Below are 64767 nucleotides of genomic sequence, written 5' to 3'. Positions count from 1 at the left end.
TTTCAATTAAGTATAATCTTAAACAATAGAGATTTTTTTTAAAGTAAAGTCCTGGGTGTCATTGAATATTATCTTAATAGAGAATTTTTTAAAAAAATCGTAAATCCTGGGGTTTTCATTAAACACAACCTTGAACAGTAGAGAAATTATCTTTTAAAAAAAGTAAAGCCCTGGGTTTTCATTAAATATAACCTTAAACAGTAAATAATTATTTTTAAAAATGCCAATTGCTAAGTGTTGTATATATTAGAGTCCACAGAGTGTGTTGAATTATTAGATACTTTGCAATTCTGCAACACATTGGCAACTTTGCTACATTGTCGATGACGTACACCGGGACCTCCGCTAACTGCGCAGGCGTGGCTGCCGCAGCCCAGCTGTTGCCAGGCAGATTTGTGTCCTGAGGTGACCTCGCAGGCGCGCGTACGCCGGCGCCTCCTGACCATAAATGGGGGTCGCGGCGACGTGTTGTGGGGGGGAGGGGCGGCCACATCTTGGCGGGCGGGATAAGGCGGGGTTGAGGGGAGGGGCGTCAACTCGCGCAGGCGCGGCGCGGCGCGGCGCTTCTGGTTGCAATTTGCCACATGTGGACCAGGCGGTTCTGGGTCGAGCGCCATTTGCTTCCGCTGCTGGCAGGGGTGCGAATTGAAGGGAGCAGAAATAGAACAGCATTTAAAGTCTGCTGTGGCCATCACCCAGCAAGAATTAGATCGCTCGATCCCAGCTTAAACATTCACCCTCCACCAAGGGGGCACAGTGGCAGCAATGCGTACCATATATAACGTGTACCATATCTAACATGCACTACAGCAGCTCACCAAAGCTCCTTTGGAACCTGTGGCTACCACCTAGGTGCATGAGGGCAGCAGACGTATGGCAATGCCTGCAAGTTACACGCCACCTGGATGTTTAAGAGTATCACAATGCCTTTCACTGTCACTGGGTCAGAATCCTGCAACTCCCTCCCTTGGGTGGGTGTATCTACGTTACACAGACTGCAGCAGTTCAGGAGGAGGGGCTCACCACCACTTTCTCAATTAGGGATGCACAATAAGTGTTGGCCTCGCCAGAGAGGCTCACATCCCACGAATGAATAAAAAAAAAAGGTGCAAAATGCAAGAAAATCTGCTGAAGGCAAAGAAATCTTACTGACTTTATCCAGGTCAAGGAGGGCATAAGAAATAGGGGCTCAAGTAGACCCTTGGGCTCCTCAACTTACTCCACCATTCAACAAAATCATGGCTAATCTTCGATCTCAACTTCACCTTCCTGCATTATCCCCTAATTTCCTTTGTAGCCAAAAGTCTATCAATCTCGATCCTTAGATGCGATTGCTAACATCAACCTAGGTCGTAGATAGTGCCCCAATTTAATGTTTTATTGGAAATACGGCACCTCTGACAATGCATCACTCCCTGACTGCTGCATTGAAATGTTAGGCTGGATTATATACTAAAGTCGCTAGTTGGACTCAAAATCACAACCCAAAGGCGAGCTTAGAAGGTTAATCGAGTGACTGGATATTTTTCTTTGAATGCATCCCTTTCTTTTGTTTAATATATATGGTTAAAAATCTACGATCACAGTAAAGATGATGAGAGGATGTAAGACAAGTTTTAAATGCTGTCTTGGATTTATTCTGCATTTTAAATAAATGTAACTGTGATTCAGGGCTCACCATCTGCTGCAGGCACCACCTCAAGAACCATGGGATAGCATGAAAGCAGATTTGAAGGGCCAAATGATGATCTCCTGCATGTATTTCTTATGCCACAATTCCATGGCCATCCCCATTGAGCTCTTGTGACGGAAGTCTAAAGGCCAGTTGCAGTTTCTCTCTTGGATGCTCCAACTGGGCTATGGAGAACTTAAGCTCTAATATGCATGAGCCTTCCATGGCCAGAATTAATATATGGGTGGGATTGGATTGAGAGGAGCTTGATAAGTGCTTCACATAACTCAATGCTGGTAAGTTTTCTGTTCCCATACAGATCCTTGCACATACTGAGAATGCGCCCATTAGCTGGGTCATGGCTAGGTATAGGAACAGATGAGGCTGCTGCCTCATGGGGAAATGCTACTTTCAGCAGCCTCAATTAACAAAAGCAACACAAGGTAACATACACCCATTGCAGCATCAAATGTGTGCCAGAAGTCATAGGGGCATATAATGAAACTGTAGAAGAGGTAGAGACATCTGCAGACAACTAATAGATAGGGACTATACCTTCTTCCGCCCAAGGAGCTACAACTCTGGAATGGCATTGATCTTACAAGAGAGGGAGGCACAGAGGTTATATAGTGCAAATACTTTCACGTTGAAATAATTGTACTTAATTTTCATTTTGTCCTAAGTTTTCATTTCTGATGGCACAGAATAGCAGCAGATGAACGAATAGACATGCACACATGTATGGTATTTGGTGGGGGTTGAGCTTTATACTTAAGCAATAAAAACAGTAAAAGGCCGGCTAAAAGCATGGTCATCAATTTCTTCAGCCTCTTCATCTTACTCTTGAAATGTTGTGGGTGTATCTCCTTGCCTTTTTACTGCAATAGTAACTGCCCTCTGTAAAGATGTATGATTTACAACACCCTGCTACTTTAGGTATCTTTTCTGGATTAGATTCAATTTCCTCATTAAACCTCATTCACCTAACTGTTCTGTTTTTAGACAGCCCTTAAAGCTTACCTCTTACAGTATGCTTTTCTCTCCTTTGACTCAGTGGGCAACTTTGCATGATTATGGCTTTGCGAAGCCCATTAATGTGGCCGTATGTAATAGCAACTTGTATACTGCAAGACACTCTTGATCTGTCCAAGCATTGGGACCTCGGTTATACCATGTCACAGGCTCCTTCACTCTTGCTGAGTTGGCAAATAATGACAGCACAGTGGTGCTTGGATGGTCAAACTTTTTGCAGGGGAGATTTCTTTACTGATTTGATGCTCAAGGCCTATCTTAAGCTTTAGTTGGTTGAATGATGGTTATAGCTCCTTCATAAAATGTAAATTGTTTTGAAGATAAATGCAATGTTCTGTAGTTGCTGTCCCACGTTGGTAGTAAGAGGACTTTTGAGGTATAACAAAGTTCCTGAGTGACAAAATTAGTTCCAACCTAAATATTACTAGTTTATTGGAGAAACTAAAAGGACTAATAGCTCAACAGCACCCACTGATCCAGAGAGTCTGCTAAAACAAAATGCAGCCCACTTCTTTTATCCATACATAGCTTGTATGGTGGTGCAGCATCAATGAATCACCCAGCTTAGAAAGAAATATCAACTATCGAAATCCCTTCAAGTTACAGATCTTGGTTCCAGTGTCATAGGGAGGCAACCTCCCCAACTCTTAAGAGGAAAGTTGTTGGGACATTGGCATGTGTGTTCCAGCAAGCAGCTGAAGAACAGCACTGTTGTGATCTGGAAAGTTGCTCTCCAAGTTGCAAGGTAAAAAAGTAGAAAGGTCTTTGATCCTCAAACAAAATAGTTTGCTGTACTACAGCTTGTCTTTTCAGGGCAATCCACCGTTAGCTTCACAGTTATAATAATCTGTCACCATTATTTTTATAGGCATGTATCATATAAAGGTAGGTTGTTTTTCAATATGATGTAAGATCAGTATTAGGATAGTGACATTTGATAAAGAATTAAGGGATAACTTTCACAACAGCATAACACTCCTGCATATATACATATATATTATAGTTCAGTTTACAATGCATCATGCTATGTTTCTCATAGGGTTATAGACTCCACAAGTTATCATCCGGAGATAAAACTTAAGTTTTCATTCTGATAAAAATGGATTTGCAATGTTCTTCACTATTGGTCTCCTTCAATCCCATAATTACTGAGTGCATGGGTCTCTTAGTATAAATATTTATTTTCTTGTGCTTAGCTGTTTGCTTCAGATTCACTATCTGGGTTTTACTGATGCTCACTTTCTTTTGTTCAATATATATGGTTAAAAAAATGTACTATCACAGACTCAATATGTAAAACCAAGATACCAGAAAATACAGAGCAGACCTTTTTGCAAACCTTAGTTTAGTGTTTTATTGAAACAACCAGTGCCTTCAATTTTTGGGAGGCATTTTATTCACTGAAACCTTAATGTAGTCTATCTTAAGCCACATTGCTGAAGAATAGGCACAGGTCCCTTAGTGCAATTCATGCTGAGCCTGATGTACTACGGATGTATGTATCCAGAGATGCGTGGGAGGTGTAGGCAGCTGAGAGACACCTTGACTGCAACCCATGTCTATAGAGGTGTGAAGTAATGATCACTCAATTTCTAAAGTGTCCACTACCTCAAAAAAGAAACATCATACCAGCATACATTTAGTTTGGAAAAACTGCATTTATTGTTCAGTGATTGCCTCTGCCTGTGTCTCACAAAGTTTGTACAATGGACAGTGGGAATCATGCAGTTGCCTGGGGATGCCACCACATATTCAATTCTCAAGGTATTTCACTTGAGCTTTGGTTAAATCTTCAGGTTTAACAATGTTTTTGAAAGCCAAATAAATTCCATCCTTTCAAAGTATACTCATTACTTTTGGCGACAGTAGAATTTTAAAATTTAACACGAGTGATGATGTTGCATGAACATTAAACCCATTTAAAATAAAAATTCAATATCTCCATTAAAATAGTGGAGAGTAATTTTATGAGTGCATTAAGCATTTTGGTAAAATCACTCAGTAGTTTCCAGGCTTATTTAGTTGTTAAGTGGGAAAGCTTAGTTAGATTCTATTTTTAGCAAGGATTTGACATTAAGTGCACACTTGTGTGTGTATAAATACATATTTGCACACAAAACACACAATATGCACACGTGCCCATAATAGCAATGAAACTGGAAGAACCATGGCAGATAGAAAGCGTTGTGAAATTGATGGCTCAATACTCCTTACCTGTAATGCAGGCAAACAGTTGAGCAGTTTTAAAAAAAGGTTATCGATGTTATCAAATTGGGGCACTGTAACACCAGCCTAGCAACAGGCCTCAGAAGACATCAATTAAAATTTTATTTTTCTTTCTCAGAGAGTTCATCCTGATTTGCATACCCAGTCAGCAACCAGACCTTTTTTTTTTACACAAATCTATTGCTAAGGTAAACGGTGAAGAGCACAAAGTTACACCTTGCTTGCTGAAGATGTGGTATTTATGACACACCAAATGCATTTAACAACGAACAAAAAATACATTTTTTCTTTAAGTATAGGTGACAAAATATGGATAAGGACTGAAGAATTAATCATGACATGGGCACACTCCAATGCCAAAAGAACAAAACATAAAACAAGCAGACTGAATAAAAATTTAACAAGAATTGAGAGGTTCATTACACATCATTGTTATAAATCCAAGTGTAAGAAATGGCAATTGTAGGGCTCTAATCCAATGTGTTCTCTTTAAGTCTGCTGCATTTGATAGCATTTCTCATGTGTGCTATACCTCCTGAAATGTTTCCATTGCTTTGAGTCAGCAGCAAGCAGGACGGAGCATTTCAAAACATTTGGCACTTCAATGACCTTCAACAAATTATTTGTTTAAACTCCTCACCCTGCTTAATACCCAGGTTAGATGAAACTGTCACTTTAGATTGGTTGGCAGCAAACATTTGAGTAATGAACAATTGTAGAGAGCCCCAAGTTGCTGGAAAAATACACATAATAAACAAAATGTATGAAGTATAAAACACCACAAGAATGGAGCATTCACAAAGAAATGTCACTGCAATTAGAGATAACAAGTGAAGATATAAAAAATACTTTCATGGCAACTAAGACAGAGACTTAAAACCTACATGAATCAAATTTCATGACATTCGCTTAAGAAGCATCCAAATCCAACTGCACAAGAAGTTTCTAACTGCTAATGACTAGTGGAACTAGGTCATTTTACTGAGCAATTCTGTGTTAAGACCAAATCTTATGTTTGAAATTATGCCATAGCAACACAGAACTTGGTCAACTAGTTTGCGACTTAGATTCAGCCACTTTTAATGGCATCCCAAATATTTATTTTCACTGTTTAACACTTACGTATAGTTTGAGCTGAGCTGAACTTTTTCTATTAAGCAACCTAAATATGGTACATATAGAGTCCCTCATTAGAATGGAGAATGGTCCTTAACTGAAGATCTTTCTGGCAGTTGTTTTAATACAATTCTACAGGCAATGGTCAACTTCTGTCAAATGTCCACACTTCACGTAAAAGCCCAGAAAGCTAGCGGGGTTGATTTTTGTTTTAAAGTTGCCGCCCTCCTGTTTCTTGCTTGGAAAATCAGCGAACCAGCAAAGGGAAATTAGAGGGAGAATGAGAGAGAAAATTAAGACTCTGGCTGCTGTGGATGGCCAAAGCAATTTTCAGGTGGACCTGTAAATGAGAGCACAGCATTTCTGCTGGTTTCAATGTAGAAAGCTATTTCTGAGTAAGTGAATGGAGGTCCTGGACCTATGCCATTGTGTGGCATGGACTGCAACTTTCATGTACAAAAACGTCTTTTTGAGGGGCCATGAGGCACAATAATACAATGCCTTGCACTTGGAATGACTCCTCGTACCCCAAGCCCATTACTTGACCTGTCGGCTAGACCAGTCAATTCATTGGCCTTCTCAGCTGACAAGGTACAGTTCACTGACTGCTTTCGTCAGACGCTCTGCCTACTTCACAGCTGTTTTGGCCCTATGGATAAAATTGCCCCAGTGTCAGGAGGCAATATACTGTGGGAACATTACAACATTAATTATAGTCTGAACCCACCTAATGTAGTGGACATCTTAATTCTGCTGAACCCCGGGGCCTTGATCATGCTGTAGGCTGGTGCTTTCCATGTATTATTAATGCTTCAGTCCTGCATAAAGTTACTGAGTATATTTTCTCATAGATAATCTTAAGTAATAATCAAACTATTTCAAAGAAGTAATTTCCGATATTCACGCTTTGTTTCTGCTCGAGTTTGCCCTAGTCCTGCTACATACAGAAACTCTCCTTCAGTCAGGAAGACAAATGCGATGAGTCGGGTTAAAATGCTTTATAATTGTTGCAGAAGCTACTCTATGATCAGCTAAAGGAGGCTTTCTTGTAGCAGGTTGATAGAGTTGTATCTGCATTCCACCATACGTCCACTTAGCAGCTTGGCTGAGGATTAATAAAACTCATCCAAGCTGCTCTAGTTAGATAGGACTGCTGTATCCTTCCTCCTCTCCTGCACAATCTGATTGGGTGGCCATTGCTAGACTAACTGAGCCACCTATTTAAACTCATTAAGCTTTTCGCTAACTTTCTTCGCCTAACACTAGATTGTAAGGAGGACTTAAGTTACAAAGGAGAGGAAGTTGCTGCAGTAATTTTAACATTTTATGTAATGTTTACATTAAAACAAACACATATACTTGAGTATAAGATAACACATATATAAGCGAAACAAAAACATAACCCTAAACAAATCCAACTGCCTCATATTATAAAACATCTCTGCACCAAACGTCTCTATTTTTGGCTGGTAAATAATCTTTCATCCTCTCATTTTACATTGTGCATTCATGCTAGCTGTTGCTCCACTCTTGTAGTGCTGCTATTTAAATGGAAAGACTGTTCTTTTCTTACCCAACTTCAATCCTGTCCTCTGCCACATCTATGCCCACCTCGGATCCCAGAGATTAAGTTGCTAATGCTAATTTCCCCACTGCTGGAAAAGCCAGGCAGTGCAACAGCTGACAGCAACCACTGACAGGAAAGCACTGGTCTGGTGCGATATCCAGGCTTTGGAGAAATTGCTCTGCTCGGAAGGAAACCAGCCATGAGCGAAATCTAAAAACCGATACAACCCACAGCTAAAGTGACTATCCCTATTTGCTGCTCCACGTAGGAGATATATTTCTAGTCTTATACTCGAGTATATACAGCAAGCACAGACTGAAATCCAAAAGTAATTACTTACAAGCACCCCATTGCCTTAAGACCCTGTTGTAATTATTATTTTCCTCCAGTTAACCACTATATGTTTCTTCTCTGTCACGACTTGTGAAATAAGATGAGCACATGGTTTCTTGGAACTGTTGTGCTTTTAAATTTCACAAGCAGTGAAAAAAAGTAATTTGTTCTTGCACAGTATTTTGACAAAGAATTAGACCATATTATTGACAAGACTCAAAACATGTTATACCCAAGATGGGCTCCTTAATGCTAGTCGGATAATGCACTGATATAATATGGCCCAAAAATCTGAACATGGAATAATGCTTAAAAAGTACCAGATACTTCTTAGACTAAAAAACACAAAAATTGCAGATGCAGTGTCCCCATTTGGTAAAATGCAATCAACCGGATGATCATTCAAAACTCATTACAGTTACTCATGGTTAATACTCAATAAAACCAAACAAAATTTTACAGTTGGCTCATTGTCACTGCTTCAAGTCACCCAAAAATGAGGGAACAAGCTTCACTACTTACTCTAACTCCACCCTCAATTTTCTGCCCTTCACTCTTGAAGGCACTGACTCATGATGGGAACAGGTTTCCACAAGTATCAACGCCCTCTTCGTGCCTTGTCCAACTAGCTATCCTTTTATGTAAGAGTCTTGGCAATAAGTGTTAGCTGTGAATTTAAGGCAGGGGAGGTTACCATAACCGAGTCCATTCTTTTTCTTGGTACATTTCACTTCCTAGCAGGGGTAAAAGCAGCAATTGGAACAGGAGCACGGGTTGAGTTTTTTTTCCCCCCGCTGAGGGTAATGGGATCAGTTTTAGCAGCCTGGCTGTTCTTTCCACCCCCTCCAAAACTGACATTACTAGTACATATGGTTCAGCTTCACAATGGGCAGTGTATTTACCAATGAGGAGCTTGTGAACTAAAACTTTTATCTAAATAATGCACAACCCCAGTCATCAGTACTCGACACATTAGGCATGTAGCTATCCATGAAAATAGTATACAGTGGACTTGTAAGTAAGCTCATTTTCAAAAGCCAAGTTCAAAGGACTAGCATTTATTTTCTCAAGGTTCAGATACACAAGTCAGAGTCACAGTAATTAATTCTGAACGATTGCTTTTGATTTATATAAAGAGTCAGTGAAACGGTTGGAGAATGTTACTGTTAAACACACAATTACTGTATTAAGAGCCATCCAACCATTTGCTAAACTTTGGTCAAAGAGATGTCATTTTTGGACCAGTTATCTCTCAAACTGTTTTCACTGACTAAGCTTTGTAACTTGCCCTAACTTTACATAATGACGCAATTATTAACAAATTGCTGCTGTACAAATTCATTCTATGATCTCAAAAGAAACCATTAGCAACGCATGCGTAATAAGTTCAGGGTAGTTTCCATAGTTTACAAAATGTTAACGCCAAAATGCATGGTGAGCAATGAAGCTAGCACCAAACAAGGAGGAAAGGAAGAAAACAAAATTATACCAAACAGATGCCCACAAGGAACAAAAACTAGTGCTTTACCTGACTAACAAAAACATTTACACCAATTCCCGTTCCTGAGGAGGGGCTTTAGACAATGGTATCTCCTTAGGACATTACACAATCGTGATCTTTAAAAAGCCGAGGTACTGTAGAAACTGTCTAGTAACCTGAGATACTGTAAGTAGAATATCTGCAGACAGAAGAGGCAACCAAAGTCAAATTTACATAGGTATTGTGAGTACATTACTATTCTTATAATTCCCCCAGCCCCCATTTTACTGTGTGACTTTAAACATAAGCAGCAAACAAAGTTATGGTCTTCTTTCATCAGACATAAAACAGTGATGCACAACCAACTGAACTAGTTCTCATTTGGTCTCTGACATCCAAACATACGCATGGGACAGCTCATCAGAAACTGTGTTCAAAACAGACCATATGCCCTTCTCACTAATAATTAATAAACGCAGGAGTAATATTAACATTTAACATACTGAAAACACCCAAGATGATTACAGGTCAATCTCAAGGTCTTACTATGCGAACACTAGTGATCTTCCCCTCCTTCCGAGAAACCACTGCAGCATTCAATATCAAAAATGAGGTTTTTGAACAGGTTGGATCATTTAAGTATGAAGATTGCAATAGTTTTAGACTACATCCTTGAGAAGCCAAGACACACATCTCACAGTCTCCTTAACCAACAGATACTTTGAGTTCAGTTGTCTGTACAATCCTGTATACAAAATAAACATAGCAGCAAGTTTCATTCAACAATATAACTAAAAAAAAAATGTAATACATTGGCCCTTTTAGCAGCGCAAAAAACAAAAACAAAACAAAAAAAATCACTCCGTTCTTCATCAAACCCAGCAACAGCAATGCACAATGCTTCAAACTTAGCCTGCTGTAGGAGTCACAGGTACCAACCTCAGTAACCAGAGATGGACATAGTTGCTTAATTTCAATACGATACTGTATGTTGCCACCTTTTAAACGAGCTTCAATTTTTCTTGCAGTGACAAGCAGAGAAAAATTATTAAAAGTGCCCTAATCCACAGAAAAAAAAAGAATCATGCATCGTGATTTTTTAAAAAAAAAACCCGGTAAATTGCATGTGCCCCAGAAATTGAGACCCCATCAGTTTTGTCCCTTTTTATTTGGTCCTTCACTTCTGGCAAATTTAATGTGGCATAAATATTTAGTGTACAAGCTGATCCTATATCAAAATGCAGTCAATTTTTGGTTTAACAAGTCTCCAAGATATAGATGAGCTTCCGCAAAGGAAATTGGACAGCATGTTACTAAAGAGACTCTTGGCCTGTCAGATCAGTGATCAACAAAAATCTGAGGGGATGCCTTTCAGTAAAAAAAAAAACTAATCAAAATGTGATGACTTGGCCCAGGAAGATATACAACCTTCACAACACAAAAGGACTAAAATATTCTGGGACAGTTCAGCAGCACTAAGTTAGCACTCAGCGTATACCAAGATTTTGAGGGTGGTTTGGAATGCAATGCTCCAATCTTCTAACATGGTAGGCAGCAGGCAAGGTTCCAGTCTCATAAGCATATACTCAGAAAATGACTCCCTATTATGGTGCTATTAATTATACAAACCAAGGCGCACAATAGGCTGCACTGGTTTAAAAAAAAGCTGTACGACTTAATGGTGGCAAGCTAACAAATCTGTAATGTTCCTAACGATAGGCTATTTGAATATCGATCAGCAAAATAAACGAGTTGCAAATGAAGCAGCTGATGTAGGGCAACTTTAAAATCTCTGCTAAGGAGAGCATTCTGCTGTATTTTCCATTCAACTGGAGCCCGAGACCATGAGAGGCAGCAGAGTGTCCAAAATAACAGGCTCATCACCATGGCCGCCACCTGCAGTAGGACCAACCCCATTAAAGAACCAATTACCTGACAAAAGGTAGCACCTACAGAGAAGGCATTAATTTTTTTTACTTAATTAGGCACATACGACTCTTAAAAGGGTGTTCCAAGGCACGGTGTTCCAAAACCAAAAATTCATGAGGCAAAATGGCAGATATTGGCAGGATAAAAAATAAAATTGAGTCCTTACATGCAGCGTGGGAGCAGGAGGAAGCGTTCTCAGGACATTATACAAGTATAATTCAGAAGAGATACAAAGTCCTACGATTCCTCCTCTTTAAATGACAGGCCAAATTTAATGGAATATGGAGGATGAATGAGTTGAAGGAATACAATTAAGAATCTGAGTGGATTAAATGATGATATCATACTTAGATAGGCAATTTCATGCAATCTAGTTGGTGTTGAAAGGCATTTTTGCATGGTTACACAGCCCCTTAAGCTCAAACTATATACTGGGTCACATACATTACTAACTCAGGAACTTATTTCAATTCGCCTTTTAAAATCTGTGTAGCCCATGGGATACTTCTGATCGCCCCTAGTTTGCTAAAGTATTGTGCTTAATCAGCAAATATCTGTAGCATTTAACACTATTAAAAGTTGGCAAACAAGTCTGTTTACTAATTGAAGGAATAAAGAATGCATAACTATAAAGCAGAGTTAGGAAAAATAAAAGGCAACAACACAATAAGTATTATGCCCATTTCACTGACTATTAAGCAAAACTTAAATGCTACACTTTCATTTATGGACCATTTCATCAAGTGAATCGAGTGCTTTTTAAAGCAGAATGCAGCTTTACTGAATTGTATCTCCAGGTATAAGATGCTGGAAGAGATAAAGGCCAAAAACGTCAGAGGTGTGGTTTAAATCCAGCCCAGAAAATATCAGGTAAAACTAAAGATTCCAGTCTCATTTTTTTATTCTATGATACCACTGAATAATACTATACTACACAAAATTTTAACTCTACCAAGGCAATGATTTATGTCCATTTCTGGGTGCCTGCCTCTAAAAAGGATGTTAAGGACACAAAGAGGGTGCCGAAGAGATTTACTAAGATGACACATGCGATAATAAGCTTTATCTATGGAGATGACGTAAACTGGAGGTTGTCCACTGAAACAGATGAGAGATGATGGGACAAATTACAAAAATATTTGATAAAGTTAAAAGGGAAAAAACATTTCCACTAGTTGCTAAGTTAGTAAGAGGGCAGAAAAATCATTATGAAAAAGAACAAAGGGAGAGGTTGGGGATTTTTTTTTCGAGAGATTTATTAAGAATTTTTATCAGAAACAAATAAATGACAAAAACAGAATCAATAATAACTTTTAAATAGGGAAGCAGGTAAGTATTTGAAGAAAAACACTGCAGGAAATGAGGGAAAGATGAGAGGAATAGCAGTAAGTGAGCAACTCTTTCAGAGGCTACACAAGCACAATTTTACTTTGTGTATCTGAAGTGCTTTGGGATATTTTTCTGTTAAAGGCAGTATATAGACGCATGTTGTCAGGCTGAATGGCTGCCTTCTTTAGCTGCCAAATTCTGCGATTTTACCATTAACCCTAGAAATGTAATCTTTTATTAAAAAAATACTTTTTTTTGAGGCGGCTGAACTCATGAGTAACTGATTCTCTGTCTTATAATGGTCTGTGTTTTCACATGCTACAGCTACACACACACACACACATCTAAGTGACTTTATCAAACATCTGATAATTGGCTTCATAAAATTAGCTTCAGCATACAAATTTAAATAATTATCTATAATAATGAACTGTGGAAATCCCTCCCCTGACGAGCCAAATTCTCAATGCAAAATTTCCTTCAAAAAGGGGAGTGGCCTTCACAGGGAAATGGCTTGGCCCAACTTGTGCTGACCAATACTTTTTCCTTCAATTGATGCATTTATACAAGGAAGCAATAATTATAAAAGTTGCTGAAATCACTTTAGTTATCTGCTGCAAGATTGAATATAGATAATTTGCTACTACACACCCTTTGGCCATCATGCTGCAACTGTGCCCCTAGTACTTAGCGCATCCACATAAATACTCGAGCACATGTGTACCTCCAATGAGCATACCGGCATCCACTCATCTGCAAGTGAATGTGGCTTTGGAGAATTTGTTCTTTTCATATTTCAGCAACATAGCTTTGCTTGCTGAATCAGGCTAGTGCTGCAGGCAACTAATGTGGGTGCAGTTAGCTTGCAAAACCCATTAATTAATCTGCAATATACTACCTTAAGGCTTCTCCGTCACCCTTAGCTCTCCTCTTTATAGAGGACTTGCCACAGATTAATATTCTGCACGTGAGAAGCTATAACCCTAGAGAAGAGGCAAAAATTAAAGAATCTTTGTCAAACTAATACATTTCCTATAATATCAATATACACAAATGAATGCTTTTTATGTGGAGTAATTTTTATGTACATTATATTTTGAGGCAAGGTTCACCCCTCTAACAGGCTAAGATATCATAGCTCAGAACAAATTATTTTACCAGGTCAATGCGGGTCGGGTCTGTTTAATCAAAAATAGAAGTGCCAAGTCTACTGTAATCTTTACAATAATTAAGTTTTAAAATAGATTTGGTTTGAATTGTAAAATTTTGATAAGCATTGTAAAGATTGTAGTGGACTTTTCATAGCCCTCTCTGATGCTCTGTGGTCCTTTTGTTTTACCACCAGAATTTCTGGTTTCTGCGATGTTGTTAAAGGTCATTAAATATATTTCATTAGATATAAAGCAGTTGGTATACATTCTATTATCAAGAAACCAGTACTCCATTTACATGCATGTGTGCGTATACATATATATTTTTAAATAAGCACTGCACCAGTCTCAAAACTACCAGCAGAGACATTTTGTTTCAGAACTTTAGTCTGCTTTATCCCCACTGCCTCATTTCCCAATGTCATGCCCCTCTAGGAAAAACAAATCTTACTTCCTGTTACAGCCCTATTTTAAATATATACAATTAGACACTTGTACACAATGTCAATCAAAATGTCCCAAAATAGCAGTACTAATCTATATATTATAGAATTATATTCTTGTACATCATTGTGCAAAATAGTCAAAGTCTGTTAATTGGGACATCACAATATAAAATTAAAATGTCCCACTTATCAGATTGTCTCCATTAAGCAAAATATCAATACTGATATAAACATACAGTGAATCAGATGGTGCTGGATAATTTTCTCATTAAATGAATGGACATATTAATTGTACTAAGTTTTTTAGGCAAAATAATACAATATATCCCTTTTAAATTGTGGGATAATGTTCAGTTTAGATCTTTTGCTTTTTGTTTGAGGGAGAGAGAGAGAGAGAGAAAGATGCTAGATGTTATCAAACTGCATGACTAGTACCAAATAAGTTAAAACCAAAATAATGGCTTTAAAAACAAGTACCTTGCACTTTTTTTAAATGGACATTTTTGTAAAGGCACTAAAAAATAAAATTTAGAAACCAGACCCCTGAATATTTATTACAATCTGCCAACTTCACAATTTGCAGCTATATTCAGTGCTGGCTGGTCAACAAATCACAATCAAACCTTCCATATATAATCAGTTGCAGGGTGCGGGAATTTCACACGATGATCACTGCTACATTTGTCGTTTCTCTTTTCAAGTCTGTGTCCTCTTCAGTGTTTTCACCCCACATGACAGATAGAAGTAGGATCTTTTTGTGTATAACTGCAGGCTTTTTCTCTCTATAAAATAGCACTAAATAGTACTAAAATAGCAAACACTATATTTGCACCCATAGCTCTGCATTGATTTTAAAAAAAATTGCACATGGATGATCACAGGTTGACATCCCTTACGTCTGTAGGAGTGCTGATTTGGTCTGGCTCATGTACAGTCTTTGATGACATGGTTTGCTCCTGCTGTTGTTGAGATTGTTTTAAGCCCTCGGCCAAGGCAGCTTCAATCTGTTCTTGGCAACCCTTCAGGCAGTCCTGGTATAGAGAACAATGACATTAATGAACAGGTAAATGAGATCACGCATTTATACTCAAAAAAAAACAACTCCAAGTGGAGCATTCTCAGAGCTACTGAGAACAAGATGAAGTAATACACCATTCCCTTGCACATGTCCTGGCCAATATTTATTCCTCAACCAACATCACTAAATGGATTATCTCATCATTATCACATTATTGTTTGCGTGAGTAAACCTTCATGTTCGCTAAATTACAACAATAATATTCAAAAGTACTTTGTTGGCTGTAAAACTCTTCAGGATATCCAGAGGTTGGGAAAACTGCGGCATAAATGCAAGGCTTTCTTGTCATTAAGATATCAATGTGATGGATACAACAGGGGTTATTCTCATGATGACCTGAATGCAAGGGCAGTGCAGGTAACCCACAAGCAGTGGGTAGCTCAGTCCCAATAAAAATAAATTACAGCTCCTGGGATCAAATTCAGGTTTCACCAGTATATCTTTATTTACAAATCAATTTGCATTTTATCTGCGAAGTGAGACATTGGCCGGGATTTCCCGGTCGGCGACACGTAAAACGACCCAAGATGACAATCGGGCGGAACTCCCGACGTCACCCCCGCGTCATTTCAATTTTCAGGTCGGCGGGGGCTCAGCCGAATCAGCTGTGCGCCCGCCGACCTGTCAATGGCCCAATTAATGTAATCAGTGGACCAGCCCGTCCAACCTTAAGGTTGGTGGACAGGCCGGGATCCCTGGTGGGCTTCGGAAAAAGCATCAAACCTCATCCACAGGTGGGATGTGGCTTCATGTATTTTTTATAAATTTTTAATAAAAAGGGAAACTGAAAGTGATGGAAATGTCCCAACTCACCTGACAGTGTCACATGAGGGGACATGTTAGAGAATTTTTTAAAAAAATGTTTTTCAGTATTTTTTAACGTGGAGCCGAACTCCGAGGCAGCACTTAACATGTGCGAAAGTGCACACTCAGCGGTCAGGGAATCTCCCCACCCCCAAACGCGCACAGGGAACGCTCAGCGCTTCCTTGCGGATGTCACGCTGGGTGGGCCTTAATTGGCCCGCCCACATAAAATGGCGGCGTGCCTCCACAAGCCTGCTCTTGAACTCCGCCCCCCACACCCACCCGCCGATGGGGGGAAAATTCTGCCCATTATGTGTAATTAGATTTGATTACCTACCTTACACAGACCAAGGTGTTTAAAAACAATCAATCAATCAGTGCAAACAGAAAAATCCAGGACACAATCAATATTAAACCTGAAACTTCCCAAGAACCCTGGCTCGGTCACAATGCTCAAGTTTAAAATTAAGACAATCAGGAATACTTAATGTGTGATTAAACAATTTATACTCTACACACTTAACAAACCAGGCAATTCATACTTCAGGTGTGATGCTAATAATGGTGCTGTATTCTCCAATGGGACAAGGGAAGATAAGATGGAGGGAAAAGAGGCACAGCATTTCCACGATGAACACATCTGAACACAAGCACAGGTCACCATCCTACAAATGCTCTCCATGCACTAACCCCGGCCATCTGCCATGAGAGAGAATGGGGTGTGTTTAAAATTTCCCCAATACATGCACCACATGTGTGAATCACCCCTTAACTGAGGATGGGCTCTTGATTCTTTCACTTGGATGCACTACAGCTTGGCTAGCGAGTGTGTGGTCAATCGAAATTTTGGGGGCTGTAGCTCTTTGCAGGGAATAAAAAATGAGTCAAAAAGCAAAGTGTAATGTCTCAAGCCTGTGGTGGCACTGAATTCTTTATTTCATCATCCTTGATTAAATTTCAAATCCTGTCTCCCACCTTTTAATTCTGTGATTTTCCTCATGACCACTGACCATCTATCATTTCCCCCAAGCCAGCTTCTCTTTCAAATCTGCTGACTTCAAGCCAGTCATCAAAAATCCCACAACGGACTCTTCTGTTGTTGCAAACCACTGCTCCATCTAAAACCTACCTGAAGGCATCGTGTGCTTCCCAAATCCATGCCCATTTTTCCACATCCCCATGTTTGATTCTCTCCCATGAGGTTTTGGCACCTGCCACAGCATTGAAATAACCCGAAGCAAAGTCACAAGTGACCTCCTGTGTGACTGTGACGCATTACTCTTCTTGACCTGCCTTCAGCATTTGACATGGTTAAGCAAGCCCCCTCCAACACATCTCCCCCAACTGACCTCACCAATAAGTTTATGGTCAGAAAAAGCAATTAGTAAAGAATACAGGATCATGGGATTCATAAATAGGGCCGTAGAGTACAAAAGCAACAAAAGTTATGGTGAACCTTTATAAGACACTAAAATGGCCTCGACTGGAGAAGTGTGTCGAATTCTGGGCGTCACATTTTATGAAGGACGTGAAGACATTAGAAAGTGTGCAAAGATTCATGAGAAGATTCCATGGATGGACTTCAGTTACACAGATAGATTAAAGAGAACAACCCCAGTTCCTCCAGAGGAGAGAAGATCAAGGGCAGATTTGATAGAGGTGTTCAAAATCATGAGGGGGGTCTGGGCAGAATGGATAAGGATAAACTGTTTCTGGTGGTAGAAGGGTCGTGAACCATGGAAAAAGAACCAAAGGCATCATGAGGAAAAGCTTTTTTAAAAAGCTCTGTGTGGTTAGGATCCAGAATGCATCATCTGAGAGGACGGGAGCGGCAGATTCAATCGTGGTTTTTTAAAAAAAAAACAAATTGGATAATTATTTGAAGAGGAAAAGTTTACAGGGCTACAAGGAAAAGGCAGGTGAGTGGGACTGGCTGACTTGCTCTCGCAGAGACCAGCACAGACATGACAGCCTGAATGGCCTCCTTCTGTGCATTAAGCATTCTGATTCTACTCCTGCAACAAATTAACTTCTCCCCTTCCCCTCACACTTGCTGAAGAGGCAGGTGGTAAAGGACATCTTAAAGGAGGAAATTCCTGAGCTGAGGCCTAAAAGGCCCTGAAGGCAAGGCCATCAATGATAGGGAAAAGAGATGGGAGTATGCATAAGGGACCAGAGTCAGAGGAATACCGAGTTCTTGGAAGATTATTGGGCTGCAGGAGGTTAGAGGTGAGGCCATGGTGGGTTTGAACTCAAGCACGGACCCCAAGGATCTATCCTCCACTCCCTCCTTTTTTTTTTTATCTGCATACTGCTCCTCAGCAACGTCACCCAACGACATGATGTCGGGTTACACCTGTAATTTAATGACACCATTTATCATCTCTATATTGGTTGAAAATTTGTCATATGTCTAGTCCTGAATGAGCTTCAATTTCCACCAGTTAAACATTGGAAACACTAAAGTGTTTGTCTTCCACCATAAACTCCAATTCCACCAACTTCACCACTCTTCTAAACACTGCCCACTCCCTCACCATTGTCTTCAGTTGAACCAGAGTCTCTTATCTGACCCTAAGCTGAGCTATCAACCACACATCCTCTCCTTAACAAAGGCCATCTACTTCCATCTCCAAACTGTCGTGTCTCTGCTCTTGCCTCAGCCCATCAGCTGTTGAAACGCTCATCCATGCTTTTGTTACCTTCAAACATGACAATTCCAATTTTGTCCTGGCTGATCCTCAATCTTCTGCCCTCCATAAAGTTGGGTGTATCCAAAACTGCTGTTCATATCCTGACCTGCACTAAGTCTCATTCGCCCATCAACCCTGTGCTAACTGACCTACACTGGATGTTGGTTCACCAACATCTCAAATTTCAAATTCTTATGCTTGAGTTCAAACCCACTATAGCCTCACCTCTAACCTCCTGCAGCCCAATAATCTTCCAAGAACTCGTTGTTCCTCTGACTCTGGTCTCTTATGCGTACTCCCATCTCTTTTCCCTATCATTGATGGCCTTGCCTTCAGGGCCTTTTGGGCCCCAGCTCAGGAATTTCCTCCTTTAAGATGTCCTTTACCATCTGCCTCTTCGGCCAAGCTTTTCATCACCCCTCCCAATGTTTCCTCCTTTGGCTCCCTGTCATATTTGCTTGTATTATGCTCCTGTGAAGCTCCCTGGGACATTTTCCTACAAGAAAGTCAACATTACAAATATTTACTGTTGTCGTGGTCTCCCTCCCACCCATGAATTCCCCTCACCAGATGAGGGTGATATTCAGTTAGAGTCAAATAGAACAATCCTTAAATGCATAGTATCAGCTTTTGCGCTGGTGTGTGGGGTGCTCAAGCACAGGTTCCCACATATACTCGATAGCAGCTTGCAAGAAAGCTACTCACCATCTTGGTGAGTGTTATGATTTCTCAAAAGCAGTGCATTTACCAACTACAGAAAACACATTACCAGCAAAGGTTATTGAATCAGTCTGAAATTAACCAAATTTCCCCAGTTTCAGCACACTGCTGTATTGTGAAACACATCATTTTGCAGGAACCATACATAACAGAAGTAGGTGACCTTTTAAGCAAGAGTAGGTGGCTGCAGTGGTCACTGAACAAGTTTAATCTCAAGTTAACTCAGCTACAGTACACACAATGTGAAAGATCTGTACATCTAATTCACCTCCAACTTATAGCTTAGAATGTTCAGACATCTGAGCGTCAAAGTTTATACATAAGCTGCATACACACTGCAACAAAAATCAGATCTACAGGCCAGGATTAGTTCTGTCAGTCCTGCCCATTTGCTACTTTAATATCATAGATGTTAAGTTTGGATAACTTATTTGAGCTTATTATGGTGAACCCAAGGGTTGATTTTCTAACTTTGCGCTCCTCACAGGAATCTTACTCACTGGAAGATCATATTGGAAATTTAGGAGCACAGGTTTACCAGAGATAGTTGGAAAATGATGAGCAGCACAATCCTCAATTTCTGTTCTGGGCTTCTAGAAGGGAGGGTCAAGCCAGCTCCATCCAATATTCTGAATTCAAACAGTGCAAAGATCCAGAACAGTGTTACTCAATGCAAGCGTACAAGGTCATTGACAACCACACTGAAATTCCTTTTCCTAGTTTACAGATGGGTAGATGGCAATAACTCCAGAAGTGGGACCAGCTGACAGGCTGCGTCAAAAACCTCACTGTGGAAAATGGCACACTTTTCTGCCTTAAAATTTACGGAAGGGAGTACTTATACCCCACTGCTGAAACCTATATAGCGCCTCCAACTGCAATACACATCCTCTTTGTCAGTATGGTTCAATGGAACAATTCCATTGCCTGAACTCTTACAGTTGACCCAAGGAATGCAGCAAGCAACATTCATAGGAACACCTTCAAACAACAGGAGGGAACATCCTGTTCTAGCCTTAGTCGCACTTTATACTTCAATATTAGTACAATGTACTAAGTTCAAACAGATCACTATAAAAAACTCAAAACAGACTGAATAAACCTTAATAAAGCAGAGAATATTAACAGCACGATCACTGACGAAAAGAAAAGCTCAACCAAATTTACTTTAAAGCTAGGAAATTGTCTTGACAATCGGATCTATGATTACCTACTTTCCAATCTTTGAGCTGCTATTGCGTTTGTCAAGTTTCCTCTTGAGTATTTAAGGCAGTTTACAGGCAAGTCATGGCTACCAATATAAAAGCAAAATACTGTGGATGCTGGAAATCTGAAACAAACACAAATTGCTGGAAAAACTCAGCAGCTCTGACAGCATCTGTGGAGAGAAAGACAGAGTTAACATCGAATCCAGATGACTCTTCTTCAGAACTAAAGAGAAGTAGAAATCTGATGAAATATATACTGTTTAAGGGGGGTGGGACAGATGAAGCTGGATAGAAGGCCAGTGATAGGTGGAGGCAAAAGAGAGATTGCAAAAGATGTCATAAACCAAAGGTTGAAGGGGTGTTGATGGTGGTGACACTGGCTAAAGGAGGTGCTAATGGAGACGTTAAAGGTAGAAAGCAGGATGAGCAAGAGACAGATGGTCCTATTGGGGGTGGGGTGGGGGACAGTGTGGGAGAAAAGGTCAAAATAGGCTAAAAGACGGGGATAAAACAATGAATGGAAATAAATTTTTTAAATGATAATAGGAATGGGTGAGAAAAAATGTCTATATAAAAACTAATATTTGAAAAAAAGGGATCAAAAAGGGATGAGGATGGAAGAGAGTTCATGATGTGAAATTGTTGAACTCAATTTTAAGTCCGAATATTGAGTTCAACAACTTCAGATCGTGAACTCTCTCCTCCCTCATCCCTTTTTGATCCCCTTTTTTCAAATATTTATTTAAAAATTTTTCTATCTACATTTTTTCCCCACCTATTTCAATTATTTAAATTTATTTCCATTCATTGTTTTATCCCCACCTTTTAGCCTATTTTGATCTTTCTCCCACCCTAACCCCACTAGGGCCACCTGTCACATGTTCATCCAGCTTTCTACTCTTAACGTCACCATTAGCACCTTCCGTTAGCCAGAACCACCACCATCAACACCCCTTCAGCCTTTGGTATATGACACCTTTTGCAATCTCTCTTTTGCCTCCACCTATCACTGGCCTTCTATCCAGCTTCATCTGTCCCACCCCCTTAAACAGTATATGTTTCACCACATTTCTACTTCTCTTTAGTTCTGAAGAAGAGTCATCTGGACTCGAAACGTTAACTCTTTCTCTCCACAGATGTTGTCAGACCTGCTGAGCTTTTCCAGCAATTTTTATTTTTGTTCCATGGCTACCAATATAATTTTGCACCTTCAAATATAATTACCAACTGCACCCTGGATGAGGCAATGGTGAGGTGCAAATTCACCACCATGATTCTTCACAGCATATCTTTGTATTGCTGTTGGCAACCGATGACTGGAGCCCAAGAAATGACCCTGCTCTGCCCTCCCCCAGGAAAGCGAGGGCATTGAAAGATGAATCACTCAAGAAACCTTCCAAGCCCCATCACTTGGCAGTCAGAGGGCATGGTCTAAAAAGGCAGTGGGAAAGAGAAAGTAAAAAGCTTAATGCAAAAACTCGCAAGGATGTTACTGGGCTTCACTCGAACACGACACTGCTGCAGCATTAGCATAGGATGATAAAAATCGACAGCACTTTTATCTCACAAGTGCGACAATTTAAAAAAAAAAAATGAGGGCAGTCTATTCTTACTAGGAATTTAAAAGAAATGCTTCGAGGTTCAAATTGCAGAGGAAGTGGTGAACTAAAATAGTACCTCCACTACGTCATTACTAAGAATTCTCACCTCCTGCACCAATGGAAACATTGGTGACTGCATCTGTCGATCCTAAATGTTATACAACAAAGTGTCAGAGTCCAGAGCCTCACCAATAATAGCCACTAAAACATGAAATGTATGTTTTTTAAAAAAAAAGCAAAATACAAAGCATGAAGCACATGCTTAATACAGAACTAATTCACACCTGCCAGATCTTTATTGAGAAGGTTGAAGGACAGTGCAGCAGCACACACTGAAGCCCTGTTACAGTAATATGTTTTAATCTTCATACATCTTTTGTACTTGGGGGGAAAATAGCCATACTAGTTAATCGTCTTGATATTTTCCGACAGATACGGCACTCCACTAAAGAGATGAATACAGCCTCCCATCTGTTCTCTTTCAACCAGACTACCCCACAAGGCAGCGTACAAATACCTAAGCTATTGGTTTTGTCCGCATCTATGCGGTTGTCGTAACTTTAGAAGTAGCCAGATTCCTTTCACCTATTGCCATCTATTATACACCACTCGCTCCAGCATTTCCAATCCACAATGCTGAGGCACATCCTGCAAAGAGCAGCCTTTTTAAAAACTTCAACAGCTGTCAAAGAGGAAGGCAGTTGAAAACCCAAAGAGAACAACAACTCTTGGGAAAAAAAAAAATAAAGCCAGCTGGAGTGCAGGTAACACTGCTGCCGAGCAGTGGTATTGAGTGCTTGACAGAAAGCAAGATCAAAGAGTGAGAATAATACACTGTAGTAAACTCATCCCAGTCTTTCTGCTGCAGAATGAATAGCAGAACAAGAGCCTTTGGGGCCAGTCGCACCATAATTGGTTCCAATTACCAGGATCAAAGGAGAGGCAGGAAACTAGACTCTGAACAGCCTATCCAGCTAACAGCTTGGCTATTTCTTATTTCTTCCCAATTGACACCCCCCCCCACCCCCTCCACCCACCCCTTAATTCTGTTTTAAAAAAATCACAAAAGGGAAATGCAATAAAAGCAACATGTTTTAAAATATCAGCTTCAGAACAGTTTTGTGCAAAATATACATATCCAGGGTAACGTGATGAGTATACACTCGCTGCTTCCTGTACTGAGGGGAGTTACTTGGATATAAACACCACCCCCAACCACCACCCCCATCAAATTCAAGGGTTGATACTTTTTATGCAACACAGCTACGTGTCAGTCTTGACAGCTCAACAGTGACCTCTTCTTTATCCTAGTTTGCATGAGGCATCACCCAGATTCTGCACTAAATAGGCAATTGTTGCTGTGGCAATCTGATTTCCAAAGCATGTCACAGAGCAGGGCAGTTAATTGCTAGACATATCCGGTACATACCTCCCCCTATGGCTTAGTGGGTAAATGCACCACTTGAGTGTGATACTGAGCCACCTCAACATAATGCAGACTAGGCAGCTTCTCAGCTAAATCTCCAGCTTACGTCAAGTTTGCTGGGATGTAAGAGCTAGTCTCAAAGCCGGAGAGGGGAGGCGTGTCTGGAATCAGCCAAGGTTCAGGATTGCTATTCATTGTTTCATGTTGAAAAATGCACAGATGTTTCAGGTAAGCATGTGATCAGTTAGGATACCCTGGGCTCTGAAGCAGGGTCACACAGACTCGAAAGGTTAACTTTGTTTCTCCACAGATGCTGTCAGACCTGCTGAGATTTTCCAGCATTTTGCTTTTATTTCAGATTTCCAACATCCATAGTATTGTGCATTTATCTTAAGATACCCTGTATCATTGATTAGTCTGCAAATGGTCTGGGAACGTGTGTAGGTAATGATGGACTGCCAACATTGGAACCGTGCCCAACATGGATCAGCCAGCCCCAGGTGAGCAAAGGACAAAAAAACATCTGACACTTCAAGAAGTTATAATTTAAGAACTTTCACTGCAAAAGTCGTTGCTCCAACACAGCACCTGTCTCAATGATAATTTATAACCCTGACCAGTTGCACCCACAGATAATGTCCTAACAACACTGAATACATGATGATCCTTAGTATAAATTGCTCATCCACAGCACTACACAGACTTGAGGTGTTTCAGGAAGAGAGACCGTGTGAAAAGACTCAAACAGGTTAACACCATCCCTTAAAAAAAAATTTCACAGGAGCACTCCAGACTATGAAGGGAACTTACTTTCAGACTCTGAATTGCCTGGAACACTCACCAGTGCAGTGCTACATTCCAGATCATTAGTGGAGTATGCCCAGAGACTGATTTGTGTAAACATTAAAAGGTCCTTGCCCCTAAAGAGAAGGATGCTGGGTGTTCAACAACTGTGACTCAGTCAGGAGTACGCTAGTCTCCTGAGTCAGAAGGCTGTGAGTTCAAGTCTCACTCCAGAGATTTGAGCACTACTTCTAGGCTGACATTCCAGTGCAATACCGAGGGAGTGCTGCACTGCTGGTCTTTTGAATGAGATATTAAAGTGAAGCTGCCATCTGCCCTCTTAAGTGGGCGCAAAAGATCCCATGAGACTATTCAAGGAGCAATGATCAATATTTAGTCCTCAACCAACATCATTAATTATTTGGAAAAATGCAGCAGGTCTGGCAGCATCAGCGGAGAAGAGCAAAGTTGACGTTTCGAGTCCTCGTGACCCTTCCACAGAGCTGTTGAAGGGTCATGAGGACTCGAAACGTCAACTTTGCTCTTCTCCGCCGATGCTGCCAGACTTGCTGAGTTTTTCCAGGTATTTCTGTTTTTGTTCTGGATTTCCAGCATCCGCAATTTTTTTGTTTTTATCATTGTTTATTTGGTCATTATCACAATGCTGTTTGTTATTTGCACAGTTCCAACAGATGTTACTATACCTGCATCCTAGGACCAATAGTCAGCACGAAAATTTATCAACAGGAAAGACATAAGTGGAGCACAAAATGTAACTTCATGGTTGCTGATTACTGTGGACTCCTTTAATATACAACGTTAATGATGCCCAACTGACATATAAAAGTGCTTAATTGGTTACTCTCAAGGTGTGCTGTTCCAGCAAATGGTGGCTCAGCTAGTGTTCCAGAGATAAATCAAGGACACCGTGTACACAGTGATTCAAAGGCTACCATTTTCAAGTGAAGAATACCACTGATCCAGTTCAAATGCTTTCTAAACTCATCTCAGATACTGTAGCATCTGTATGTTCAGCGTGGACTCAGGAGGAATTAATTACATGGGAAGTAAGGTTTTTACTTCAGAGTATGATTATCAATTATTAATTTCCATTATTGCTGGATGAAAGCCTTCCCCTAGGAGCTAATTGCAACTGGGCAACCTGGAAGTGCCTGAACAGACTTGGGACAGGTGGAGGTCGTTCAAAGGTGTCACTAAGCAAATGGGGATATACAACCAGCCCGACAACTTGTGAATGTGGAACTGAGCCACAGACTATGCAACGTCTCCTGCAACGCCTGTCGCTAGAGGAACCCTGCACTGTTACAGATCTTGCCGAATTCAACAACAAGGCGCAAAAATGTGTCCAGTTCTGGCTGGGCCATGTATAGACTGTCCGTGGACACGATAAGAAGATTACTCTCCTTTAAACCTATCTCTTTGACCAAGCTTTTAATCATCTGTCCTAGTATCCTTATGTGGCTGTGTCCAATTTTATTTGGAAACGTTCCTGTGAAACACCCTGGTACGTTTTACTACACTAAAGCTGCTATATAAATGCAAGTTGTTATTGTTATAAAGGGATACTTTGATGTTTGCTCTACAACAGTTGATCTGGGGGGGGTGTGGGTGGGGGGGGGGAAGAGAGCTTTAGATTGCAATGGAACTTTGTGATACATCATTAATACTTTAAATAACGAGTGCAGCATCAAGTGATGAGGAGGTCTGGAATTTAAGCTGCAACTTCAGTGAAGCAGTTGGGATGTAGATTGATAAACTATCTGGGTTACATTCCAACTTGAAAGGAGAAAAAAGTGCTTTATTTTTTTAAAAAGTGACTGATTGTAGACAAGTTACCCCTGTTTTCCTTGTTCAGCTCAGAGGTCTATGAGGAACTAGATGGTCTATTAATGAATTAGTTCCAGGTCTTTCATCCTCTCTTATATACTCTGTTCCAAACTCACCAGTTCTGTGCAGGTGATCTTGGCCAGCAGCTCAGTCAAAGACTCGTCTGAAAGGGAGCGGCAAGGGATGCCAAGTCCACGGATTGCTGCAGCTATGCTTCCTGTTGCTATCATTGAAGGTGGATACATGGCAAAATTGAAATCTGAAACAGATACACACGCATACAAAAATTAAAATCATTGCAGGATTTTCAAAACCTGAGTTGACTGAATAAGATAATCAAATCACTGGGCTGTACCAACAGTTATTCGACAAGTATTTAATATGCGTAAGTCCAAATGCATTAAATGACAAAATTATATGCACAGCAAGATTCCACTGACAAAAATTAGATCAGTTACTCTTACGTTTTGGTGATGGTGGTGGCCAAAACACAGACACTCTTTGAACAGTGCCATAGGATCTTTAAGATCCACTGGAACAGGCTCTTACTTTAAAGTCTGTAACTCTGCAGGTACAGTATCTTTCAGCACCACACTACAGTGTTAGTCAAGACTGTGCTCAAACTCTGCAATGAGGCTCAACCTGAAGCATCTGACTCAGAGACAAGGGTCAAGTGAGCTAGGCTACAAAGATGGTGTTTCAGGATATTATTACTCTTAAAGCACTGATTCCTGAAATCCGAAATGAATTGCCAACATCCAAACACAGGCTTTTTGCCTTCCTCAGTTTGGTTCATGACAACAAACTGGCTTTGGGGTCCACCCTGTTCCTGCAGTGTGCCACCAATAGCTTGGACCTCCTCGTTCTTAAAACAGACAGCTACAACTCAAACTATTCCATCCCCTTTACTGAGGGGAGACAAAGGCAAACAGGAATTGTTTATAAATGAGGGATTAAGCCTGTGTTTCGGAATATGTCATTCCATAGCCACTGGCTCAATAACAAAATAAATTATGTTTTACTTCCTGTCAAGTAAAGTTTGTAGCTGGTGGTCTATGATTGCTCCCACGAGTTCCTGGACTGACTGCGTCTCCATCTAGGCTTGGCACAGCATGTTAAGATGTTACATACACCTTATGGTAAAATTTCCAATTTCAGCTGCACCATTAGCAAGGAGGAAACCAGTTCATTTATGGAGGCCTGACCTTTGCTTCATGGAAGGAAAAGGAGCGAGTTACTCCAAGTCCTTCTTACGCATTTCCCAGAGGTTGATAACAAAATGGGGTTCACAGAAGGCTGACGACAGCACATTGACTGCCCCCCCCCCCCCCAAACCCACCCACCCGCCTGGAGCAGTATGTGGCCTCCAGACATTCTAGCATTTAGAATAATTGTGTGTGTGTTGGGTCATGCTGCAACAGTGAGGCAAGGAACTTCCCTTCATCCTTACGTCTGCTATGAACCAAACCCAAAATCCGTTTAAGGAAAATCTGGCAACACAAACAGTAGCTTTGCTCCAGCCAATATCTTTATAGCATTTGTATGAAGAGAATGGAAACAGAAGTCTTTGCCACTGATAGCATCAATCCCATTGTAGTGGGTATCTCCCCCGGTCAGTAAAAACTACAGCCAAAGAACAATAGAGGGTTGTGATTATAACAGCTTTTAGAAATACCATTCATCTATTATTTGGTTTCAAAAAGTGTAACAAAATAACTTGCAAAGAAGAGATTTACAATTTTATTACACATTACAAATATCTTCCCCATGAGATTAATTACGGCTGCTCCTATATAAGAATTAGCTTCTCAATCTCCACATTTATGAAGTAAATTTCCTTTATTTCTATATAAAAAAAACCAATGTCAAACAACAAAATACCTGTAGCACACATGGCAATGAATGTCTGAGTGTGTTTCTTAATAAGTTCCAGCTTGTCCACTGGAAAGGCCAGCTTCCCCAGGATATGTTCAATAAAATCATTTGGAGTTATGGCTGAGAGATCCCACTTCAGTTTCCCAAGGACAACTATCTCCCAATCCTGAGGAAGATAAAAAATTCTACATGTTAGACAATTACTGAGTGTCTCTACACATAGATTTTAAAAAAAAAATCTTGTAACTGAACCATTTCATGCTCAGACACTTAATTATTTTCTATGCCGTGATTTAATCATGCCCTCGTATGACATTTTAGATCCCTAAGTAATGCCCGTCCTTGTGGAATGCATAAGAAGTAGCACTATAACAAGCTAAACTATCCGTACTTAGTATTATGCTTACCTCTCAGCCCTCACAAAGCTAAGTGGCACTGCTACCCTTACCCAGCCCCCAAATGCCTTCAAAACAAGCCTGTTTATCCATTTCTGACAACTTCAGTGCATTTTTCATAGTTTTCTACATAACTAATTGACTTGCTGCTTTTCTTCTCCCCTCACAAAAATAAATCCTGCTTCACGAAAACCATCACCTATACTTTTTTGATTTGCCAGCAGAAAGCTGACTTGACCATCCAAAATCTTCCACCCTCATCTTGCCTTCCAATTTACCTGCCCCAAAAGCCTTTCTCCCCTTGTTGTGGCTCCTACCTTGCCGACCAGGTTAGTCCTCGCTCTGCCATCCATTCCACTTGCAGCCTATTCAATTATGAAGAATAAGGACCCACCCTGTTTCCCACTGCTAGCTTTACCCATTGTGGTCCTATTAAAATGATGAACCAGCTCCATTCCCATATCTGGCTAATTTCATCCATTTGCACACTACCTTGAACTGCCATTTACACTACAATTTCCAACACTGATTTATGGGGAGGCGATGGCGTAGTGGTATTGTTGCTGGACTAGTAATGTGCTGGGGACCCGGGGTCAAATCCCACCCTGCCAAATTCAATAAAAAAATACTCTGCAATTAAGAATCTAATGATGACCATGAAACCAAGATCAATTGTGGGAAAAACCCATCTGGTTCACTAATGTCCTTTAGAGAAGGAATCTGCTGTCCTTACCTGGTCTGGCCTACATGTGACTCTAGACCCACAGCAATGTGGTTGACTCCTAAATGCCTCTGAAATGGCCTAGCAAGCCGCTCAGTTGTATCAAACCACTACAAAGTCTCAAAAAAGGAACGAAACCGGACAGACCACCCACCATCAAAGCACCGGAAACAACAATGGCAAACTCAACAGCGCTGTCGACTCTGCTGATACTGGGAGCTAGTACCAAAATTGGGAGAGCTGTCTCACAGATTAGTCAAGCAACAGCCTGACATAATCATCCTCACAGAATCATACCTTACAGATTTGTCCCAGAAATTGAGGATACCCTCCATCGTGTGATGTGGCACTACCACTGTGCTAAATACAGTAAGATTTTGAACAGATCTAGCAACTCAAGGCTGGGCATCCATGAGGCGCTGTGGGCCAACAACAGCAGCAGAATTGTACTCTAACACAATCTGTAACCTCATGGCCCGGCTTTTCCCCCATTCTACTATTACCAACAAGCCGGGGGTCAACCCTGGCTCAATGAAGAGTGCAGGAGGGCATGTCAGGAGCAGCACCAGGCATACCAGAAAATGAAGTGTCAACCTATATGTCAGCTATAACACAGGACTATTTGCGTGCCAAACAGCATAAGCACCAAGTGATAAACAGAGCTAAGCGATCCCACAACCAACTGATCAGATCTAAGCTCTACAGTCCTGCCACATCCAGTTGCGAATGGTGGTGGACAATTAAACAACTCACTGGAGGAGGAGGTTCCACAAATGGCCCCATCCTCAATGATGGGGGAGCCCAGCACATCGCTCCAGAAGATAAAGCTGAAACATGCCACGCCCCTAGCCAAACTGTTCCAGTACAGCTACAACACTGGAATCTACTTATGTGGAAAATTGCCTAGGTATGTCATGCACACAAAAAGCAGGACAATCCAACCCAGCCAATTACTGCCCCATCAGTCTACTCTCCATCATCAGTAATGCATCGGAAGGAGTCAACAACAGTGCTGTCAAGTGGCACTTGCTTAGCAATAACCTGCTTACTAATGCCCAGTTTGGGTTCCACCAGGGCCACTCAGCTCCTGACCTCATTACAGCTTTGGCTCAAACTTGGACAAAAGAGCTAAACTCTCAAGGTGAGGTGAGTGTGACTGCACTTGACATGAATAACACAGTTGGCCAAGTGTGGCATCAAGGAGCCCTAGCAAAACTGGAGTTAATGGGAATCAGGGGGAAACTCTCCACTGCTTAGAGTCATGCTTAGCACAAAGGAAGATGGTTGTGGTTGTTGGTCAGTCAACCCAGCTCCAGCACATCACTGCAGGAGTTCCTCAGGGTCCTGCCCTCGGCCCAACCATCTTCAGCTGCTTCATCAATGACCTTCCTTCCATCCTAAGGACAGAAGTGGGGATGTTCGCTGATGATTGCACAATGTTCAGCACCATTCGTGACTCCTCAGATACTGAAGCAGTCCATGTCCAAATGCAGCAAGCGCTGGACAATATCCAGGCTTGGGCTGAGAAGTGGCAAGTAACATTCACGCCACACAAGTGCCGGGCAATGACCATCTCCAACAACAGAGAATCTAACCATCATCACTTGAAGTTCAATGGCATTACCATCAATGAATCCCCCACTATCAACATCCTGGGGGTTACCATTGACCAGAGACTGAACTGGACTAGCCATATAAATACTGTGGCTGCAAGAGCAGGACAGAGGCTAGGAATCCTGCGAAGAGTAACTCACCTCCTGACTCTCCAAAGCTTGTCCACCATCTACAAGGCACAAGTCAGGAATGTGATGGAATGGTCCCCACTTGCCTGGATGAGAACTGCTCTCACAACACTCAAGAAGCTTGACACCATCCAGGACAAAGCAGCCCACTTGATTGGCACCACATCCACAAACATTCCCTCCCTCTACCACCAACACACAGTAGCAGCAGTGTGGACAATCTACAAGATGCACTGCAGGAATTCACCAAGGCTCCTTAGACAACATCTTCCAAACCCACAACCCCTACCATCTAGTAGGACAAGGGCAGCAGATAGGTGGGAACACCACTACCTCCAAGTCACTCACTGTCCTGACTTGGAAATATATCACTGTTCCTTCACTGTCGCTGGGTCAAAATCCTGGAACTCCCTTCCTAGCAGCACTGTGGGTGTACCTACCCCACATGGACTGCAACGGGTTCAAGGCAGCAGCTCGCCACCAACTTCTCATGGGCAACTAGGGATGGCATTAAATGCTGGCCCAACCAGCGAAGCCCACATCATGTGAATGAATAAAAAAAAAAACCTGATTGTGGCAGTGAGTCTGTACCAGATGACATCAGAAGAGATGATCAGACTGTGTGATACGAAGGTGCCAATGTGATCGAAGGCAGTGGAGGGAAGAAGATAATGATATAATGAAGCAGAGAGAGAAAGCGAGAGTCCTCCAATGACAGATCAATAAGGTTAAAGCAAAATGTTATGGACAAAGAAATAGACAAGTTGCAAAAAAAATGTTCTGGATTGGGGGAAGAGTGGATTTTAGAAAAATAAGGCAGCATCTGGCCAAGGTAGACTGCGAAGAGCTGCTTGTGGGGAAATCTACAGAGGAGCAATGGGAGGTGTTCAATAAGGAAATGGGGAGGGTGCAGGGTCAACATGTTCCCTCTAGGGTGATAGGAAAGTGTAACAAGCCCAGAGAACCATGGATAACCAAAGATATTCAGGACACAACGGAGAAAGAAAAGAGAGGCTTTTAGCAGGTTCACGGGGAGCAAATCAGCAGAGGCATTAGTGGAGTACAGAAAGTGCAGGGTGGAGCTTAAGAAAGCAATTAGGAGATCAAAGAGGGGATATGAGAAAGTTCTGGCTGGTAAAAGTAGGGAAATCCCAAGATATTCTATAAGTATATCAATGGGAAGAGGATAACCAAGGAAAAAGTAGGGCCCATTAGGGACCAAGGGGGCAATCTGTGGCTGGAGCCAGAGGACATGGCTAGAGTGTTGAATGAATACTTCACATCTGTCTTCACCCAAGAGAATGAGGATGATGGTACGGAACTCGGGGAGAGAGACTGCGAGGTTCTTGAACAAATTGATATTGGGAGTGACAAGGTATTGGAGGTGTTGGCAGGCTTAAAAGTGGACAAATCTCCAGGTCCAGATGATTTGTGTCCCAGACTGCTGAGGGAGGCAAGGGAGGAGATCGCAGGGGCTCTGACCCAAATTTTTAATTCCTCTCTGGCCACGGGGGAGGTGCCAGGGGACTGGAGAACAGCTAATGTGGTTCCGCTATTTAAGAAGGGTTGTAGAGATAAGCCAGGGAGCTACAGACCAGTGAGTCTCACGTCAGTGGTAGGGAAACTATTGGAGAAAATTCTGAAGGAGAGAATCTCTCTCTACTCGGAGAGGCAAGGTTTGTTCAGCGATAGTCAGCATGGCTTCGTCAGAGGGAGGTCATACCTAACAAATGTGATTGAATGTTTTGAGGGGGTGACCAGGTGTGTAGATGAGGGTAGTGCAGTTGATGTAGTTTAAATGGATTTCAGCAAAGTCTTTGACAAGGTCCCACATGGGAGATTTATAAGGAAGGCAAATGCACATGGGATACAAGGTAATTTGATAAGGTGGATTCAAAATTGGCTTAGTTATAGGAGACAGAGGGTGATGACAGAAGGATGCTCTAGTGACTGGAAGCCAGTGTCCAGTGACGTACCACAGGGATTTGTGCTCAGTCCCCTATTATTAATTATTTATATAAACGACATAGATGACTATGTGGGGGGTAGGATTAGTAAGTTTGCAGATGACACAAAGATTGGCCGGGTGGTTAACAGTGAGGTTGAGTGTCTTGGGCTACAGGAAGATATAGACGGGATGGTCAAATGGGCAGATAAGTGGCAGATGGAATTTAACCCTGAAAAATGTGAGGTGATACACTTTGGAAGGAGCAATTTGACAAGGAAGTATTCAATGAACAGCATAACACCAGGAAGTTCTGAGGAACAAAGGGACCTTGGCTTGTGTGTCCATAGATCTCTGAAGGCGGAGAGGCATGTTAGTGGGGTGGTGAAAAAGGCATATGGGACACTTACTTTTATCAATCGAGGTATAGATTACAAAAGCAGGGAGGTCATGTTGGAGTTGTATAGAACCTCGGTGAGGCCACAGCTGGAGTACTGTGTGCAGTTCTGTCGTCACATTATAGGAAGGATGTGATTGAATTGGAGGGGGTGCAGAGGAGATTCACCAGGATGTTGCCTGGGATGAAACATTTAAGTTATGAAGAGGTTGGATAGACTTGGGTTGTTTTTGTTGGAGCAGAGAAGACTGAGGGACGACCTGATCGAGGTGTACACGATTATGAGGGGCATGGACAGGGTGGATAGGGAGCAGCTGTTCCCCTTAGTTGAAGGGTCAGTCACAAGGGGACACAAGTTCAAGGTGAGGGGCAAGAGGTTTAGGGGGGATGTGAGGAAAAACTTTTTTTACCCAGAAGGTGTTGATGGTCTGGAATGCCCTGCCTGGGAGGCTGGTGTAGGCGGGTTGCCTCACATCCTTTAAAAAGTACCTGGATGAGCACTTGGCATGTCATAACATTCAAGGCTATTGGCCAAGTGCTGGTAAATGGGATTAGGTAGGTAGGTCAGGTGTTTCTCACGTGTCGGTGCAGACTCGATGGGCCGAAGGGCCACTTCTGCACTGTGATTCTGTGAAAGGCATCAATAAGATAGATAGATCAGCAATACCAGAAACCAGAGGCATAAAGGGAAAGAGATCACATAAGGCAGCAAGAGACCGGGACAGAATATTGGACGACAGAAACATCCAGAAAGAGAAAATTTAGGGGACAGAAAATCAGGGAGTTTAACATCAGAGAGATAGAGTGAGAAACCTCAAAAGGAGCAATATCAGGAAGACAACCATTGTGGAAATGAACAATGGATGAAAGACAAGCAGATAGGTAGAGAAAGAGAAGTCAGGTAATATATAAACACACCCAAAGATCAAGAAGTGACAACATCAACTTCGAGCAGATCCACATTATTTAGATGCAAGTGAGGTCCTTGTTAAAAAATTTGCAAAAGCACTAAATGGAAAGGATTGCTTCCCACCTCAGTACTCCTTAGAGAAAATAAAATCACTTAGGAGGCAGAGGTCTATGTTGATTCTTACATTTTATGAAAGGCATAAGCATAAACTCTGGAGGCTAATATTGTTGTGAACCCCCTCCCAACTACTTTTTTTCTTGATTTATTTACATTAGATAATGACAAAAACTGCTTAACTAACAAACTTCCCCCGTCCATCCACTGCACAGCCCAAAGTCTAAGAGTATGGTAGGCATGGCAAAAAGATGTAAAGGGAAATAAGTAAAGGTTAGGGCAAAATGGAATTTTAGCACTGCACAATTCTGGTGACGAAAAGAATGATTGAGGTCCTGTAAGCAAATCACTGGGTATTTTCCCCAGTGTAAGAACTCTTTCAGAGAAGTGGGTGGGTGGATAAGTCACGATAGACACTCAAGACAGTTAAGTTGCCAACATCAAACTGAGTCATCTGGAGCTGAAAGAATAATCTGGTGAACAAAGTCTTCTCTGATTTGTAACATCCATAGAAAAATCTGAAGGATGAGCCATCCCAACTAAGAATGTATTTCTATTGGAAGGATAACAGAAGATGCTACAGGGGTTTTCCTTTATTGGGTTCATGCACAGAATAATGTGCGCACATTTTTAAATATATCCTGATGCTTCAACTAGGCAATTTCCCATAACTCTTGTTTTGATTTTTTTCCTACCACAAATGCAACAAACCTTTTTAAATCTGCTCTGGTTCTGACAAGTTACACAAATCCTGTTTGTTCTAGTGCAGTTAACATTGCCTTTAATTCTGCAAAGTTGGTCAGCTGTTTCTTTTAAATTCACTCGTGGAATGTGGGCACCACTGGCAAGGCCAGCATTTGCTGCCCATCTGTAACTATCCTTGAGAAAGTGATGAGCCACCTTCTTGAACCGCTACAGTCCATGTGGTGGTAATGGTTCAACCATTTCATTTACAAAAATACTTATTAAGAAAAGGGAACCTGCTGCCCCTACTTGCTCTAATGTACGTTAACTCCAGTTACACTGCGTGAGAGAGAAAGAGAGAGAGAGAGAGAATCATAAATGCCCTCAGGGCAACTTGGGGACTCCTTTTCAGTGTTGCCCACTCCACCAGGATAAAGAGAGATACTGGATGTCTGTCAGTGAATTTAAAGTGATAATCCAATGTTAGTGTTCATACAGGATATCCTACACCAAAGGGACAGTTTATTTTTACTATCTGAATGCCTAGACAAGATTACTGTTTGTATGTCACTGACAGCCAGCAAGAATCCTTGGCTTGTACCATGACCTTGCCTTTACTATCAGTGCTATTTGAAGTCTCATGGGGCCACTTGAATCACAGCACTGACTCGTGTAGAGCCACGAAGTTCGATTGTGTCAGACCACACACAGGAACTGAACACCTGCACTAACAATTAATAGACAAGAATTTTAATTAACCCAGAAGTGTGAATAGAATAGAGAAGTGTTGACATTTCTCATCACTTTGTGGGTATAAAATCAGTACCCACAAGGATTGCTAGCCTCTGCAGACATAACATTTTATGGACAGGGATGAAAAGCAGTAGGGTGGGAGAAAAAAAAAGTGTAATGGAGAAAATAATCCTCCTTTACTTCATAATTTGCAATGTTATGGTAGACACAGATGCTGACAACCGCTAATTAGAGATGCCACCCATTTCAGTCATGGAGTGAAACACAGAGGCTATCAGTGCAATCCGAATGGCCACGGCTGAAATTCAATAGAATAGCATCAATTTTGTGAATTACAATGCATTTGCTGCAAATCTGAAACTGTTTTCTAAACTAAAAGCCAATATGATGGAAGTAGGCCATTCTGAATTCTAATATAACGAGAAAGAATTGTTAGTGAAGTCTACAAGTTACGATTAGAATAAATTTAATGATGCCCAGGTTATTAGGGGTGACAGGCAAAATGGCAAGAACAATCACACAAAAGGTCAATTAACTAGTTCCTTCTTGAAGTCAATTGGTGAAGTGATGAAGCAACCCAGAGTATGAAGTATATTCCTCTGGTCAGCTAAAAAACTTTTAAATTTTTGACTTGCTAATAATTGTTTGCAGATATTCATAAAAGAACAAAGGTGTTACACGAGTTTCACTCTGTAGCACTGGGAGATCAACAATGACCAAGTTAGTTCAGAGGTTACTTTCATATTCAAAATATCCCAAGACTCTAGAAAGTCAAATGTGCCAAAACTGGACAGCTGACATGGCCGTCAATAACAACTTGTACTTACATAACTCCTTTAACATAGGAAAGCATCCCAAGGTGCTTCATAGACATTTACTCATGCATAAACTGACGCTGAGCCAAAGAAGCTATTAGGATCATTAAAAAGGTAAGTTTAAGGAGAGTCTTAATGGAAGAGCGAGGGGGAGAGGTTTAGAGTGCCACCAGAGCTTCGGGTTTCTCTGCTGAAGGCATGATATAGCCAGCAATAATTCTTTCACTGGACCAGCAGCACTAGCATTTCTAAATGCATTCTGACTGTACAAAGTATTAATTGTGATGTACTTTCATTTTTGTTGGGCAGATGGATGAGTCAGGCTATCAGATCTTCCCCATTAAGCTTCTTGTGAACAAATGCAACTTTAAAAGGCACAAAAAAACACACTTTGGTATTCAAAAAGCTGAAATGGCATTGCTATCCTCCCATTATCAGTCCGTACAGCATGTGGTAGTTTTCCCAGGTGCTAAATGCTCACACGGGAAGAGTCCTTTCTTTACATGCTTATCAGCAAACTGATCTCAGCAGCCTGCAAATAGCTTGCAAAGCCCAACATCAGCACCAATACACAGCTATGTATATTTAAAAACAAAATAACACGACATCCAGTCAGGAAACAAGGACATGCCTTGATATAGAATGCTATCTTGACAAAAGTACTGTGAAACTCTGTGCATTTTGCACCAGTGTAAGTCAAACCTCCTGCAGGCTGAATGATAAAAAGGTTTGCACCAGTATACAATCATCCTCCCCAAGTTACTAAAAGCTGCTTCTAGATGCAATTTACACACTAAATGTTGTGTACGTATATGCTTGCTTGTTCAGTTGTCTACAAGCAACAAGACTCTTACAAAACCCCTGGCAGTTGAGACCCATGGCATAGATTGTACATCCATTAAAATGCTGGAAGCTACATTTTTTTCCAAAAAAAAGTTATTCCAGGCTTCTTTCTCTCCCTGTCATTTTACTAACAGCCACAGCTGCTTAGCAACATGCCCAAACTGGACTATTAGCTTCATTGGTCCGTAGTGAGTGCAGTAAATGATGACTTGCTTCTGCATGTAAGTGTTTTTCTTTTTTTAAGTCTTGAAACGGAAATCATCTTAGGGATTTACAAATTAAAGTCTGCAGTTTGATACACAATTTGTAATTTTATGGCATTTGCACTGCCGACATCTTCCACTACTTGTGCATCTAGTCCCCCATAATTTCTGATCTAGATAAACTTCATCCAACACTACTTCTTGCACAACTGTTTAATGATCAGCTGCATCCACCTGTTTCTCCCATGATCTATGAGCACCACCTGTCTGCTTTTTGTGAATCTCACCCATATATTGTCACTATTGCTATGTCTTTTTCTCTGGGGTGTCTCGGCTTCTTCATCTTGAAATGTCTTCAAACCTTCAACACTCTGCACGGTCAGGACTGCTCGTCTGCTATCCAGCCTAGGATGAGCTGTAACCACCTCCAGTTAAGTTTAAAAGACTGAAGCTAGCATTTTTGACCCCTGCCACAATACCTGTACTCTCACCAGTGACTATTCCTCCTACTCTAACCAACACCTAAAACAGAACATAAAAACAGAAAATGCTGGGAAAACTCAGCAGGTCTGGCAGCATCTGTGGGGAGAGAAACAGAGTTAATGTTTTGAGTCCGTATGACTCTTCTTCAGAGCTAAAGAGAAGGAGGAATATGATTATTCATTATCCTATCTTACCATTAACACCTTCTGCTATCTGACCTTTATGCCACCGCAAGCACCTTCTTTGGTCTTTAACACCACCATTAACACTCCCTTTGTCTTGTGTCCTTGACAGCTTTGTCAATCTCCCCTTCGCTGTCACCCATCCCTGACCTTCTATCTCATTCCACCTACTCCACCCCCACTTAAACAGCATAAAATCCATCATTTTTCTCTTTAGCTCTGAAGAGGAGTCATATGGAACATTAACTCTGTTTCTCTTTCCACAGATGCTGCCAGACCTGCTGAGCTTTTCCAGCATTTTCTGTTTTTATTTCAGATTTCCAGCATCTGCAGCATTTTGCTTTGACCTAAAACAGACAATTTGATTATTTATTTCCGCTGTTTGTGGGATGTTTGCAAACTAGCTGCAGGATTTCTTACAATAGTCACAACACTTCAAAAATACTTTATTCGCTATAAAGCACTTTGGGATCTTTTGAAAGGTGCTATATAAATGCAACTTTGTTATTTCTCCCTGGTTACTGTCATAGGCTGAATGAGAATGTTTGCAATCTCAATGCCCTGGTTGAGCTCATGATCAGCTTAAAATCTCGTATCCTCCCAATTACAAAATTATTGACGTTCGCCTCAAAACAGCACCTACCTCCACCCTTACATGAACCCACATGCACCAAAACAGACTGCTGCTTCTATTAACTCGAAACAAGATTACTCCAATGCTCTCCTGCCCTGCTACAGCATCTGTAAATGCCAGCACATCTAAAGCTCTGCTGCCTGTATCCTGTCCCACACCAAGTCATTGTCACCACTCTCACTCGTACTCAGGCCTACATTGAGAGATTGGGAGCCAATGTCTCAAATTTAAAACCCCTCCCCATCGCTGCTTATAGTCCCAAGACCTAAACTCAGGCCACCTGTATATCCCTCACATCCTTGTGACCCAATACTGGTAGCCTTGCCACCAACTACCTTAGCCCCACTTTACGGAATTCCTTCCACTTTCCTATTGGCCCTAAAAACCATCAATTGCAGAAGCTTATGATCATCTCACCTAATATCTGCTTCTTTGAATCAGCATCTGCGTTCTTTATGCCTCTGAAACACCATAAATTGTTTCTTCTACATCAAGGACTATAATTTAATGCAAGTTGTGGTCTCTTTGCATTTCTGTGGTCACTTCTCCTCTATCTGACAAAGCCATGTCACAACCCCCTGTCAATGTGCATGCCTTTCCCTGTTTATCTCCAATGCTGTCTCCTGTTGCCTATTCCAGTCTCTGGCCTCAAGTCTCCCTCCATCTCCCTACCCCCTTCTCATTTGTCCCATTTCTGATCGCCCTCATCCTACGTCTGTCAAGTCTTCCTCTCTCCCTTATGTACCCCACTTATGTCTCACTCTTCCCCTTTATAGTTCTATGTTTCAATTCTCTACATGTTCCTGTTTTTGTTGCCCTAGGAGGCCAAGAGAGACATTAAAGGAACATGGCTTATGCAGAAGCTCGGGGTCTAAAAGGACAACGGAGCCAAAGCTTTTGATGGAGAACGTCAGTGGTCAGAGGTGGAGCTGCGAAGGCCAGTGAGGCCAAGGTTTGGGATCAGGATGGGGCAGAAGATGAGAAACTAAGATGCAGGTAAGTCAGGAAACAAAATATTTACAGGACAAAAAAGTAGGGCAGATAGGTTTAGAAATCTAGGCAGCCAACCAGGATAGGCTTAAGTTTGATGTTTGGATGGGTGTGTGTTTTTTTTTGGGGGGGGGGGGGGGGGGGGGGGCTGGGGATGGCTAGTGTTCACATTGCCGAATTGTTCCTTTTTATTCAAAGTTGCTTAATTCAAATTTTTACACTAAAATTGCCCAATTTAAGTTGCTTGATTAATATTGGTTTTTTTTTAAAAAAGCAGAAATTTTTTTTTAAATCAATGGACTAAATGTTTACATAATCAGTTTCTATTGTAAATGCTGATCATAAGTTACTTAAAATCATGAAATTAGAGAAAGTGTGCAACATTTTAATATACTAGTCAATTTTCCATTGCGTTGCCCATGGCAAGATGGAGAATGTGCAATTCATATGTCCAATGTCTTTGTGCTGCTGCTTCTCAGTTCCATCTTTTCTGCACATCTCTCTTTCCTAGTCCCCTTTTTGCTTCTCTCTCTCTCTGTCTCACTTTGTTCTGTTTTTAAAAAAAATCTTATTTCCATTCAGTTGGGTGGTATAGCAAGGTGCAATATCGAATGGAGCCAGCGAATGGAGCCAGCGAATGAAGCCTGCAATTGGCCTGGTGGTTGCAAGGAAAATGGGGCCTTGAGCACCTCCCTGTCCTACTTCATTTATCCCCACCCATCTTGTTTACATTAGGTTTCCCGGCCCTTCATGTCTCTACTATCTCATCCCCTTCTTTCCAGCCCCTTTAAACTCCATCTCTTCAGCTTTGTCATTTTGAGTGGGTATTTCACTCTCACACCTTGTTCCAATGTCACTACAGCATTAACGCCCCCATCTATTGACTACCCTCCCACTCACTCTCTCAAATGCACCAGAATGCCCCTGAACATCAGTTTCCATACTCAGCTCCTCACCTCTATTTGCCATCCATCTATTTCCCTTAAAAAGTAATTGTTTTGTTCAAAGTCCAAATTACGTTTTTTTTAAAGCAAAGAGCCAAAATACAAGGAGGCAAGAAATTACCGGTCTGCCTTTCTTTGTCCAACAATTTCAACCTACATGTTTTCTTTCACCTGCCCCCTTGTTCTGGTTTTGCCCTTTAACTCCTCCCATTCTACTTCCTTATAAACATCGTTCTCAGTGGCACCCCACTTCCTTCCATTTGAACTACCTATTCAGCCCATCTATCTTACTCTAAGGGAGCAAGGGATTGAGAAAGACTGAAGAGTCAGAAACCCCTAACCATCAGCCAAGTTGCCCCCCCCTTCCCTCCTTAATGTTTTCAAAGAGGCTTAGTTTGCTTTCAAAATACAATTAAAAAAAAATCAAATTAGAATGAGGAAAGAAAATGGCTATCTGCTTTTCTCTTAGTGCCTTGGTCTTGCTTACCAGCTTCTCTCATTAGTGTTAAGAGATTAGAATCACTGATCAGCCATGGTCTCATTGAATGGTGGAACAGACGAGGGGCTAAACAGCCACTCCTCTCCCTATGCATCTCAGATACAAATCCATTAGCTTTGACCTTTTCTAGCTGCCAACAAAATATAGGGGAGGGAATTAAAAGGCTTAAAAATTCATTTTTCCTTGGATAAATTAACATTACACGAATAACTCATTCTCTCCTCACTCCCCTCTTTCATTTACCTCTCCTACAAGCGGCCTCTCTCATTAGAGAGAGAAATAATTTTACCTCACTAAAGCTTTTGAAATTTGTCCTTTTTGCCCCCCAAAACATTCAGAACAATTTGAACAGAAAATGTTAGAAAAGGAAAACAAAATGATTTAACTAATTGAACACTGGAGCATTCTGAGAATAAGGTGCACTGAAGATGCACAATAGCCTGCACAATCCATTCTCGTTCACAGCATTACAGCTCTGGACAAAAATATTATCTCAAACCCTGACGATTGGGAAAGACAAAAAAAAAGACACAAAAGACAATTCAACGGATGAGTTTAATCATATTGTTCTGAAATGTGTATTTTTTTAAATCGTGGTTTAATCTTTATTTTGGGCATTAGAAATGTCAGTTACTGAAAAATGGCAGGTGAAGAGAGTTTTCACAAAGTATGGAGAGAATTGTGTCAACTCAGTGACCAGTTTTCAAAGTGACAGGTTTACATGAACATTTTTCATTTTAAGCGTGGACATAGAACTGAAAGTGAAGAAAGTTGACAAAAAAGGTGTCTAAAACTTGACAACAGAAAGTCAGGTGGTTCAGACAGGAAGAGTACACAGTTGCTAGTATTGAATATATTATGAAGATATCATGCTGATTTTCAGCCACCCTGTCCCACCAGTTATTACCGTACTAGGAAACCAATGAGCATTGACCATTAACTTATTGAAAATAGTACACCAATAAAGTTTGAATGGATGGTCCTTACATTGCAAGAATGTGGAGAAAATATTAGACAACAGTTATAGGGTCACAGCTGCAGAAAATAATTAAGTTTATATTAATCCTCAGCTCTACAAATATAGTCACTTATTGAAAGTAAACTCACTAGTAATAAATTACTCAGGAAAATGAACACGCATTTATAGTCAGTTTCTGAACACCTTGATGTCCCAAACACTTTGCAACTATTTAAGTGTTTTTAAGTGTAGCTAATTTCCACACAGCAAGGTCCTACAGACAATGAGTTAAATGAATAGATAATCTGTTTTAATGATATTGGAACTTAACTGCTTAGAAGAGCGGTAGAAGCAGAAACTTCAACAATATCAAAATAAAACTGGATAGGCACTTGAGAGAAATAAACTTGCAGTGCTACAAGGGTAGAGTGGGGGAATAGAAATGGCCGACTGCTCTACAGAGAGCGGGCATGGATTCAATGGGCAGAAGATGCTGGTTGGTACAGCATGGGTCTTCTCAGACTATATCCATGGGATAATTTATAGCCACGTAGCCTTGATCTGATCTAAAAGTCATACATCAGGACTACGCTGAAGTGCTTAGATGATGGGCTCAAGTCTTTGGAATGTACCCTGAATACACATCTTTCCAAATTTGAGGCAAAATTGCGAACGAGTCAAAACTGACAGCATTATGAGAATATGTTAAATATTTTGTCACAAGAATTTGATTCTTTATAAAAAGTATAGCTGGAAGTGAAATTCCTGTGTTCATTCATTTTAAATCTGCAGCAAGATAAACCCATCAAGTCCATTCTATTCAGAGTCCACATAAAATTATTCCACCCCACACTTCATACCCATACCATTTCATAACCCTGTATTTTTGTAAAACTAATTTCCCTCTCCCATCCTTTCAGAGATCTGAAATGAAGAGACAGTATCCAAAGATGACAGTAACTTGATGGCAGATGGTACCTTCTCTTAACCATTAGTTGTCTCTATAGTCATTCATAAGCAACTCAGTTCTAAACAGAATAGAAACAGACCATTTGGCCCAACTGGTGCATGCTGGTGTTTATGCTCTGCACATTCCTCCTATCATCCCTTTTCATCTAACCCTATCAGCATAACCCTCTATTCCTTTCTCCTTCATATCTTATCTTACTTCCCCTTAAATGCATCTGCTATTCGCCTTAACTATTCATGATAGCAAGTTCCCCTTTCTCGTCGTTCTCAAGTTTCTTCTGAATACTCCTACTGGATTTATTATTGACTATCTTGTAATTATGGCCCCTAGTCTTGGTCTCTCTCCCAACATCATTTCTCAATGTCAAGTTGACATGACAAGTTGAATTGAGGGGGGGGAAACAGTGTGGTGGCCAATGGGCGTACATGATTATTCTACCTTAGAAAACTAAAATCCTTGAGTAGATCCTACATTTATGCAATTCTTCTATACGGCTGCAGTTGAGAGTGCTATCCTTTTTAGATGCTTTGCCTGTTGTTGCTGTCCTCGGAAAGCGAATTCTTTAAAGGTGGCGAGATCGCTGAACCAGGCAGGAAGTTTATTTTGATGAGCAGAGCTTTCTTGATGAAATCTGCTCTCAAAGAATTTTGACAAAAGTAGCGTGTCATGGACAATGAGAATCACCGCTCCCTCTCGGTATTACTGCTGGCTGCGTTCAGGGACAAGTCAATAATCCCTCAAATGGAGGACAAATTGCTTCCTGAACTTGTTTGTGCCCTTCTCTAAGAACTTTTAACAGGAGTTTGAAGTATGGGTGAGGTTATGTGCTCAGGGAGGGACTCACTGACTGATTATTTTAATGTTTTGGAATAGGTTTTAATACATATTTTAATTCAAATTAGATCACTGTGATGGGATAATTTTCTTTCTTTATCATTCGTTTATAGTTTTGTAACGAGCGGGCAATGTAGCTGAAATGAATTTCCATGTGGGCAATAAAGTGAATAGAATTGAAGCTAGACGTACCCTATCAGATTCTGTCATAAATTTAAGAGCTCTATGAGATGTCCCCTTGGCCTTCTCTTTTCTAGAAAAGAGCCCCAACTTGTTCAATGTTTCCTCATAGCAATAACCTCAATTCTGGTTACCATCCTCGTTAATATTCTTTGCAGCTTCTCCAGTGCCTCCATATCCTTTTAGTAATACGCAGGCAAGTGGCAAAACTTCAGAATTTAAAATATAAATTCAGTAACAACAGGTACATACTAGAGAGTGACAGCATGAGAGCTCATGCCTACAGTTTCCAACACAGAGAGCTCTTCAGAATTTGCACAGTCATTGAGGAAATTGCTTTCGCAAAAGGAAAAGAAAAATATCAGTTGTGAGAAAGGCCGGCGTGGTCTTGCACACCCATTAACAGCTGGCTGCAAAGTGATATTGGCAGAACTCTGGGAAAGGAGTGCTGTTCAGAGACGCAAATGAAGTCAGAAAAATTGAATCAAAAAATCATATCAGAAATTATTTGTGCAGCCAGAGGTGAGAACGTATTTCAGGCTCCCCAGTGAAGTATTGGAAACAATCCAATCCAGTATCCTGAGAAACAGTGAAGGCACTGATGAATGGGAATGAAAATTGAGGCTGCGATTCCTAACCTAGTTGCTCTGAATGGGAATTAATGCTTGGCCATTCCGTGTGGATGGGAATGGGAAAGGTGAATCAAACACTTCCATTCATCATAAAGAAACTGACATTCCTTTCTCAAGGTGAATCATGTCAAGGGCAGCTTGTCCCCTGAATTCACCACATTTGCAAGTTAACTCCTGTCATAAAGATCCTGGATACTAAGAGCAGTAAATAAAAGTAGACAAAAAGGATGAAAATGAGGGAATTCTTGGGATCAACATATTTCACACTGTCACTGGATTGTGATGAGGAATGGGTGGACAAATGAGCTCAACTAACTCATCCTGTATGACTCTGCACCACATCCTGCTGAGAAGTTATCACTTATTTAGTAGAGGGCTAGCCTGGTTAAAATGGACCATTATTGGATTGATGTTGTTGATTTACACCAATTCAAAACTTTTCAGACACCTCTCCACAATGAGCCATTCTGTACATCCATACTGCGCACACAAACAATGCAAGTAATAATATATCTACTACATTCAACAAGAGAACTAAAGCATGTGACAACTGGAAATTCTTTTAGACATGATCATTAAATAATACTGCACTGCAAGTGTTTCCATGATAATCAGACAGCTCACTAGAGAGCATAAGTACCAGGGCAAAGGTATAACGCAGTAATAAATAGAGGCAGGCCCTGTCTTTCCTGGTAATTATTAATTGCCAGAGAAACAGAATCCCACATTTTTGTTTTGCTCTCAGACAAAAGTTCTGTATTACGGATCCGGGATATTAGGAGCAGTAAATGGAAGCAGATAAAAAGGACCAGAGTTAGTGAGCACCATACAAATTTGACAATGTGCAAAATTGTGATAGGAGCCCAAGGAAAGAATTTGCCATGCAAATGGCCACATAACCACTAGTCACTTATCTCTTACACAGGATCCAGCACCATATCTTGGTGTTGCCAAGCTCTACATTAACACTTGAAGCTCTGTATGTGTGCAACTAACTGCAATTGTGAGTTATTTGGTATCATAATGGTTGAAGAAATAGGATTTCACGTAATTATGAGACTCACAGCTGACATCTGTTATAGCATCCAGTAGTTCACATTTCTTCCTAGCTCCTAATCCTAAATCGGTTTAACTGGTGCAAGGAGCAAGGCTAGTGAAAAATTATTGAAGCATTTATAACAAATGTTCCAAAGTGAAATGACTGAGCATGCCTAGCAGAGTGTCAGGGGAATAGCTATGGTATTAATGCAAAAAAAAAAGTGTGACTCTAAAGGGAAACAAAAAGAAAAATGGTAACAGCCTTCCACCTCTGCAGGATGCTCAATGAGGAAACTGCATCCCTGTGGTCCAGCTGACCCAGTTATTATAGGAGTGTGCTGTACACAGCCAGATGCAGCAGGCTTTCTACCCTGAAGGATCACAAAGGTGTGGGGTGGAGCTTGATGACTTAACAGCATGCTACCACATGATGGCTTTCTTAACTTGAAATATATTCTTGTGAGCCTTGGATACCCCAGAAGGACATTCTAATGGCCCTTATAACTAAATTAGTAAGAGCCCAAACCAAAATTTAAGCCCAGAGGCAGATTTGCAGGCATGTAACCTTTGACCAGCTCAAAGTTCACACTGCTTAACATATCTAAAACAATTTTCACTTATTATATTAAATTGTTACAAGTTATAAAGTGGTTGTAAAATATAAAAATGCAGTCCAAAATCCAATGCATATTACACCACCCATATTCTGTAACTTTTGTTGCTCCGATTGCATGGATCATATTTCACTGAAGGACAAACCAGAAAGGATTATTAATTGTAAAATTATTATAGTTGTGCTTTACTTGAAAGCACTCAAGAGACAAGCAAGGAAGGGCTTTGCAAATTTGCACCAGAGGGCGCCAGACGCTTAGTCATGAGTGTCAGTCTGGACTGAATTCTGATCAATAATTTTAACCATGGCCAGCACAAAATGATTCAATTTACAGGGTCCCTTATTTAGTGTCATTGACGTTCCACCTTGGACAAGGTTTCCTGTGCACCTGAACATAAAAAGTTTTTTTTTAAAAGTGTTAAATCGAGTTACAAAATAATCTTATCTTTGACTAGTCTTTCCAAGAGAGGCTCTGCAATAGATTTTTAAAAAAAAAACAAAGTACAAAACAAAACGTGTCAAATTGCTGAAATATTGGTGAATTTACCAGGAGGTCTTCTGGGGTGATTGAATTGTCTGTGTAAATGCAGAGTTTCTCAGCTGTCAGGGGGATCGTCTCTTTCAGTTTTGATGCTAAGAACATGCAGACTGCCCCTAGCAGCTGGAGGTGACATTTTCTAGTGGGAACCGAAGATAAAAATCTATCCAGATAATTCATAGCCAACAGAAAGACTTCCTCTTCGCATTTCTGCTCTTCGCACACCTAGAATAGGGCAAAAACGACGAAAAGTAGGGTCATCAGCTAAAACATCCGTCTGATTTGAAAAGCCAAAAATCTTTTCAATCGTATGCATTTTTTAAAGCACTGGAAATTTAACGAAGAACCCCAGCAATTTGCAAAACAAGTCAAAAACACTACCCTTTTCCGACCTATCCCACACGCAAAAATATCTGCCCAAAATTCGCTTTTTGCAAGATTCAACGTTTCTGGGCAACAGTCTCCCTTCTGCCCCTGACGAGTGCAGATTTTCTAAAATATTAAAATTAAATTAAATAAAAAAATATCGCGTGGCTGCCAGCAGAGTTACCTTTTGTTCGGAATAAAGTTTCAAAAAATCGTGAAAATTAGACAGTTGCGCCGCCAGCGACGATTTTCACATGTAAATAAACAAGAAATCCTGAAGTTTAGTTGGGGTCAGAAGCTGACAACAAACTGTTTTGCTGGACGGAGGAAATTTAAGGTATAATGCAAGAATTTTGGGTGGTCTAACGCGCTGTCTGCCAACCATTTAAGAGCCCAGAAGTTAAGATACGGGCGGACTCAGCGCAAAGGACAACTTGTGGGACGCAAAACACAAAATGCAACATCTTAAAACACCCATCAATAATGTTACAGTTAGTGAATCCCCTGTTAATAGAACTGAAGCGACATTTGATGGACCCAGCAGAGAAACGCAAGAAAAAGTTTTTTTTTTGAAGTCGAGTCAACATGGCGACAGCATGTTGTTTATCAGCCATCATCAGTCCTTTATAAATTTTGGAAAAAAAAAATATTTAAAAAAAAATTCAGTACGACTCTGCATTCGATTCTAACAAGTTCTCTGGGCTGGGGGGGGTGGGGGGGTGGTTGGGGGTTGTTGGGGGGGTGGTGGTGGTGGTGGTGGGGGAGAGAAAAGCTGGTTAAACTTGCACGCACTTGGTACAGAAAAGCGACGCCTTTTCCAATCTGCTTTCCCCCCACCCCCCTCCTCCTCTCTCCCCCCCCCCACACCCCACCCCCCACCCCCCCCCACCCCCCAAAGAAGCAACATTTGAAATAACTTTTTTTGGGGGGGGTTGGGAAAAAAAAATAAAATTGAAAGTGGGGTGACACCAGCAGAGGTTCCCAGCCCGAATACTTTGGGCAAAAGCCCTTGAGATCACTGCCCATTGGGTCAGTGCTGCAACTCTTTTAATTTTTTTCCCTTTCCTCCACCCCCCCCCCCCAAAAAAAAAACATTTCCCCTCCCTCCCTCCCTCTCTCTCTCTCTCTCGCTTTACCTCTAGCATCCAAAATGCAACCAATTTTCTCATGGAGGGTTCGATTTCTTTCTGGACACATTTGAAATAAGAAGTCCTCGGAATGTATCTGTCCTCGGTGTGCAGCAGGTTTTGCAGGACTCGGTGGTCAGAGAGGAGGGTAGGGTCCGGGAAGGCTCGCTGGATTTTGGGGGCATCTTCCATGCAGAGGAGCTCCATGTCTGTCTGTCTGCCTGTCTATGTGTGTGTGTGTGTGTGTCTATGTCTGTGTGTCTGTGTGTGTGTGTGTGTGTGTGTGTTGGTGATATGACTCTTGCTGGCGAATGAGCTCCGTCTGTCTCCGCGGCACTGGGGCTCCCTCTGTGTGCGCGACAGGAGAACCCGAGCGGCGCCTGCGCGGGAACCCCTGTTCGATTGATTGATACTCCGGCTGTGTATCCAGCGCGCAGCCGTCACCCCGAGCAACCTGACGTTCCATCACGCGGCTCCCGCCCAATCCCCGCCCAGATCTCTCCCTCCCTCCTGATCCCCCCCTCCTCCCCGCGACTGACATCACAATCAGCGCTCAGCGCCCCAGCCAATCAGCTCGCCGCTGACGTTACCGCGATGACCAGGCTGGGCAGGAACTGAAGCACGTGCAATTGGTGGAGGGAGGGAGGGGGGGGGGGGGGGTGAAGAGAAGCGTGGGGTGAGCTTCATTCACCTAAATCGGACGCTTGATTAATTGCTGTGCATTTGAATTCTTAGTCGTAATTTCCCAGTTAGATTTCAGGTTTTTCGTTGCAAATATTTTATTGAGTCAATAATTTCCCCGCAATTGCCCCAGTAAATCTTTCTGACAGTGCATGTGTCATAGACCCAGCTCTGAAACCTGCCTGCAACAACATTGAGCCACTACGTGAAAAATGTAGCCCCGATATTTTTTGGCATAGCTTTCAGCCGTACTTCTGCTTTACAAAATTACTTGCTCCAGTAGTGATATACGTGACATTTTTAATTGTCAACGTTTTCATGGGAGCACAATGGTGGGTGGCAAGGGTTATTACTCAATCCACACCTTTCCTCGTGGAGAATGCAAATTGCATCTTTTATACAAAAGTTACTCTGGCAAAGCAAAACAAATACTTCTTGTACAGTTACAGAAATGATGAACCCCTTTTGCTATTACTGTGCAGACTGAGAATTAATTATTTTGGGGGGAATTCCTACATGCTTATACATGTTCAAAGATAGTTAAATTACCATCATGTGTAATTCTAAGAAAGTATATACTGAATAAAATAAACCACATTGTTACAAAGTTTGACTTGTCTTCCTGAAGACAGCTCAGAAAAGTCTCGTTTGATCCATTTACTGTCCAGAATTAATTGTTAACAGCATAGAAATAAATATCACACACTCATAACGTATTTAAGTATTTGAGGCAGTTGCAAACATTGGGAGAAAGTTCCAGTCTCTGCCAACAATAAGCACAAAATATACTGTATGCATATTACAGTAAGTTTTGTAGCAACACAGCAATACTTTAGAGTGACAATATTTTGTGAGAAATGTAAGAATGTAAATACACCAAAAATTTTGTAGTTTTATTATAAAGTAGTGTTATGAGGAGTTTCCAATTCTGTTTTTACTAAGAATCTCTGGAGGTTAAAACTATTTTTAATACTGTCATAATTAGAACGGTACTTAACGAATTATGTTTTTAAATTGAAGTGTTGCTAACAAATAAGTATTATGAAAATCATATTTTGTTCTATTTAATGTTTATTTGGTTTTTTTTTAAGTGACAAATACTGAAAATGTAAACATATAAGTTAGTCAGTAAGAAATTAAATTGGAATTAACTAAGTTCATTTCTAATTAATAGCCTGGTCTGTTGCTGTGTTCTGTTCACATAATTCAATGTCACTTTTTTATATTTCATGATTTTGAAATAAAAGACAACAAATAGACTTTATGAAAATTTGGATCTATTTTAAGTTTTGAATTTTATTAATCCAATTTTTCATTATTTAAAAACATTTAGTAAAATTTGAATTATAACATTGTGGGAGATTATCAAAGCAAGCACAGTGAAAGCAAAATATTAATTCTTGCCTAAGCAAATACAAAGAATGTTCCATGCTAGATGCTGTCTTATTGGTATCTAAAGGTCAAAGGAACTTGCTTTTTTGTGGGACTATAGGAAAAGGGAGTTCATACCTTTAGATTCATTTTAAAGATCAAACACCCTTATTAAAAACTACGATAAATACTAATATCATTTTGTTATGTATAACGGTTAAAAGTTTTTGTTTAAACAGAATGTGATAACTTCGAAGGCACTTTGGATCAGTTGGCTATATTTCAATATGCTCCTCCCTAACAATTAATCTTAGTAACTTCTTCAAAGAATTTTCTGATATGATAGTCAATAATCACTGTCAAAAGAGAAAAAAAATCAACAAAAGTGGGTGGCAAAAAAATCCTATTCTAATCATAAATATTTATGAATTTGAATTAAAAGAATCTTAGTAATGTGACTTCTTCTTAAACCTAATACTAGTTTGCCTCCTTTTTGTAGATGTAGTGACCTAACAGTAGACAGGAAGTCATGATAGCTGTGTTGCCTGCAATATTTGTTTTGTATTGATGGCAATCAAGCAAAATTGTCATTTGAACACGAATACTGGAATAGTTTCATATAGGTTGCACTGATCAAGTCAAAAAAAGAATTAAAGGAAAAATACTTCCTGTAAGTACTGCCAATAGGTATCTACTGGCCATAGCTGGATGGCAAAAATATAGAGTTGATAGCCTAATTCTAAAAATTAAGTTTGTTACATTAGTTTTAACAGCAGAATAAACCCACTTGACAAAAGCAAAAATTACCTTCAAAAAAATTTCCAACATCTTCATTTTGATCATTCTTCAAATGCTGCCATATTATAAATGGCAAAGTCAGTGTTCTGCTATACAAGCCTCAGCTGCTGCCACAGTGATATTAAATTAAGTTGTTAGTTAATTATAATGCATTTAAAATTGAATTAAGTAAAAGAAATGATAAAATGAATAATGATGTACTTTAAAGGCTGTCATGAATTATCTAGGTTTTGTAGTTAAGATTTAGTTAAAATAAAAACTAACATCAGTTTAGGCTTGAAAGCAAAATACTGTGGATGCTGGAAATCTGAAATAAAAACACAAAATGCTGGAAAAACTCAGCAGGTCTGACAGCATCTGTGGTGAGAGAAACAGAGTTAATATTTCATGTCTGTCTGACCCTTCAGAGCTAAAGAGAAATAGAAATAGAAATGTGATGAAATTTATACTGTTTAAGGGGGATAGAGCAGGTGAAGCTGGATAGATGTCCAGCGATAGGTCAGGGCTAAGGAGAGATTGACAAAGATATCATGGAAAAAAGACAAAAGGAGTGTTAATGGTAGTGGTAAGGGCTAAAGAAGGTGCTGATAGTGGCATAAAGGTAAGAAAGCAGAACGTGTTAATAACAGAACAAGGATAAGCATTCCATGAAAGAATAACATGGAACAAGTAACAGATGGCTCTTTTGGGGGTGGGATGGGGAGGGGGCAGTGGTTGGGGAAAAGGATGGAAAGACGGATAAAAAATGGGATAAAAAAGGGGATAAAACAATGAATAAATGAATAAAAATGAAAATAAGTGGATAAAAAATAAAAATAAATTAAAAAATATTTTTAAAGGGGATTAAAAAGGGTGGAAGATAGAGGAGAGAGTTCTCTATCTTCACTCCTTTTTAATCCCTTTTTTAAAAAAACTTTCAAATTTGTTTTTATTTTTTATCCACTTATTTTCATTTTTATTCATTTATTCATTGTTTTATCCCATTTTACCCCCTTTTTAAAATCCCTTTTTCTGTCCTTTTTCCCCACCCACCCTCAAAAGGGCCATCTGTTACTAGTTCCATGTTGTTCTTTCACAGAGTGCCTAGTGCCCTTGTTCTGCTATTAACACATTCTGCTTTCTGACCTTTATGCCACTATCAGCACCTTCTTTAGCCCTTACCACTACCATTAATACTCCCTTTGTCTTTTTGTCCATGATATCTTTGTCAATCTCTCCTTAGCCCTGACCTATCGCTGGACATCTATCCAGCTTCACCTGCTCTATCCCCCTTAAACAGTATAAACTTCATCACATTTCTATTTCTATTTCTCTTTAGCTCTGAAGAAGGGTCATACAGACTGGAAACGTTAACTCTGTTTCTCTCTCCACAGATGCTGTCAGACCTGCTTAAATTTTCCAGCATTTTCTGCTTTTATATCAGTTCAGGCTTATTCCTCAATATTTGCTCTGGTGCATCTTTTAGATGGCAGTTTCCTTAAGATCAAACTCGTACATCATTATTCACCAACGTGTACGAGGATGCTCAAGTGTAACAATAAACTGCAAATCATGGCAAGTCACTTACAGGAAAATACATTAGGTGCTCACCACCTCAGAATGGCAACCTTCAAAGACAATAACAAGTTGATGGAACAAAATAAACAAGCTACATCTATGTTGTTGAATATACGTACAGTTAAACCACACAATAAACTAAAATAGGACTGTAAATAAAAAGAATATAACTAGAATCAGTTCACAGGGTGCATTTATTTTAGTCCCTTCTTGAAAAACTTTCAGAAAACACTACAACTGATGGTAGGTAATGTGCAGTGGTTTCCAATGGAGCCTTTATTATCCTGGTAGATGTCAGCAGCAAAGTGAGACAGGGAACTGAAGATAATCAGGATGTCCCTGAAGCATGATGCCCCTTTTTTTAAGTGAAGAGAATTTTGAACATTGTACCCATGTACCATGCATTAATGGTTCAGGAAAGAATCTTAACTTGTCAATATTCAAATTTGGATGAAAGCAAAATACTGTGGATGCTGGAAATCTGAAATAAAAACAGAAAATGCTAGAAAAACTCAGCAGGTCTGGCAGCATCTGTGGGGAGGAAAGAGAGTTAATGTTTCGAGTTCATATGACTCTTCTTTTTGAGTTCTGTTGAAGGGTCATGAGGACTCGAAACGTCAACTCTTTTCTTCTCTGCCAATGCTGCCAAACCTGCTGAGTTTTTCCAGGTAATTCTGTTTTTTTTTGACTCTTCTTCAGATTTGGATAGGGGGATGAAGGAGAGAGGAATGAAGGGATATGGGAAATTGGTGGGCAAATGTGATTTAGACTATTTTCTCTCATGAAGAATATAAGTCAAAAGGACTGATTGAGCTGGTTGACTTGTTTCCATGTTGTAACTTCTACATATTTCAGTCTATCAGAATATGCATTATTCACTCCCAAAAGAACTATAAACACCTCTCAACGGATAAACTTCAGTCAGTGTATTAACATCATATTCATTCCCAAACATAGCATAAAAATCATGGAAACTTTCGATTAGGGAATAAACACCATATTCATCTCCGGAGTATGAGCACCCTCAGATAGGGTATAACCACCATATACATGCTCAGAGAATAAACTCCATAGCCATGTTATTCACTCCCAATCTGTATATAACACCTCTCAAGGTATAAAAATTGAATTCACCATCAGTCAGAGTGTCAACACCATAATCCATTCTCAATCATCATCTAAACGTCATATCCACCCCATGACTATAGTAACGGAACTTTCAGCTTTACACATGATACCCACCCACAGTCAATGTATAAGCACCATATTTAACTTGACAATATAAAAATCAATTCACCTTCAATCAGTAGAACATCATATTCACCTTCAGTTAGAGTAAAACTGAACATTATACCTTAACCATCTGCAAACAAAATATACACACTGCAATCATTTTTAGAGTTTATTTATCAAATTCACCTTCAGTCAAAGTATAAATACTACAACCACCCAGAGGTTATGAATGCCATATCCACCAACAGTCAAATGATAAGCAGCAGATCCACCCACCATTACTTTAAAGCATAGTCAATCTCAGTCAGACCATAAGCAGGATATCCACTCTGAATATAAACACTGAACATAAACACTATATCCACCATTAGTCAGAGGCTAGATAGTGTACCTGCCATTAGTCATAGTTTAGGGATTATATTCACTGTCAGTTATATCCACTCTTAGTCAAAATATAGACATCAAATCCAGCCTCAGAACATAAACATGGTTGACTCTTAATTACTCTAGGAGGTCTAACAAGTCACGTCGTTATATCAAAACCAGTTCAAGAAGAAGGGCCACCTCCACACTCTCAGGGCAACTAGAAATGGGCAATGCCTGTCTTTAGAATGAAAACAAATCTCACAATAAACTAACCGTACTATGTTTACCGAAGTATCAAATCTCAGTTGGGTCAAAAATCCTGAATTGCTGATTTATTCCAGTTATTTACTTCATAAATAACATAAAAACAGAAAGGGCTGGAACGTCTCAGCAGGTCTGGCAGCATCTAAAGAAACGAAAACAGAGTTAACGCTTCGAGCCCAATATGACTCTTCTTCGGAACTGAGTTCAAAACATAACTCTTTTTCACTCTCCACAGATGCTGCCAGGCTTGCTGAGTTTTTCCAGCACTTTCTGTTTTTATTTCAGATCTCCAGCATCTACAGTATTTTGCTTCTATTTTACGTCCTTCATATTACTGGATATTTTGATTCTTTTACTCCAAAAAGAGACTTTGTCTTTTACAGGTGGACTACCTTTTCAGCACAATGTAAACATCTATGTGCTTTCAGATCAGAAACAGTGACATCCATTGTCACAATATGAATACCATACACCATCTTAGCATATATATTTTTTTAGTCAGGATGTAAGCAACACATACAATCCCTCAGTGAATATATAAATTATAGAGTGATGCTCCTCAAGCTATATGTAAGTAATTGACTCTCTTTAATGGAGATAGATGCCAATGGTCTTTTGTGGACTATGGCTAATTACCTTACCTCACATTATAATCAACTGTTTAGAATATTAACTAGATATGCAAACTCAATCAATTTATTAACCACATATAGGCATTTAGAGTATAAACATTAGCTTTGGCATTATTTTCTTATTACTACTTTCTTATTAGCATTATTCAACAGTTATATATACCTCAATATACAGAAATGGAATATCAAAATTGAAGTCAAGGAAATAATGAAAATTGTGAAATCGAGGGAAAGTGAAAGATTAAGGAATATATTTTGCTTTCAAGCTTTTCGCAGTTCAAATCTGTTATTGTTAACAAATGCAAACCAGCCAATTAGGATCTATCTGAGATAATCACTGCTTTACATCTAAGCTCCTAACTTGCAATTTATCAGGAAAATCAATGAAATTTCCTATAACCCTGGCTCACGTTCCTCCCTCAACAAAGACCACCAAATTCAGATTATTCAGCTGTTCATTTCTTTGCTCTTTGTAGGGTTGGTTATGTGAAAGTTGGCTCCCAAATTAACAATGGTGACTGCTGCACTTCAAAGTAATTCATTGGTAGTAAGACATTTTGATAAACTGATGTACGGTGTTATATAAATGAAAGTTCGTTTCGCTAATCCAGTCGTTACAAAATTTTAGCCAAAATAGAGCAATGACGATTTTATCCAAGACTAGGGCTCGTTGCCTAAAAATTAGAACCAGACCTTTCAGGAATGCAATTAGGAAATACTTCAAGACACTGGTAAAAGTTTGGAACTCTCTTCCGCAAAAGACAATTGATTCTATATCAATTGTTAATATTAAATCTGAAATTGATAGATTTTTGTTTTATGGGGCAAAGGCACAGTTTTAGAGTTACATCACAGATCAGCCATGATCTCACAGAATGCAGAATTGGTTTGAGGGTCTCAATGACCTCTTCCTGCTCATATGTTCCTGTGTTCCAAAAGCTTGATTTATCTGATTCCTGATGGTAATCCCAACGTGACTACCTCTTCCTGCAATTTCAAAACCTAACCACCAAAATGCCAGGTCAGGTCACATACTGCTGTAAAGGAATTCATAACTGACAAGTTCACGAATCTTGACATTAGAGAGGATTGATGTAAATGGTTTATTAAGTTACAAGTATCTGGATTTTTAAGTATAGGTAAAGCTCTCACATTTGTAAATTCATAAAATTGTGTGAGCATTTTACTTATTTTGTTCACATCTTAAAAATACTGATACTTTATCTTCATATACGGCAATCTTCTCCATATTAAATGTGATGAACTAGTCAACTATAAGCTGATTCATTTCATTATGTAAGTTTACACAGGGATTTGGTGGGTTTTAGGAGTTGAGTTGGATGAGGCAACTTAAATCTAGTTCATTGGTTCAATTCCCACCACAGCAGCGGGTGGAATTTAAATTCAATTAATAAATCTGGAACTTAAAGTTAGTCTCAGGAATGGTGACCATGGCAACTAACATCGACTGTTGTAAAAACCCATCTGGCTCACTAATGTCTTTTAGGGAAGGAATTTTGCCATCCTTACCAGGTCTGGCCTTCATGTGTCTCCAGACCCACAGCAATTTGGTTGACTGTCCTTTAAAATGGCCTAGCAAGCCACTCATTTCATGGGCAATTAGGGATGGGCAACAAATGCTGGCCTTGCCAGCGACACCCAAATCTCATGAAAGAATTTTAAAAAGTATAATATAGTTGCTTCTCACATTCCCCTCAAGTCTGCTACTGATTCTACGAGTTTATTGTTTAAATTTTGATACCTTGGCTAATCCCAGTGTAACACAATTTTTGTTACATCTTGAACACATCGGCAAGAGTTTCTCTTGATTGTTCTGTAGTTAAGATTTTTGAATACTTTAGGAAAGAAAGGCTTACGTTTGTATAACGCTTTTCACAGATGTCCTAAAGCATTATACGGACAATAAAGTGCTTTGCGCAGTGTAGCCGCTGTTGTTATGTAGGAAACGTGACAGAGTGTTGGTGCACAGCAAAGTCCCACAGTCAGCAAAGTGATAATGACTAGATAACATTTTTTTTATTATGTTGGTGTAGGATAAATGTTGACTAGAACAGGGAAGAGAACTCACCTGCTCTTCTTTGAAATAGTTCCTCACAATCTTTCCCTTCATTTCTGCACTAGAGTATTAACCTAAATTTTGTGCTTAAGTTTGTACAGGGGGACTTGAACCCACGACCTTCTGAACCAGAAGCAAGAGTGAGACCACTAAGCCACAGCTGACACATTGCAAGTAGAATTTTATGTTCTTTCGGAGTGGTCATCTTCCCAATAACATTTTAACATATTAGCAAGATTCTGGGCAGAGAAAATAACCAAAGGAAACTTGTTATTCCTTCTACCAGACTTGCTCATCTTTCCTTTTTTTCAAATTAAGCTTTATCCACACAGGTGAATATAGCATCAAAAGGGATGAAATCATAAGAAAATGGTGGTAGTGGTGGACAGGGTAGCAAACAGAGCAATACAGATAGGTGTAAAAAAAATTATATTAATTGATCTGAAACTTTAACTAGTTCTGGGCTTGTGACACACAAGAACTCGTACTTTATAGTAATTGTTTAGAAAAAAATCATCCATTGACTGTTTTCTGGAGAGACAATTACATCTTTTGTTTGTAGCAGTAAGTGAAATTTTGACACGACCAATAAATAAGACATTGAGCTGAAGTTATTGTTTCCCAATGTAACAAAGAATGTGTTGAATGTAGAAAAGCACATTAAGCATATTTATTTGGGAAAGCAATCTGAGTATGTCTTCATTTTACCAAAAAAAAACAGGCAATTATTATATGAAAATATTATTGCAACCAAACCTTGCAGCCTGGTCTTCATAGGTCTAATTATGTGTTAGATGTAAAATACCAGATAACTTTGAGCTGGAAACATCGCATGACATGAAGGTTCTGAAAACTTCAATACAATCTGAAAGCTCATTAATTTGATTAATAACATGCTGTATCCATGCTTTTTTGGGAAGGGGGGGTGGAGTCAAGAACAATTTGTAAAATAAGTGAAACAAGTTAAAATCATTGTGTAGCCAATAGCAGCGTTTTGAATCAGAATTCCGGCCAGATAAAGTTGCGCAGAATTCAAGAGGAGCCATAATACTTGGAATGGGTACTGCAGTGGGACCTTGTAATTTTATGATTGGAATTCAGCTAGAGATATTTGTAATTTATCTAAGTAAGAATGGCGAAGGTAACTTTGATATTTACAGTTGAATCCCTCACAGATCAACTAATTTGCCAAGAAAAGTTACGTGTACATCACAATTTCTATAGGTTGTATAGGTAAGCAAATAACTTGTGAATAGTTGGGAAGCATCTTAACCGTGTCCACAATTTTTTCCTTGGTTTTAACGACAGTTGTGTGAATGGAGTCTAATAGTGGACGGGTATCGTGTCGCAAACCTAACATCATAACCAAGAGTGCAAAGCTTGAATACCTTACGAAAGTCACCTGGCCCCTAAGTCTTTGTTATATCCTTGAACATAAACCTAGAGCATGTTAAAATGTTGCCCTTGGCATATAAAAAAAATTCTCACATAAAAATTTCTGATTTAACAGAATGGCTTTCACAAAAATGTGTACTTTATTATTTGTAAATTGAACACTATTGCATTCACAATAATAGAAGATGAAGTTGGTGCAGATGAAAAAGTGCCGTTAATCAAACCATAATAGGTAAAAAAAACTAAAACCATCAGCTGCTAACATGATAGATGTAAAATCCTCAATCATGAAGAAAAGTTTACTCTTGAATCTTATTTACTTTTTGCTATCTTCTTGTGAACAAATCTGCTTTCATGGGTTTGAGCATATTTTAGCTTTCTCTACTGCTGTTATTGCTGCCGAATATTACCATGTCCAAAGTTACATCATGTCACAGGAAGAACTTACTCTCACAATATTCTGATAACCCTTTATTGGAAACTTCATTTGTGAAATGAAAAAAGGATTTTACTGGTAAATAATACCGTTTTAGTTGTGTGTAAGCACTTTTAAAAGCTGTCCCATTTATATCTTTCTTGTAGTGAAAATTCCGAAATGATATTTGTAGATTAACTTTGCATTTTCAGACACTTAAAAATAATTTGCTAGTGCAAGGCTTTTTTTTTGTTCCAATGTGGGTGGCAGGCAACAGATCCAGAGTAGTTTCAGTACCAATAGATAGGAGAAACCTAATGGAAAGTACTTAGGGCGGTGTAACACTTTTATATTTCAGCTGCTTCATTGGTATCAAACTTACAGATAACTTTGTCACTTATTTGCTTAAACCCTTCCAGCAGGAAATATTTACAGAAAGATGTTAAACTGTGTAGTGAAAAAATGACAAGAAAATGAAAGAAAAAGGCATTTAAGTCATGCAGCGACAAATTTTCTATCCACCAATTTATTAATGTGTTTTGGTAGCTTGTTTAATAGTGCATTATACAGTGACATGGGAATGATTCATTCACTAATTCTTTCACTGAAAATATTGACAAATGATGAGTGATTGACGATGAGCTTTGTTTTCTGAATAAGTTAATTTTGAAAAAAAAGGTTATTGCTGTTAAAAAAAAGCAGATAAAATAATTTCTTACAGATCAATTATGTTGGGTATTAGTTGTCTATAGAACCCTACTAAGCTGCTAATGGCAACCATTCAAGTTTCCAACTATTTTTGTTTTATCTTTGCTCTGGGTTGCTGAATCTAGTATAAAGTTTGCTCCTCCTCAAAGGGTATTCTCGCCTTACTTTGCATTCTTGTGGTTTTAAGTTGGAATTTTCATTGTGACTGAAACTGCTCAAGAGCTACTGTGCTTTAAGCTTTACCCATTCTCAGGCAAGCTGCTAGGTGGGATGACGTGCCTTTGGGTAGAGCTGCCTACCTTGGGAAAGGAAGTGACACTCCCACCAGCTGTCTCAACCTGTAGAAGCATGCCCCATTGTTAGCAGTCACACATAGTGGTATTATTGTCAGTATCTCTTTTCCCAGCAACAATTTTTATACCAGACTTGGAACACCATTGCTCTGTAATCAATTTGAGCAGTGGCAAGCCATCTGAGACTATACACCTTACATTTAATGAGTCTTTTTTTTTTGTATTTTGAACTAATTTTTTCCACAGTGCTATATGTGTTGAACAAGTCCTTGATTATTCATCAGTTCTTCCATTCTGTGGAAGTGTTAAAGCAACAAAGGAAAACAGGCAGAAATCATTTTTTAAAAATTGAGGTGGAGATTAACTTACTATTAGGAAGGTATCGCAAAAAGACATGTGGAAAGTGTTAACAATTATCCTTAAATGGCATTTTTGAACGCTGAACAGAGTTATGGTGGAGTGTTTTTCTACTTGATGGCAAAAAAGTGTATCGAAAAATGGACTGGAAGGGAAGTGCTACTAATGTAGTTTCTTTGTGATAAAATTGTTAATTTTAGGACAGAATGATATTGGCCAAGTGTTGCTGAGAAACTGTTGGTATTGTTAAGGGCTGTGGACTTTCCAGGTCAATGACTCATCACTTGCTTGGGAACAAATATGATCTCTTCACTAACCCTTGTGGTTGGGGGCTGGACCAAGGTATCCTCATGCGAAGAAGCAGTTTGTCCCCACCTACAACCTTTAACTTACTGCATGAGTCAATGTGCCACCCGTATTTGATTTAATTAACCTCTCTATTCTGTAAAGAGCCAATAATGTACAGTGTCAGCACCACATGTGATACCAGCATATATTGGAAAGTATACAACCTGAAAAGCCATGCACAGTGAGAGCACCGGACTAACGATTAGAAATGGAGTTTTATGAAACTAAGATGCTTTGGGCTTTATGTGGAGTGACGCTCATGTGCATACTGCTAGCAAAAGATGATCTAGGAAAGTGTTCTTATTTTAAATAGTCAAGGAGAAATAAGGGAATTGAAAGTTCATTTTTCTTTGTTGGGGTAAACATGAGGTGACTTTGTCTAGAAGTAAGACCTAAAGCGGAGAACAGTCTTTGCTGTAACAATAAGGTAGTAACTTTAACTGATCATTGCAAACAAGAAACCAAAATACAGAGGTTTTATTTTCATGGAGGATTATGACTGCTGATGAGAAAGTGTTTTTATTCTGTTATTCATCATTATGGCTGCATGATCAATTTAACTCAATGCTGCTTATTGAACCAAAATTTTTATTTGCCATTTGGCGCATGTCCTGCACCTGCAAAAGCCTAAGACCCCAAAATTGCTGGGGCTAGAGAAGGATGGAAAGCCTAATTTCTGGTCGAGGAGGGCAGGTAGAATCTGGGGCAGAAGTGATCATGCTGGGATTCAGCTGGTCTTTTAAATTCTGCTAGAAGGCCATGGAGGGGAACCAAGTGGACATGTCAGGGTGAGTTCAGGGACTACCTCAGGTACTCTGCCCTTTACATCCTCGAAAGATCTCAGTGGAACTCACACCAATTGAGATGTGACTTAAGCCACCTGGAAGACCAGGAAATCTCTCTGGAAACAAATGATCTTCATTGGAGGCTAAATGACCCATTTATGACCCAAAGACAAGTTACGTTGTTTCTTTAGCCAAAGCAGAATGTACCCCTAGGAATTTTGCGAACCAGTCCCTTAAATTGGCTTAAGCTACTTGAGATACATGTAAACCTATAAATTGTCAAGAGTTAATCACCTGGGAATGATTGACCATTGATTATTTTGTTTAAATTTCTTTAATCTTTAAACTTGAAAGTTTCATTTGCAGTAAAATGTAGACTTTATAAGCAGTGCACATGTAAACTGATTTAGAATGATTTTTTGAAAATACAAATGGTGAAATATAGATAACAGAGTTCAAAATAGTACAGAATATACATCAGGAAATGGAAGGGAGGGAGGAACTCAGGAAAATTACAATCACCAGAGAAGTGGTACTGAGTAAATTGTTGGAGCTGAGGGCTGACAAGAGCCTGGGTCCTGATGGACTTCATCCTAGGGTCTTAGAAGAAGTGGCTAGTGAGATAGTTGATGCATTGCTTTAAATTTTCTAAAACTCCCTAGATTCGAGAAAGGCTCCATTAAATTAGAAGATAGCAAATATAACTCTATTATTCAAAAAGGGAGGGAGACAGAAAGTGGGAAACTCCAGGCCAGTTAGCTTAACATCTGTCATAGGGAAAATGCTAGAAGCTATTATTAAAGAAGCTATAGCAGAGCACGTGGATAAGCTCAAGGAAATTAGGCAGAGTCAACATGATTTTGTGAAGGGAAATCATGTTTAACCAACTTATTGGAGTTCTTTGAGAAAGTAAAATGTGCTGTGGTTAAAGGCGAACCAGTGGATTTACTTTACTTGGACTTCCAGAAAGCATTTGATAAAGTGCCACATCAAAGGTTATTGCAGAAAATAAAAGCTCACGGTGTAGAGGTAACCTATTTTCATGGATAGAAGATTGGCTGGCTAACAGCAAGCAGAGAGTAGGCATAAATTGGTCTTTTTAAGGTTTGAAAGAGATAATGAGTGGTGTGCCACAGAGATCAGTGCTGGGACCTCAAATGTTTACAATTTACATAAATGACTTGGATGAAGGGTTGGATGGGATGGTTGACAAATTTGCTGATGGCACAAAGGTAAGTAGGAAAGTAACTTGTGAAGAGAACATAACGAGGCTACAAAAAGATATAAGCAAAAAATAAAAGCAAAATATTGCGGATGCTGGAAATCTGAAACAAAAACAGAAAATGCTGGAAAAACTCAGCATGTCTAACAACATCTGTGGAGAGGAGTCCAACAACTTCAGACCATGAGCTCCCTCCTCCACCCTCACCCATTTTTATCCCCTTTTTTCAATACTCATTTTAATTTTTTAATTTTTATTTTTTATCCACTTATTTTTATTTATTTTCATTTTTATTCTTTGTTTTATCCCTGCCTTTTATCCTATTTTCAATCTTTTTTCTCCCCAGTGTCCCCTTCCCTCACCCCACCCCACAAGGCCCATCTGTCACTTATTCATGTTGCTCTTTCCAGAGTGCTTACCCTTGTCCTGCTATTATCACATTCTGCTTTCTGACCTTAATGCCACCATCAGCACCTCCTTTAGCCAGTACCCCTACTATTAACACCCCTTTGTCCTTTTGTTCGTGACATCTTTGGCAATCTCTCCTTTACCCCCACCTATCGCTGGCCTTCTATCCAGCTTCATCTGCTCCACCTCCCTTAAACAGTATAAATTTCATCACATTTTTGCTTCTCTTTAGCACTGAGGAAGTCATACGGACTCAAAATGTTAACTCTGTTTTTCTATCTGCAGATGCTGTTAGACCTGCTGAGTTTTTTCCAGCATTTTCTACAAAAAAGGTATAGATAGGTTAAGTGAGTGGGGAACGATCAGGCAAATGGAGTATAATGTGGGAAAATGTGAAATTGCCCATTTTGGCAGGAAGAATAAAAGAGAAGCATATTATCCAAATGGTGAGAGATTGCAGAGCTCTGGGATGCAGAGATCTGGGTGTCTTAGTGCATGAATCCCAAAAGGTTAGTTTGCAGGTACAGTAATTAACTAGGAAAGTTAATAGAATGTTATCATTTATTGTGAGGGGAATTGATTACAAAAATAGTGAGGTTATGTTTCAGTTATACAATTGTACCTGGATGAATAAAGGGAAGGATTGGAAGCTTAATCTTTTCGGGTACAAGTTATTCATGAAAGACAGGTAAGTGGAAAAAAGAGAACAGATAACAGCTTTGATTAGGAAAACATCACAGTTCTAGAAAGATAGAATGCCCTTGAAGAATCAAAGAGAGAATCTATTCGGTTGAGTTCAGAAACAATACTGGTGTTTTTTGTTGGGAAAGAGATGGAGGAGTAGTTTTCCCAGGAAATTACTGAGAGGTGTAAGAACTATAGAATAGTGATGGTAGGAGACTTTAACTACCGTATTATTGAAAGGGACAGTGGTGGTGTTAATGGAAGAGAGGGAGGGTTTTCTAAAGTGTGTTCAGGCAAACCGTTTTAATAAGTAGCTAAAAGCAAATATGTGGACGCTGGAAATATG

The 64767-nt window shown here is 39.9% G+C and overlaps 1 protein-coding gene across 1 annotated transcript; it reads right to left on the bottom strand.

The window, feature by feature from the left end:
* Positions 1 to 4342: 4342 nt before the first annotated feature.
* Positions 4343 to 49241, bottom strand: LOC121281919 (G1/S-specific cyclin-D2-like). The gene is made up of 5 exons (XM_041195108.1): positions 48837 to 49241; positions 47344 to 47559; positions 28324 to 28483; positions 26559 to 26701; positions 4343 to 15312 (listed from the first exon to the last, which is right to left on the bottom strand). Exons 1-5 carry the CDS (start codon positions 49032 to 49034, stop codon positions 15157 to 15159), a joined length of 873 nt encoding a protein of 290 aa, XP_041051042.1. The 5' UTR covers positions 49035 to 49241; the 3' UTR covers positions 4343 to 15156.
* Between the last annotated feature and the right edge of the window lie 15526 nt (positions 49242 to 64767).

The sequence above is a fragment of the Carcharodon carcharias genome, chromosome 9 (genome assembly GCF_017639515.1).
Source record: "Carcharodon carcharias isolate sCarCar2 chromosome 9, sCarCar2.pri, whole genome shotgun sequence".
In the NCBI taxonomy this organism is placed as follows: domain Eukaryota; kingdom Metazoa; phylum Chordata; class Chondrichthyes; order Lamniformes; family Lamnidae; genus Carcharodon; species Carcharodon carcharias.
The sequence above is the reverse complement of the archived record's forward strand: the minus strand, read 5'-3'. Positions and strand labels throughout refer to the sequence as shown.

Coding starts and splice junctions, on each gene's coding strand:
- LOC121281919 (XM_041195108.1), bottom strand. CDS start 49,034: ATGGAGCTCCTCTGCATGGAAGATGCCCCCAAAATCCAGCGAGCCTTC. Junction 26,702..28,323: donor CATTGCCATGTGTGCTACAG/GTATTTTGTTGT, acceptor TATCTGTTTCAG/ATTTCAATTTTGCCATGTAT. Junction 15,313..26,558: donor AGATCACCTGCACAGAACTG/GTGAGTTTGGAA, acceptor TCTCTATACCAG/GACTGCCTGAAGGGTTGCCA.